The sequence below is a fragment of the Pantherophis guttatus genome, chromosome 3, assembly GCF_059756535.1.
Source record: "Pantherophis guttatus breed Tessera chromosome 3, ASM5975653v1, whole genome shotgun sequence".
Classification (NCBI taxonomy): domain Eukaryota; kingdom Metazoa; phylum Chordata; class Lepidosauria; order Squamata; family Colubridae; genus Pantherophis; species Pantherophis guttatus.
Genome location: NC_142065.1, coordinates 23,269,078 through 23,341,166, shown reverse-complemented (window position 1 = coordinate 23,341,166; position 72,089 = coordinate 23,269,078). Strand labels below are relative to the sequence as shown.

General features: G+C 41.4%; 1 protein-coding gene across 3 annotated transcripts; it reads right to left on the bottom strand.

The window, feature by feature from the left end:
* Positions 1-26,473: 26,473 nt before the first annotated feature.
* On the bottom strand, positions 26,474-58,198 carry LOC117663566 (opsin-5-like). 3 transcript variants are annotated; one of them, XM_034413803.3, is made up of 6 exons: positions 51,441-51,524; positions 46,182-46,325; positions 45,820-45,982; positions 43,995-44,122; positions 31,475-31,803; positions 26,474-27,923 (listed from the first exon to the last, which is right to left on the bottom strand). In XM_034413803.3, the coding sequence occupies exons 1-6, from the start codon at positions 51,502-51,504 to the stop codon at positions 27,336-27,338; spliced, it is 1,416 nt and encodes a 471-aa protein (XP_034269694.2). In that variant the 5' UTR covers positions 51,505-51,524; the 3' UTR covers positions 26,474-27,335. The 3 variants fall into 3 exon arrangements, with proteins under 3 accessions (XP_034269694.2, XP_034269696.2, XP_087745231.1); XM_034413805.3 differs by having other exon boundaries at positions 26,474-27,704; XM_087889105.1 differs by lacking the exons at positions 46,182-46,325; positions 51,441-51,524 and adding an exon at positions 58,111-58,198.
* Positions 58,199-72,089: the final 13,891 nt, after the last annotated feature.

Here is a 72,089-nt window from a genome sequence, read left to right as displayed (position 1 = left end):
TCAAGAGCCTTGGTGGTACAGCAGACTAAAGTGCTGTTAAATAGCACTTAGCTGCCAGCTGCTGCAATTACTGAGAGTTCAAATCTCACCAGGCTCAAGGTTGACTCAGCTTTCCATCCTTCCGAGGTAGGTAAAATGAGGACCCGGATTATGGGGGCAATAAGCTGACTTTGTATAAAAAAGAACACCGCTTAGGGGGCGCCAAAAGCCCTACTAAGTCGGTATATACAAAAAGTATGAAGACTATTGCTTAATGCATTGTAAGCCACCCTGAGTCTCCGGAGAAGGGCGGCATATAAGTCGAACCAATAAATAAACAATAAATAAATAAATAGATATTCCCACCAACAGGAAAATACTGATGGTTGCCTGCGAACTCTGCAAAGCTTCAGCACTGCAAACAAAAAAGGCTCCTTTTTCTTTTTCTTTTCTCCCTGTCTCTCTCTCTCTCTTTTTGTTATGGATACACCACAAGCAAGGCAGAAATAAATCAACCCGGCTGTCAAAGAAATGATGGAGTGAGAACACAGGGATCCAGAAATTATTCTGGAGTGATGCAATGAGTCCATACGGAAATGTATAAAATCTTGAGTGAACGTTACATACTGCAGGCAGGGTAGGTATTCATTCTAACTACAAGTATGCCAAAATGATGAAATGTGTGTTGCGCTGCAAGCAATGTGTGTTTGTTCTTGTACCACAAAGTCACCCACAAGTAGGTAAAGGGCAGAGTTTCCATCGCAATACTTGTTTCATAATTGCCACTGGCATCCATGGTGTATTGCCATGTTACATTGCTTTGGATGGGAGGTTTCTCTTCTATCAGGTGGCTGTCAGATAAAGAAAACCAATCTTTTTAGCAGCACTCTCTGTGACCTTGGAATTATTTCCAATAGCAACTTTGCTCAACTTCGAGACCTTCTGCAGAATATATTCTAACATGGAACCAGGAGGACATAAAGTGTTTGCATAATAATCATAGTAATTGCAAGTCTTCTTAAGGTGTGATAAGATTCATCATTCCCATCCTGTTCCCTTTTTCTAGTTATATCATGGCTTATTATTTATAAGAAGAAGAAGAGCTGCGGTGGTGCAGTGGTTAGAATGCAGTATTGCAGGACGACTCTGCCCACAGCCTGGAGTTCGATCCTGATGAGCTCAAGGTTGACTCAGTCTTTCATCCTTCCGAGGTCAGTAAAATGAGGATACAGATTGTTCGAGGCAATATGCTGATTCTGTAAACTGCTTAGAGAGGGCTATAACCCACTATGAAGTGGTATCAGTGGTGGGTTTCTCCTGATTCGGCCCGGTTCAGCCAAGCCGGTAGCGGTGACGATATGACGTCACCGAACTGGTTCTCTTTGTTTGGGAGCTGGGCCCTCCTGCCCCGCCCATGTTATTCTTACCTTTTATTTGGCCCCGCCCCCCAATCTATTCGCTGCCTCCCGAGTCCCAGCTGATGGCTAGAAGGAAAAAAACTGTTTAAACTCTTGCTGCGGTGCTTCAAAGGGCCGCCCTACAGCTGATCAGTGTTAAAAGGCAGTGTGGTGGTGGACCAGTGTGCTTGAAAAACAAATGGGTAGACCGGGATGCTCCAAAAACAAATGGGTAGACCAGGACGCTCCAAGAACAAATGGGTAGACCAGTATAGCTCTGCAAACAGTTAAAAACCTGGTAGACCAATACCTCTGCTGAATTCTAAAGAATTGTCACATGACCATCAAACAATGCCCACAAAATAAGCCACGCCCACAGAACCAGTAGTAAAAAATTTTAGAACCCACCCCTGAGTGGTATATACAGTAAGTCTAAGTGCTATTGCTATATATATTTATTTTAAAAGGGTTATAAGCTGCTCCATTGAAAGCCAACTCTGGAATATATATTTCCCATTTTTGTCATTCAGAGTAAAATCAACCATTCATTTAAGTAGATAAATAAAAAAAAACAAAGCCGATGGCCTCCAAAATAGTAACGGTGATTATGATAAAAATAATGATATTGTATTAGATTTACAAGCCAATCAGAAAAGACTCCAGGCAGTGTAAGAGTCGAAATATCATTAAATATTTACAAATACAAAACCAAATATAGTACGTTGGGAATACAAATGCAAGTGAAGTTCTACCACCCATCATCTACCAGTTGGTTCATCAATTCCTCTGGCTTCTAATTTCTTTCAAAAGCCAATCTTTTGAGTTTTTCTGAACCGGAAGAAGCTTCCTTTAAGGCAGTGTTTCTCAACCTTGGAAGCTTGAAGATGGGTGGACTTCAACTCCCAGAATCCCCCAGCCAGCAGCGCTGCTGGCTGGGGGATTCTGGGAGTTGAAGTCCACCCATCTTCAAGCTTCCAAGGTTGAGAAACACTGCTTTAAGGTCTCATTCTCCACCAGAGAAAATGATATAACTCTCCAGCCCTTTGGCTAGGTAAAACAGACTTATTAAAAATAGCAATAGCAATAACATTTAGGCTTATATACCACCCCATAGCAATTTACAGCACTCTCTGGGAGGTTTACAATGTAGAAGCTTATTTGCATATTGCCCCCAACAATCTGGGCCCTCATTTTATCAACCTTGGAAGGATGGAAGGAGGAGTCAACCTTGAGCCCCTTGAGGATCAAACTCCAGGAAGAGTTAGCCTGCAATACTGTACTTAAACCACTGCACTACCAAAAACCAGGAGGAAAGACAATGTTAAACACTGTCACGAGTGTTTCCAGGATTGCTGTGGCTATCTGCCTACTCACAAACAGTATGGTTTTAATCAAGCCATCTGCTGTTGGCAATTACCTGCAAGCCTTCCCCGCCCTAGTTAATTGCAGGTTGACTCCCTATATAAGCAGGGACCTTTTGCTTGCTACCTGGGCCTAGTCTGATCTAGGCCTAAATGCACAGCTCCTGCAGGAAGCTTGTTGCAACGCCGCAGATGGGAGAAGAATGCAGATAAGGACTCCAGACACCGCTACAGAGAGACTCCCACGGATGCTTGCCTTTTGCTGTTTTGTAGCACGCAAGCTATCATCGGGACTGCTGTTGCTGGACCTTCTTCCTCCCACAAGCTTCAAGCAATGTTTGCTTTTTGAACTGTTTTTACTTCAGGTGACTTTCAGCTGTGAAGCTCGTGCTGCTCCCATTATGATTGCCTTGATGATGTATCGACGCCGAAGCTGCTTACCTTCATGCTAGCTTTATTCTTTTGTGAACTGTTTTTGGTATTGTGGAGAGGGATCTAGGGAGATAGCCTTGTTTCACATACTGAGATAAGACTTTGTTTTTAATGTGTTTTCTTAAAGACATAGTGCTTTTTAAATGTTTTAAAGTAAATTATATTTTTACACAAGACGCCTCTGTCAGAATCATTTCAGTCTCAGTGTGTTTACTCATGAGCTGGTTCACGGTCCGGGGTACCCCTCAACCCCATTTCGTCACAAACACCTTTGGTACCCCAATCAGACAACAATGCCACGACCTTTACAATCATTTATTTATGGATGCAAATCTTTAAAAATGTATAAATGTGGGAGTCAGAATGGAACACAAGAAGCTCTGGATTTTGGTTAGAGTGGTTCCAATGATATGGATGCAATGACAGCAAAAGTAGCTGGAAAGAAGGACGATTGGCATCTAACCCTCCCCAGGGACCAGTGGTGGGTTTCAAATTTTTTTACTACCGGTTCTGTGGGTGTGGCTTGGTGGGCGTGGCTTGGTGGGCGTGGCAGGGGAAGGATACTGTAAAATCTCCATTCACACCCCAATCCAGGGGATGGTTACTGCAAAATCCCCATTTCTTCCTGATCAGCTGGGACTTGGGAGGCAGAGAATCGATGGGGGTGGGGCCAGTCAGAATTTTTACTACCGGTTCTCCGAACTACTCAAAATTTCCGCTACCAGTTCTCCAGAACTGGTCAGAATCTGCTGAAACCCACCTCTGCCAGGGACACTCTGGTATTTGTAGTGTCATCAGAGTTAAAATGCTAATCTGGAAATAAACTTTTGGAAGGTTAAAACTAGACATATGACTGAACCATAAATGTGTCTGATGACTAGCTGGTGGCAAAGAAAATTATATTATTTTCTTCATGGTTATCTAGAGGTCATCCAGATTCTTGTAGACCAGCATGGCATGTGTACTTAAATCTAGAGCATAGTAGATGTAGGGTAGGGGATTTTTAAAAACACATTTCTGTTAACTGAACTCTAGACTTGAAAAGTGTTTAAATCTGTTTGAAAAGCTGCGACAAATCAAGGATAAACTGCAGCCATTCAGAGAAAGTAAACTGGAGAAAATGATATAGCCCAGTTTCTGCAGAACTGCCTTTAATGCCGCAGTGAGATTATTATATAGCAATAGCACTTAGACTTATATACCGCTTCATAGTGCTTTACAGCCCTCTCCAAATGATTTTACAGCGTCAGCATATTGCCCCCAACAATCTGGGTCCTCGTTTTACCAACCTTGGAAGGATGGAAGGCTGAGTCAACCAACCTTGAACTGGTGAGAATTAAACTGCTGGCAGTCAGCAGAATTAGCCTGCAATACTGAATTCTAACCACTGCGCCACCACACGGTTTCTGTATAGAGACAGGAGGACTCTCAAATGGAGTCTGTCCACAATGGAGGAATGATTGGTGAATATGACAGAATTTGCAGAGACAGCAAAAGTGATTGGTTTGATTAGAGAAAAAAACAATAATTACAGGTGTTAGGGCCTGGAAACCTTTTATGGACTTTTTATTGAAAACGGAAGAAAATTAAGCTAGTGATTTATGGGTTTGATGATGAGGAAAGATAAAATATGGAAGAAAGGAGTCAAAATGTAACAAAATGCAGAGAGGCAGAATAACATATTAATACATTTTATACCTACTATACAGAAGATTAGAAGCTGCTCTTTAAATCCTTTCTTTTCTTTTTCTTTCTATTGTTTCTCTTCTTTCTTATTCACTCATCACTTTTCTTTTAATTTGTATTGTTTTTATTCTGTAAACATTTCTTCAATAAAAATTCATTTAAAAACACCTTTAATGCTTAGAAGAGATTTACACTAGTTCAGACAAAAAGACTCAGTGCACCTTCTGTTCCTTCAGCTATCAATGGATGCCTCTGGGCAGCCTCCTCTATCACACCTGACAGTCGGCTAGCTAAGTGTAGTTCGCAGACTCCACTCATTCCTACAGTTCATTTGTACTGACTGACTGCTCAGACAAATGCTTGAATGCACCATTAGCAGCTCCGGAATATGATATATTGTTAGAGCAACACATATCCACATGCATGGTCTGAAATGCATGACTCTTCTTGTGGAATGCCCACAGAAGAGGTAAAACATATCAGGTGTGATCATGTCTTTTTTTACATTTGTTGTGATGCATATGAAAAAGGGTGAGGATATGGATGCCAAACCCAGGGGTGAAATTCAAAATTTTTCCCTACTGGTTCTGTGGGTGTGGCTTGGTGGACGTGGCAGGGGAAGGATACTACAAAATCTCCATTCCCACCCCACTCCAGGGGAAGGATACTGCAAAATCCCCATTCCCTTCCCACTCCTGGGGGAAGGATATTGCAAAATCTCCATTTCCATCCCACTCTGGGACCATCCAGAGGTGGTATTTCCTGGTTCTCCGAACTACTCAACATTTCCCCTACTGGTTCTCCGGACTGCTCAAAATTTCCACTACCCATTCTCCAGAACCTGTCAGAACCTGCTGAATTTCACCACTGTTTGAACCCCACCTATTTTGTGGATCCTTCATCACCAACCTCTGCAGTCAGAGTAGCCAGACAGTTTCTGAATTGTAGAAATTAGCAGATAATGCCAATTTCCAGACTCTTTGTACATCAAATATTATACCATTTAAAGACACAAAGGATTATTATCTTTTCTGGTCAGTTGGCAGCCTTAAGAAGAACTACACCATAAACTTATACAGGTAGACCTCATTTACCAACTGATTCATGTAGTAACTTTTCCAACTCAAGATCTCTCTCTCTCTCTCTTAATTATGTGTTCACTATTGTAGTCAGTTAGCATGCATTGTCCTATGCCTGACCCATTTTTAATTCCCCTCCCCTTGCAGAGCAGAGAGGTTGCCTAAACAAGTGATTTCGTTAACCAATCTCTCCTGTGCCTGACCCATTTTTTTCTCCACCTCCTCCACCGAGCACAGAGATGGGAGAGGAACGGATTGCAAAAGGGTAAGCAGGCATCAAATGGGGAATAAACATTAAAAGTAATGCTCTAGCGCCAGCTGTTTGCCTGGGCACATGACTTGCAAGGCAAACAGTCAGCACTAGTGTATTTCTTCTTTACTGTATATGTATTCCTTATTGTGTGCCTGCTTACTCTCTTGTAATCCCTTCCTCTCCAATTAACGTAAATACACACATTATTTCTCTTCTTGCTGATTATCCCAGCCCCGGGTTGACTATTCCAAAGAGTGAGGGAGTGGGGAAAACAGGAAAGCCAAAATAAAATGGGAAGCACAGTTGTAGTCACACAACTTTCCACTTAGCAACCACATCACTTAGCAACTGAATTGCTGGTCCCAATTTTGATTACTAAACAAGGACTATCTGTACTCTAGTGTTACAGGGATCTATCTAGTGTATATTCACTGTGATAATTAGAAAATATTCCAGAGACATGCCATCAGACATACAGCCCACTTGTGACTCAACTTAGAATCCGAAGAGTTACTAATCTGGGCTGCAGAATTTGGAGAACCATTAGATGGCAACCAAAAGATACTGAAAAAACTAATTCTTATTGCTAGCCATTGGTTATCTGGATTTTTACAATTCAGATCTAATAGTTTTAGACTTAGTCACATTTTCTTTTGCAAGAGATCTGTATAAAGTTTGCTCATCAGATAGTGGAAGATTTTGTATAACAAGTATGTTAACCATGAATTCCAAAACTTGGTCCACATATAACCTAGGCTAAAATTTTGTTCCAGTTTTCTATATTTTTTCCACCAAATGTGATTTTATATACTTACAGCTTAAGAGTTACACATGTTTCAGTTTGGGCTTCAGATGTATGTTGTTTAATCACTCAAACGTGCACCGAATCACTCAAATGTTTAATCACTCAAACGTGCACCAAATATCTGTATTATTTTATTCTACCAAGCATGAAATTTGTAGCTCCCCCACTCCCAAAGTGAGTAACTGGTATGGCTACCAAACCATTCAAGCTAGCATAATTCTACCAACCCCGAACCAGCATCAACATTTTATACTGGTTTGGAACCATTTTGTCTACATTTTTTTTTGGGAAAAAATGTTTTTTATTTATTTTAGACATAAAACATAAAACATATCTTTTTAGAGCAAAAGTTTGATCCGGTATAAAATAAGCATAGGTTCCAAATTTCATCCATTACCATCTTAAAGAAGAAAAAAAAAAAAGTAAAAAAAAAAAGAAAAGAAAAAAGTTCTAAACCCAATTTTCCATTCAATCTAACATTTTGTTCTAACATTTAACATTCTATTAAGTATTACCCTTAATCTTAAATTCCAAATCTAGACAGCTTTTTATAATATTCATTTATCATTTTAACAATCAATATTTCATATATTTCCCTTACTTCAAAGACCCAAATTCAATCAGTATTTCTTCAAAATTGCATCTAAAAACCAACACAAAGTATTTTATTCCTCTCTTACAAACATTTCAAAATCAATTCACTTTAAAATTAACTTCTACGATATCTCCTTCACTCCTCCTAGGTTTATTTTTAACTGGATTACAGCTTGGTTAGCTCATTTCCAGGGATTGTCTACATTTTGACTTCTATCCGCATAGATAAATAGGTGCAGACTTTTCAAATCAGGATTCATCAAAAATTACAATTTTGCAATATTCAACCTGAACCTGCAGCAGTGCTGTATCAATTTAATACCAATTCTTTTTCACCCAGCCTGGGTTTTGAATTTTTCCCCTCCCCCATCAAAAGAAGTGCAGCTTCAGACAACCAATGATTGGAGACCTTCCCTGCTTTTGAAAATCTTGTGGCCCTCACAAGATTATGACACAACGATACAACAAACAAGTATTATCAGACTTATAAGACTATCTGTCAATGAATCATGAAGATTGGAGGATATGGAAATTGCAGAGACTCAAATACCTACAGTACCAACATTGATCACAGGATTTAGCTGACCTCTATAGCTAAAACATAAGGAAAAGTCCAACGCCACTCATTTCAAATATGGATAACCTCATAACACATCATACCTGCTAATAATTCTACTGATACTGCTTTTTTTTTCCTTTTGACATCACATATAAAATTCTCCAAGTGAAAAGACATTTGAGCTGGAACATTGAAAATGTATGAAAAGATTGATCACCACTGCATGTTCTTAAATATTTGAAGACCAAAAAAGCTACAAGGGAAAAAGACCAGGGATACAAAGCAGAAGACTGGTGAGTGGTGATGCCAACTTTCCATTGTGTTACTACAGCTGGGTCGGTAATAGGGGTGAAATCCAACCGGTTTGGACCAGTTCAGGCGAAACGCTAGGAATTATTGGCATTGGTTCGCCGAACCGGTAGTAATCACCCCTCGTTGGGTGACCCATACTCACCCAGTCACATGACCTCCCCCCAACAAGCCACACCCACAAAACCAGTAGCGGAATTTTTTAAATTTCACTACTGGTCTGTAACTGTAGTTTTAGGTGGTAATAGCAAGATTCACATGTTGTACTATGATGTGTTTTGTTTTTGTTTGCCTCTGAGGGGCACAGTCCTCCTCATTTTATAACCAGCAATGGTAATATCAGCAATGGTAGCTAACTTACTGAAGACACTAAAGTGATGTTTTCAATATTCCCTCAACACAAGTCTTGCTATGCCTTTGAGGATGATGAAGTGACAAAGCACAGGACCTTCCCAGATGTCTTTGGCTAATGCAGGCAGGTTCTCACCTCTCCAGTTCCTTGGTTTAGAAGTAGAAATAGAAGTAGAAGTTGTTGTTGTTAGTTGTGAAGTCATGTCCGACCCATCGCGACCCCATGGACAACATTACTCCAGGCCTTCCTGTCCTCTACCATCCTCTGGAACCCATTTAAACTCACGCCTACTGCTTCAGTGAGTCCATCCAGCCATCTCATTCTCTGTCATCCCATTCTTCTTTTGCCCTCAGTCTTTCCCAGCATTAGTCTCTTCTCCAATGAGTCCTTCCTTCTCATTAGGTGGTCAAAGTATTTGAGTTTCATCTTCAGGATCTGGCCTTCTAAAGAGCAGTCAGGGTTGAACTCCTCTAGGACTGACTAGTTTGATTACCTTGCAGTCCAAGGGACTCGCAGGAATCTTCTCCAGCATCATAGTTCAAAGAGCTCAATTCTTTGGTGCTCAGCCTTTCTTATGATCCAACTTTCACAGTCATACATTGCAACTGGGAAAACCATGGCCTTGACTATACACACTTTTGTTGACAGGGTGATGTCTCTGCTTTTTACTATGCTGTCTAGGTTTGCCATAGGTTTCCTCCCCAGGAGCAAGCGTCTTTTAATTTCTTGGCTGCAGTCCCCATCTGCAGTGAGCTTGGAGCCCAGGAAAATAAAGTCTGTCACTCAGAAGTAGAAGTGGAATAACTTTATTGTCACTTTGAATGTACACGAATCGGCATACATTGTTACCACCTCCAATATACATTACATAAACAGGACAAAATAAATAAATAAATAAATAAATAAATAAATAAATAAATAAATAAATAAATAAATAAATATTATGCGTATACCCACATATAATATATGGCACAGAGAAACAACACAGTCTAGTTCAGATGTATACATGTACATGGCGAGAAAAAATAATCTTACTAGTTTACCAGATGGATGGCATAGGGAACAAAGCTGGTAGTCCTGCTAGAAATACTTTGAAACCTCCTCCCAGAGGGGAGCCACAGAAACATACCATAAAATGGATGTGTGGGGACTCTAACAAAGCTTTGAGCTCTAAGCACATAGCACTTATAAGCAGTATCCTAAATAATAGGAAGTGAGCTTCCTATAATCTTCTCGGCTGTCCTTACCACTCTCTGTATGGACTTTCTATCTGAGGCACTGCTGTCACCAAACCAGACCGTGATGCAGTTTGTTAAAGTGCTCTCAATCATGCTTCTGTAAAAAGTGGTCAGGACAGAAGAAGAAAGATGTGTTTTCCTCATCCGACATAGGAAATGCAGACACTGGTTTGTATACTTCACTAAGGATGACGTGTGGAGATTCAATTTGTTAGCACAGGTAGTCCTTGACTTAACAACCACAATTGAGCCCAAAATTTCTGTTGCTAAGTAAAATATTTGTTAAGTCAATTATGCCTATTTTATGATCTTTCTTGCCACAGCTGTTAAGAGAATCATTGCGGTTGTCAAGTTAGTAACATGGTTGTTAAGTGAATCTGGCTTCCCCATTGACTTTGCTTGTAAGAAGATTGCAAAAGGTGATCTTATGACCATCATAAATATGAGTCAGTTGTCAAGCAACAGTCATAAATGTGAAAAATAGACATAAGTCACTTTTTCAATGCTGTTATAACGTTGAACGGTCACGTCTATGGAGATTCTCAGTCATTCAGGTCGTGGTTGTTCCAAAGGTGCTTTTTCAAGAGGCAACTGGACTTTCTGGTTTTTATTTGAAGATATTTTGCTTCTCATCCAAGAAGGAGAAGCTTCTTGGGTGAGAAACGAAATGTCTTCAAAGAAAAACCATAAAGTCCTTTTGAATGGTCACTAAACAAACTATTGTAGTGTAAGTCAAAGACTACCTGTAGTCATTCATCACACACTACTTGCCAATGTAGCTGCTGATATGCCATGGATCATGCAATGGATCTGTAATAATCTTCTGCCCCTTCTTTATGATCTGCTAAAATGGCTGCTCACAAGTTGTGCTTGTGGAAGGGTTCTGTGTTGTGTATTCCATGCCAGGGGTGTTTTGTGTAATCCCAGTTCCATAAATTATGGTAGTGGCCAGGTTTCATGCTGTCAGTATCTACTCTCATGGTGTAAAACAGGGATGAAATACTACCAGTTCGGACCGCTTTGGGAGAACCGGTAGTAAAAAATGCTACCGGTTCGGGCAAACTGGTATTTCTGATGATCAGCTGTGACGCACAATTTATATTAGCTAGAACCGTAGGATTTCCTGCTTTCTAGCTAATCTAAATCGCAAGTGGATTCCACCCCCCTCGCTGTTCTACTTACCTTCACAGACTTGGAAGGCTTCAAAATGTTCCTTTTTTAGCTCTGCATGGGTATGCATCTCGGTAGTGGACTCACAGAATCAGTAGCAGTCTTCAGAGGATTTCACTGCTGGTATAAAAAACTTCTGTTTTTTACCATTTGTAAATCTGTTTTTCACCATTTGTTTTTGATCAACTGGCAACTCCACACTAAGCTTAACCATAGTAAAGAATGATTTTCTTCCAGACATCAAGGGGAACATAAATACCAGCGATACTTCTTCTTTAAAGAAGAAAAATGGTAAGATTAACCAATCTTTCTCCTGATGAAAAGCAGTTTGTGATTTATTATCCACAAATACAACCACAGGCTGAACATGTCTTATAAACTTAGCCAGGTGGTAAGGAAATGTGAATAATTTGTTATGAAGAAATTTCACAGTGATTCGTTGAAGTGTAAATGCCAACCAACCTTCTATTGCAAGGATGGCTCAGGGCCCTTCCCACAGTTCAATTAAATTGCTCTCCAGCCAACTATGAGCTGGTAGAAAAACAAATGGGCATGGATTTTTCTGGGCCCAAAGGAGAAAGGTGTCTTCATTTTCCAGGCAGGAAAAGCTGCTTCCCTCCAATTGTCAACCTCAGAAAAATACCTGTCAATCACAGCTTTCTTATGACCCAGATTCAAAGTTCCCACAGCCATCTCACTCCCATGGTCACATGATAATATTTTGGGTGCTTGGTAACCCAGCCTGCATTTATGTCTGTTTATAGCATCCTGTAGTGTTGTAACCATGATTTACAATGTTTTTGCCAGCAATTGTGCATTCATTTAACGAATGCACCCCCCCACCCCCAGAAGGTTGTAAAATTGGATCTGGTCACATAGTGACCCGGTGAACAGGTGGCATAATTTATGACCATAATTCTGGGCTCAATTATGGTCATAAGTCAAGGACTTCCTGTATTAAAAGTCTATTCCAAAATAATGTGTCATCTCAATAATTTAAAACAGATAATATTGTTAGGAAACCTTGTACCTCTGCTAGAAAAGGGAAGCGTATAGAAAACCAATTACAAGTTTGATGATACTAAAAAAAGCCAAGCTCGGCTACCATGCATAACTGGCCCTCCCAACACAGCAGTCTAAGCTGTGTTTAAACTGGGATGTGCAGTTTAAAAAAAAAAATCAAGATGGCTCATACAGTTGTGCAAAGAAAGCCCTGTCCCTTTTAAATATGCATCATATTTATTGATTTAACTTATGTATATAGTCACCCCTGTGACAAAAATGTGACTCTGGATGGTGTAGCTGCAGCCACACTGCAGGGTTAGCCACCGAACTGCTGATTGGTTTGCTAGCCATTATGAGTCAGCTCTGCTGTCAGTCAGCTTGCAAAATTCCAGAAAATGTAACAATCAGCTTTTGCAGGCTGGTGTGGGCCTGCTCCGGTTCACCCCTTTGCACAGACCATCATGATCAATCCTTAAATTGTCACATCTGTCCTTAAAGGCAAGAGTGCTGCCTTGAATATTGCATCGCTTAACATCCCTGAGTCTGAATGCTTATAACTTTTTTCCTGCGTGGTGTGTCCTTCGGTCTGCTGGGTTGGCACTACGGTAGAGAATGGCTCCCCTTCCCCCCCACTCTCCGGGAGCAGAGAATGAAATGGTCCACAGCAGGCCAAGACCACGTGGCGTGGATGCTGCAGGGGTGAGAGCAGCTGATGATCTCCTATTAAGGATATCCTATCTGTCAGAGCAGATGGTCTGTTCTGCTCACTGATTCTGGAGAAAGCTGCAAAATGCTCCTGACTTCTTGCCCAAAAGCAAGCCAAAGTTGTCAACTCAGGAGTTTGCTCCCTTGCCTAATATTCAAGTGGTTTCATTTTATCAAGGCTCATTGATCAAGGGTTATAATGGTGGCCCAGCATCTGCAGACGGGTTCTACAGGCTCAGAATAGTCACTGTGAAAGGAGCAAAAGAGATGGTGGAGAAGAAAATGAAGCTGTCCCTCTGATGGCTGTTATGGAAGGCAACCACTATGGAAGGTTTATAAAAATCATCACAACACTCAGACAGTACTGAGTAGCCATTGCCGGGTCAAAAGGTGACAACTATATTTGGAAGTATTTGTTAGCTGTGCTCCAATGGGGAGGCACCGTGATTCTAATGTGGACAGACCACTTCCAAAATGGGACAATGGGTTGTTAATATGGCCATTTTGATCCCAAATGAAGGAGTAGATGGCTGTGGCATTGGGGTGGGGATACAAGTAGAGCAGGGGTGAAATCCTACCGGTTCGGACTGGTTCGGGTGAACCGCTAGGGATTATGGGCATCAGTTCGCCAAACTAGTAGTAATTACCCCTCCTTGGCCCCACCCATATCCAGCCGGTGGCCCTCACCTCATCTGGCCACTCAATATTCCACAGAATTCAATGTTAAATGCAGCAGAGAGAATGCTAACTTTTCTCCCTCCATTCAGAACGGAGCTGTTGCAGCCTGTCCCTTTAAGGTAGTCCCCAGGAGGGAGGGGGCCAGGAGGGAACCATAAAGGGAGCAGCAGCTCCGTCCTGAATGGAGGGAGAAAAGTTAGCATTCTCTCTGCCACAGAATTCAATGTTAAATGCAGCAGAGAGAATGCTAACTTTTCTCCCTCCATTCACAACTTCCTGTCCCTTTTAAGGTAATCTCCAGGAGGGAGGGGATGGGGGGAGCAGCTGGAATGGAGCTGTTTTTGTGAAAGGCAGGAAAATGGGGAAGGGGATTTTCTTGCCTGTCATCCATTCCTCAATCTCAGCACAGACTGAGGGAAGGATGGTTGGCAGGAATATTCCCCTCCCCATTTTCCTGCCATTTGCAACAAGGAATGGTTGGGAGGGGAGGGACCGGTGAGGAGCCCCTCGATGTGAGTGATGTCGAGTTGGCCATGCGCACCCAGTCACATGACCTCCCCCAACAAGCCATGCCCACAGAACCGGTAGGGGAAATTTTTTAATTTCACCACTGAGGTAGAGGAACAGCTAGCTCCTTTGTCTTTTTTAGAGATTTGCTTTGTAGAATGTCATCCAGCTATCACTCAGGCAATATGAAGTCTGTTCTTACTATTGTTGTATCAGTACTATGATGGCCACAGAGCTCTGAAAGGCACTATAAATCACTAGCTGGGATTCCTTTCTTTCTTTCTTTCTTTCTTTCTTTCTTTCTTTCTTTCTTTCTTTCTTTCTTTCTTTCTTTCTTTCTCTCTCCCTCTCTCTCTCTCTCTCTCTCTCTTCCTTTCTCTTTCCTTCTATCTTCTACCTTCATCATCAAATCATATATTCATTATTTTTTACCTTTATGCAAAAAGTCCACAAGAGGTTTCTAGTCACCAGTAAATGTAAGTAGTGACTTTTCTCTATCAAAGAACTTAGCTTATGCATCTCAGCAAGACCTGTGAATTTCGTTCATAGTGGATGTTGAACCTTTCCTTCTCTATGCTTATAATCATCTCATCTCGATAATCATATATTGAAAAAACCTTCTGTGTCTTTAAAAAAACTGTGTATCTATTACTCCTTAAAAGTTAAATGCTGGATTCAGTTCAGTGGTGGGTTGCCCCCGATTCGGACCAATTCTATAGAACCGGTAGTAAAACTGGAGGGAGGCTCCACCCACCGACCCTGACGTCATCAGAACACTTCTGCACATGTGCAGAAGCTTCTGTGCATGCACAGAAAAGTGTGCGTGCAGGCGAAGCGAGTGCACGCACATGGCCCATTGCGAACAGGTAGTAAAGGTAAGTAGAACCCACCCCTGATTCAGTTGAATATTAATTTTTAAAAGCCAGGTTTTTAAAGCATGCACGCGCCTTCAGAAGGTAAGGATGCGCCGACACTGGAGATTTTTAAGAAGAGATTGGATAACTGTTTCTATCAAATGGTATAGGGTTTCCTGCCTGAGCAGGGAGTTGGACTAGAAGATCTCCAAGGTCCCTTCCAATTATTTTGTTACATGTTCAATGTTCTCCCAAAGGTGTTTTTTCTGGAGGCAACTGGACTTTCTTGTTTTTTCTTTTGAACTGAATGTTCAATGTTCATAAAAAATGGGTTAGGTCCAGTGGTGGGCTGCTGCTGGTTTGGAGCGGTTTGGGCAAACTGGTAGTTCTGACAATCAGTTGGCTCCGCCCACCTGCCCCTGCCCTATCCTGTCCTATATTTCATTCTTTCTGGCTCAGCTGGTCCGCGCGGCACAGCTGATTTCTGCCCTTCTGCTGTTCTACTTACTGAGGCTGCCTTAGAAGGTAAGCAGCTGAGTTTCAGATTGCTGTATTTTGAACGCTGCGAGCAAGTGTGTTAGGCGTGTGCAAAGCGCGTGCTCACAGAACCAGTTGTTAAACTGGTTGTGGCCCACCACTGGTTGGGTCTTCAATCCCATAGTTGGGGCCACCATCTTAACTTTTAAATCTCTCCTGCAAAAGAGTGGGGCTGTTTAAAACTCATGACCTACCTGGATGGAATTTGAAGTACTTTAACTTTTTAGTGCCTTGACTTCCACTTTATCTGCCCTGTTTTCTCTTCTTCCCACCAATCTTGTTTGGCAAGCTCCAGTTATTATTATTACTTTTTTTTTTGCCTCTGTCAACTGTTTATTTACATTTGACTTAGCTGTTCCACTTATCTCTGCTGTTACACCTTGATCTATTTGCCTCCCTCAGGATGTATTTAAGCTGCACTAATCTAGGAGGCACTGAATTTAGCATGACTTGGCTTTGAAGGATCCCTGTCTTGGTTTGAGCTGTGAATGGCTTTTCTTTGCTGAACCCTTTCGCAGGCAATTGCCTTGCTCTTGGCAAGTCTTTTTTTTTTCTTGCTTTGGAAGACCCCAGATGAGATATTCTGGTACTGATGTCTTATATTTCTCTCCTAGAGTGATATTCAGAGCATGCTTCAAGTATGTAGGGATGATCATATCATCCTTCATTCATTTGTCCAGTTTGAAGTCTTATTAAATCAGTGCCTTTCAGGGTGAAAAGCCAACATTTTGAGTCCAGGTTCTCTAGAAAACAAGGTCTCTGTGTTGGCCTCATCCTGTACAATAGGAATGGGCAACCTGAAATACATGGACTTCACGGATCCTCCAATATCGCCTGCCCAAGATGGAGAGACACAAATTTAGAGCCTGTGAAGTTTTAAACCAGCAAAACTAATATTGTAAGCTTTGTAGAACCAATTAATTGGGCTCCTTAAGGAAGCGGTGGCTCAGTGGCTAAGACACTGAGCTTGATTGAAAGGTCGGCAGTTCAGCAGTTCGAATCCCTAGTGCCGCATAACGCAGTGAGCTCCCGTTCCTTGTCCCAGCTTCTGCCAACCTAGCAGTTCAAAAGCATGTAAAAAATGCAAGTAGAAAAATAGGGACCACCTTTGGTGGGAAGGTAACAGCGTCCCGTGCGCCTTTGGCATTGAGTCATGCTGGCCACATGACCATGGAGACGTCTTTGGACAGCGCTGGCTCTTCGGTTTTGAAACAGAGATTCGCCCCCTAGAGTCGGGAATGACTAGCACATATGTGCGAGGGGAACCTTTACCTTTAATCCATTCTAGAACTACAGATAAATTTCCTGACAAGAGAACCATTAATCAGTGGAACAACTTGCCTCCAGAAGTTGTGGGTACTTCAACACTTGAGGTTTTTAAGAAGAGATTGGATAACCATTTGTCTGAAATGGTATAGGGTTTCCTGCCTGAGCAGAGGGTTGGGCTAGAAGACCTCTAAGGTCCCTTCCAATTCTGTTATTCTGAATGATCCTGAATTTTAGAGTTTATAGAAATAACAGGAAAAATCAAGCTTTTCTCTACTAACTCCGTTTATTTATTTAATTTATATCCCTGCTTCCTCCTATTTTCCACACATCCACCCTGCGAGGTATGTTGGGTTGAAGGAGTGATTGGCACAGGATTATCCAGCCATTTTTTTCACTTTCACACTCCCCCTGCATAATTTTAAATGGCCCTTCTGTTTTCAGCTGTTCCAAACATTATAATATGCGCTTGCAGAAGGGTTGCTGTTAGCCTGGGACTGTTCTTTGATTGTCCTCGTTGATCCCTGTTCTCTTTTAAGTAGTGAATAGCTATTTCAGTTCTATAATCTTAGTCTGTTTATGTTTACTACATACATTTAAAGTATAAATTGGGGTGGGGTGCAGGAAAATAGGCAATATTCACCATGGATGGGGTGGAGATACTAACAGGTGGTTCTAGGTTGCACATAGGAGTAGCAGTTGGATTGTCTGGTACAGTTCCCAAGTAGGGGAAGCTTTAACAATTAAGATTACTTTTAACAGATATAACATTAACAGAGTTGGAAGGGACCTTGTAGGTCATCTAGTCCAACCCCCTACCCAAGCAGGAGACTCTACACCATTTCTGACAAATGGCAGTCCAATCTCTTCTTGAAAGCCTCCAGGGATGAAGCTCCCACAACCTCCGAAGGCAAAGCTGTTCCATTGGTTGATTCTTCTCACTGTCAGAAAATTTCTCCTTATTTCTAGGTTGAATCTCTCCTTGATCAGTTTCCACCCTTTAAAGCATATACTGCAATATTCAGGTATTTCTTGCTTCAAAATAATGGGAAGCCATGCAGCTTGCCAGGGGTGGGTTCTACTTACCTTTACTACCAGTTTGCAGTGGGGCCGCGTGCGTGCTCTCGCTTCGCTCATGTGCGCATGTGCTTTTCTGCACATGCGCAGAAGGGTTTTGGTGACATCGGGGTTGGTGGGGGGGCCTCCTGCCAGTTTTAGTACCGGTTCTATAGAACCGGTGTGAACCGGGGGGCAACCCACCACTGCAGCTTGCTCCAAAACAGCTGACATTTTCTGCCAATTTGAAATTCTTACCATTTTCTTATTGCTACCTAATAATACAGCTATACCATTTTTAAAAATCTCCTATTCAAGTAAGGGATATTTCCTCGCTTTCCTGATTGGAAAGTTGAAAGCTAAATACTTTCTGATTTGATCAAAGTAGACTTGCCAGTTGACTGGGGGGGGGAGGAGGGGGAGAAAGGAAGGGTGCCTGCTTCCTTGCCTTAAACTGCACTTTAGAAAGCAAAGACATACATTTCTCCCGTCGACTGATCAGCCTTCTCCCCACCATTGGCTGTGTCTCCGTTTACCGTGAAAGGCACAGCTACAGGGGCAAGTTGAAAAATGGACTCTCCTAGAATCTGAGCTTCATTAGTCATTGATATGCAGCCAGAGATGCTGAAACTATTCCCAGTTCAGGTAAAATGAAGGTTTGGTCATTCTGGGGATGAAAGGAGTCATTTGTGGAGAATATGAATTTGTCTCCCAAGCTTCAAGTATCTCCTGGTTGCGGCATTGCTGACAAGTGCTCTGTCCTCCCTTCTCCTTGAGATGGTGTTATTAAGTGTAGAGATTGAAACCTTCTCATATTCTTATGCCCCAAAGGCTCTTTTATCAATACTTCTGTTCATTCACTCAGCAGAAGGTGGAGTTCAACAAACAGACATACACTTAACCAAACCAGAGGCAAATAGTTTTGCACAAGCAGATTTATTTTTGGGGAAAAAAAGGACCATTTCTGCACAACAATTGAGTTCATAAGCAGAGATACAGTATTCATACAGGGTTTGGGTTGGATTATTTGTTCATGTGGCAGGGGTGGGTAGTGCTGTAGATTTGGCAGCTGTAGCCCTTGATATTTTAACAGTGGCCACGGTGTAGTCTGGAGTGAGGAATTCAGGTTTTGGGTTGGGATTTCCAGCTTATAAAGCGTGGGGAAAAAGTACCTGCAAACAGTTGGAATTCGCTCTTGTTTGTTTGCTTGCTAGCTATAGAGATTTCACAGTATTTTGTTCTTTACATAGCACCAATAAGATTTGAAGCCCAGAACAACTTGTTTAACCCAGCTTTCTTCTATGTGGGAATCTCTGGGAAACAGGTTAGATGGCTGGTTAGATGTCTAAGGTCCCAATTGTGCAAAAATTTGCATGTGCGCTTATATTTGTCATATGGACCCAGCGTTGGGATAAGGAATATTGGGGTCCTGAGCTGAATAATACTCTGGGATCTCACATCTATCCTATTTTTCTGTCTGGAATGGATTCCCTGTTGTGCGATTATGAAGCAACTCCGGGGGATCATGGAAGTAACATTTCCCCTACAGTATTGGTAAATTTCAAGGAACCACATTCAGAGAGAAAGATGCCCCACACACAGGGTAGCTGGATTGCACAAGCCGAAAATTACCTATGTACTTTTATATCTATCACCGAATCAGGCATACCATATTAGCAGTTGGGTATGTCCTTGTAGCTGGTAAGCTGCTATACCTGAACACCTGGAGTTCTGCAGAGAGGTGAAAAGCAGAGAATCCCAACTCTTGTGATTCTGGAATGGATGTAAGTACACAGGGTCAACATCTGGATTGCAACCCACCAACTTCACACAAAAGAGAGTTGCCAGCTTATTTGCTCTGACTGCCACAGACAGTCAGTTAGCATTAATTCTGGGTTCCACTTATTTTCAGGCCAGGCCAAGTATCTCCTGCCCAATTTTTACTGTATATACAGGCCATTTAGATGACAGCTCTAACCCTTAGGCACTGAAGCACTAGACAAGATTCTTTTGTATCAGGAGCCCTCTAGGATTCTATTCTTCAGTAAACTCAGGCTGGTTGGCTAATATAGCCTTATGGAGTTGTTTCTGTGGATCCCAATAAGACACATTATGGTAGTACAGTTGGCAATGTGTATGCAACTCTGCAAATTCTGGGCTTTGCTTATTTGCATATGCTCATGCACCCTATATGTATAACATCAGAGAAACTGGTGCACCCATTTGCATTATAATTCTGGAAATCTGAGACAAATTGGAAGTCCCAGCCCATTTTGTTCATGTGCCCCACTCACATAAAAGCCACGTGCTAGTTAAAATTGTGGACTAGCTGAGACTACCGGTCAGGCCAATGCCTCTGCCACATTTTGCATGGCTCATGCTTTGCCATGCTTGCTAGAGCTATGACCAGTATTGCCATGTTAAAAAGTTATGCTTATACATTTAAGAAAGCTCCTGCCATCTGGATGGATCCCAAAGTGCTTTGCGAGCCTCTGAGCGATTCGCTGATCTTTGTGCGTTTCGTTGTTCAAATAACACAGCGATCGCTTTTGCAAACACTGCAGAAGTAGGGTCACTTCTGGACTGAAGTGCAGCAACTGTCCAACAACTCAATGCTACATGCTAGGTTTAAGGGCAGCAAGCAAGGAAGAATATTCTATCCAATGGAAACTGCACAAGAAAATTTCAGGCACAAAGCATCTAAATGGCAGCTAGGGATTCAATGAAGATGCCAGCACAAATACATGAAGTGCTTGCATTATCGGTCTTCCTCTTTCAGCCTAAATGAGACTAAAGCACGCAAGAGATATCATGAGGAGAAGAACAGCTCAGAAAGGGAATATATCAAGCAATCATAGCTAGGCAAACATTTCACTTTTGATCTGTTACCTTCAGAGGTGGCTCTGGGAAAGGTTGTTTGATGGACAAGTGAGATGTGCGGATCTAAGGACTAATTTGAACAGGGTCATTACTAGGGCTGCCAACTAACCTAGCACCCAGGGAATTGATATCAGCTTATTTAACAGTAAACCTGATCTATACAGAACAACAATCAAACTTGCCCACAGCATAAGTCTTTTCTGCATAGGAGGTAAATATTTTATATGGCTTTTTGAGATCTACTGTTCAAATTGCAGTTAAAGATAAAAAGATTATGCTCTGACTGTTTGAAAAGTTGGCAAACCCTAGCTATTAGCCTTATTTTTACGCACACATCAAGGCCGCGGTTAATCATACCATATGATAAATTTTAACAATTAAGTTTCAAACCACAATGGTCTGTAGTTTGCATTCATATGGCAAACTTCGGTTGCAACCCAGTAGACCAATCTAATAACCTGATTTCTAGAATGCAACTGCTCATACCTCCCAACTGATTGGAAATTTACAATTCTACCTAATGCAAGGATATATGCATTGGAGATAACACACAATAATTCAGACTTTTTGTTGGGGTCAGTCGCAATCATTCTTCTCAGTACCGAAGAGGTCAACATGGTGTGACACCGAACAGCTCCCTACTTCAGTTGCAAACCTCATCAGTTAACCCTGTGTTATTTTAAAGAGCCTTCCTAATTCTGAAACTTTTCTCAATGAATCAAGCACATCCAATGTTGTCATTCTGTATTTTGTTTCCCCCACCCCCATTTTGGATTATATGTTTGCATAAAGGCTGCTTTTGCAGAAGGGGTGCAGTAGCACATTCACCTAGCTAAGAACTGAAATGGCTAGCAAATGCCCAATAATATAATATCGTGGTCGGCCCTTCCTGGGAGTGTTGAGGTAAGGACTCCACGGGTGGTGTAAATTATACCTCTCTGCTGTAAACAGCAGAGGAGGAGATGATGGTCTCCATCATCTTAGGTTTCCACACATGTTGCTTTATCTGGTAGATTTCTTCCCAGAAGCAAAAGCCATTGTAGCTCATATGTGTGTTATTTTTCTGTATCCCTTCATCTTGTCTTCCTTAGATGTTGCTGTTCCTCTGACATTATCTCCCCATGAAGAGTAATGCTTCAGTGAAGCAGAGGAGATTACTTGCCAACAGTAACGTGCTTATGGATTTTGTGCTTGGTGCCCCAGTTATACAAGAGGAAAGCACTTCAGATATTGTCTGGTTTTTCTTTCTTTTTTTTCCCCTGGAGTGGCTCCCACTGAGAAGTTTGGTTTCTTTTTGTTTTTATTTTAACAAACTTCATTTCCTCTCCTTAGTTTTACTCCACGCTGAATAAATACTGTGAATGTAATCAAGTGGAAGTGAAGGCAGATCATTTTGAGGAGGTCTTAATTCAGTGGGAGAGTTACATGCTTTGCATGCTGAAAATCCCAGGTTTGATCCCTGGTGTTTCTGATTAAAACGGTCTCAGGTGGCAGAAAAAAAAAAATCTTTCTCTGAGACCTGGAGAGCTGCTGCCAGTCAAAGTGGACAGTACTGGGTTGGATGGTCCAATGGTCTGACGTAGCATAAAACAGCTTCAGAAATTCTCCAAGGCATTGCAGGTTGGTGTGCCACTGAATGGTTTTTTATGACTCTGCAGCTCTTCTTGACACAAAAATGTGTGCAAATTGCACTTTTGATGCCAGGTATTTTTAGTTATAAGAGGGAGACTTAATCTCTCCTCCAGTAAGTCTGCAATGGAGGGCCTACTTTAAGACAAGCTGTTTGTTCCCTGGCTAAATATTCCCTTTCCTCTGACTTTGGTGCTCAACAAAAAGGTACAGAACCAACTTTTTTCTCCAGGAATTCACACACACAATAACAGCATCTGTGTCTGGACAGAATGAGGGGAAAATCAGATTATAGAATACAGAAAGGCAAGTAATTTGAAATGTATTTGAATATAAATAGCTCAGGTTGGTAGTTGGGCTATAGGTCTGAGCTCCGAGCTTGGCAATTTGGTTGCAAACGTTTCATCACCATTCGAGGAGACATTGTCAGTGTGCTTTGAATTGTGCTCGACAAGCGCAATTCAAAGCACACTGACAATGTTTTCTCAAATAGTGATGAAACATTTACAACCAAATTGTCAAACTCGGAGCTCAGACCAACAGCCCAGACAAGTAATTTATCCTCTGCTGTGAAAAGTATATAGAGCGAAGAAGTACAGTTAGGATCATATGAGAAACTCTTTTTTCCCCTTATGATTCAATGCAGACAAAACTTTTCTTTTGCACACATTCCCTTTAAGAGGTCTTGGGTGAACTGCCAATATGAAATGGCACATCTGTCAGCTAGATGTTATAACTAATTGAATGTATCAATGAACTTCTGATTCTCCACCATGGAGTGAACACCAGATGGTGCTTTTCCCCATCTTTTTCTCAGGTTACTTTTTAATGACAAATAACATCTAGACCAGGGGTTCCCAAACTTGGCAACTTTAAGACTTTTGGACTTCAACTCCCAGAATTGCCCAGTCAGCCATGCTTTGGACTTGCTGGCTGGGGAATTCTGGGAGTTGAAGTCCACAAGTCTTAAAGTTGCCAAGTTTGGAGACTCCTGATCTAGATCCATTTTTTTTTCAAAATAGGTAATATAATAAGCCCATTCATTTTGCAACAAAGGTGGCACCGTGTAATAGAATACTCACTGTAACACAATTTTGATATGGTTTTTAGGACAAAAGAGATATGCAAAAATCCAGAGGAGAATTATTGTGACCCACATTGTTCTTAGGCTTAATTCTAATTAACAGGTTAGAGATTAATTGGCAGTAGGCTAGATGGGTAGACCAATCCTCTACCTTGCTATAAACCAATTCCATATTCTTCTCTAAAACCAGCAGTTTTAGAGATACCCTCAAGGACAATCAATATTTCCTCTGGATTCCTCAAAAGCTTCCTTGATACTCTCCCTTGATAAACTCAGAATGGGAGACAGTTACCAGTAGGAAAGATAGCTACAGCTGCTAAATTTTTTCAGTAACAAATAACTAAGGAGAAAAATAAATTATGATGGACCAGAGATAAGAAACACCTTCACTACAGAAGGGAGGTGAAAATCCCATCTGGTTATTATGACTTCTTCTACCTTTCAGCAGTCCAGCACTGAAAAGAGAGGCTGACCAAGGTTGGATTGAGAGTGGTTGGTATTTCTTTTACTATGAATGTAACACATATAGCGCTTAGTAGAAATAGGCTGACGTGAAATTTGGCTGAGAATTAATTTTTTGGCATTGTTACACTGGGTGTAGGCTCCAGACAAGTGCTGGACACTGTAGCTATTTTATGGTATTTTCACACCAAACCGTACAATAAAACTTAGAGATAGATCATCCTAACATTTGCTCTTCTGAGTCCTGGCATGTGCTGAACCAAATTGGATGCAGATGATACCATGATCAGAAATGTTGGTCTCTGCTGTAGTGTCAAAATGGTAATTATATTTGTTTTTTTAAAGCAGAAACTATATGTTGGATGTATCAGCTGACTAAAACCAGCAGTCCCATGTCTCTAGCTCAACTGGTAGCTCAGCAGACTAAAAGCATTGTGATTAACACTAGCTGTCTGCAATTACTGTAAGTTCGAATCTCAAGGTTGGCTCAAGGCTCAAGGTTGACTCAGCCTTCCATCCTTTCTAAGGTAGGTTAAATGAGGACCCAGTTTGTGGGGGCAATAAGCTGACTTTGTATAAATATACAAAAGTATGAAGGCTATTGCTTAATGCATTGTAAGCCGCCCTGAGTCTCTGGAGAAGGGCGGCATATAAATCAAATTTAAAAAAAAACCTATCTGTCTCAGAATTGCTTAGTAATTGGAAATATGTGATGAAATGAAATTGCCTGGCTATCCACCTCTCTGAATAGAGGCCAGTAAATGAATGGGTTCATTAGGCTACATTTCAACTTTCAGATTATTGGAAGTTGGAGGGGAAACAGATAAAGAGAGTCAAGGCTTCTGAACCTCAGAAAACAGGTTGTATATACCCTATTTTACTTTTTGGCCATAATTTTAATCTCTGTCTCTCTTCCCTCATGTCCTTTTGTCTATTCTGGCCAATTGTAAAGGCTATTCTACTCTCATCTCCTTTTTTATGGCAATGCTCAACCTTTGTTGTTAGGAGAAAAAATCAGCTGTGAGCCTAGTGATCCTCAAGGATATTAGGCTTTGTGGGCACCCCATTTTCTCCTCTTGTCCTTCAATGAAGATTTGTTTCTGAGGCTGGGAATACAAAGACCACTCAGATAGCAACAGCACTTAGACTTATACACCACTTCATAGTGCTTAAGCGATTTGCAGAGTCAGCATATTGCTCCCAACAATCTGGGCTCTCATTTTAACAACCTCAGAAGGATGGAAGGCTGAATCAACCTTGAGCTGGTCAAGATTGAACTCCAGATAGTTGGGAAGAGTCAGCCTGCAATATTGCTTTCTAATTACTGTGCCACCACAGCTCTTCACCATGATGATGATGCAAGAGCTATCCAGTTGGCAAAATGAGTGACCTTCCTAGTCTAATATTTTAAATGAAAGGAAAGGAATTATAAAAATTAATAAAATCTCTATTATGAGATGAGTAACAATTACCTTAATTTTCTTATACAGGGCATTAGATAATTCAGACATAAAACATGTGTATGTAATACGTTACATAATACATAATTATTGTATGGGACATTTGTTTCTTAAGCTTCCCCTTAATTCCTACAAATGCATGAATGGTTCAGAATTTCATTCATTCCCATTGCTCTTTCTTGTAGAAAATAACTACTGTTCATGTCCCAATGCTGTTATGTATACCTACCAGGTTTCTGTATTCTATATCTTCTTATGAGGAGAATCATTAAAGATGTTAAACGATTTTTGATTTTTTAAAAATATAGCAATCTCCTTATTTAAGATATACTTTTTAAAAAAAAAATAAAGGAAGATTTGTTCTGCATTTTAAAAATATGCCATTAAAAATGTTGGTTCTGCTGTACCTTTTAGAAAGTGGAGGTTGAGAAATAGGAGGGAATTAACCAGGCACAACAACATTGCCAATGTCCTATTTGCTCCTATTTTTGTCTTTTTTTTTTTTGAGCAACATTGCATAACAGCTGTCACCAAAAAGGCTCTAGTGAGTTTAAGCTATTTATTACAGAGTCCTGGTATTTCACTGGCACTTGGCGTTCTTAATATGTGCCAACCTGAAAGGGATGGGATTGTCCTTCTCAGATGGAGAGAAATACTGTTTTTTTTAAAAATCTTTACATCTAGTCCCTCCGTTCTGAGCACAATCCTCCCTTTTCTTGTTGTTTACAGTGATGACCAAATGCCTTGGGAGTTCATTGTAAAACCCAGACTTTATAGTCCAACCATAGAGAATGCTGTGTCCTTGGAGGCCATTATTTTCAATGCCATGTTTGGGCATGAAATGACCATTGGTCAAAATTCTTCACTATGTTTTGAGTAGTTGTTCTTTTCTCAGACAGTGATGGATTTAAATCAGAAGTAGTACTATTGAATGCTTACTTGCTTAAAGAACTGCAGTTTTTTTTTTAGGATGTTCCCTCAACTTAAGCCTCTTGTGTGAGGTAGAAAGATGTCATTTACCCCTCAGGTAGAACTGTGGAAACAGTAACTTTTCACGATTGAGTTCCACAACTGATGTTAAGGCTGTAGAGGGCAGGATGGAACATCTGTTGTAATAGCACCTTAGATTTCTTAGCTTTCTACCATGTAATACTTTATGAGAAATCAATGTTCTTTATCATTAATAAACTGTCATAATCATCCTTAAAGGCGGGGATAAATAGGGAAAATAAAACATGTAGGAAATTAGATGAGTAATATCTGAGTCAACACATCGGCTTGGTTCTGTGCTGGCATGAATTGATCTTTAAAAATATTATGGGCCAGAGGGAAATCTAGCTAAGGTATTACAGCAAACATTAGCACTGAGACTGTAGGAGCCATAGAATCCACCTGAATAACAGATGTAAAACTTATCCAAGTTACTATGTAATTTTGACAGCACATCTGATAAGCAAGTGGCCCTATGTCTCTGAGCTCTTATCAATCTAATCTGATTGAATTCTTATTATTTTTTTTGCACTCCAGTTATGTGTGCAATTAATTATTCCTACCTTCAGCATCATCTGCGTGGGTTGACTGAAACTGAGTTAGGGAAGTAACTCACAGTACAGTACAGACTGAACAGGCATTTGAACCGTTTTGCAGTTTGTGATACTCTGATGTCATAAATGCTAGAAGGACCTTTAGATTGTGCTTTGTTTTGTTTTGTTTGCCATTGTTGATTTTTTTTTTCTTAGAGATGCAAAATTGCTGATACAAAATTCCATCTATAAAAAATGTATAATTTGCAAAGAACACTTTGGGAACAATGGTATGTAAGGATAAAAGATATTTTTTTAGGTAGATTTAAAAAAAAAAAACGTTTCCCAGCTTTACCATGTTAACTGGGCATGATGAAAATGATAAATCAAATATCTGGATAGCTTTAGATAGTGGAAGGTAGACCTAGATAGAAAGGACCTACCCCTGCCTTTGAACCCTTTCCTCTTACCATGCTTACATGAGATCTCTCACAATGTTTGAAGGCATAACATCTCCGGCCACATTCATAGTCCCTATTCCAGTCTTTTTTTTGGTCATGAGCACCATGACTTGCACAGTTCGCTTAAAACTTGGCCGGCAAGCTCTTCCATTTCTCAGAATTGCAAGAGGGTTAGTCTTGGAGGCTGTGTCAGATTTCTGGGTGAGCCTATAGCATCGGGGATAATTGCTGAAGCATTCAAAGGTGTCAGAACAGTTCCTACAGGATCCACGGTGGTCAGTGAAAGCAGTAGAGAATCTCATGGAAGCCCGGCCATCTGGCGTATGGAAGGATCGGAGGGTGATGACCCTGGACCGGCTGCAACAGCAGACTGCACACACTGCCTGGAAAAATGAGAGGTCTTTAGAAAGGAACTTCTGGAAGTTGGGCTTGAAGAGCAGATACACCAGAGGGTTGTAGGTGGCCGAGGACTTGGCAAAGACAGCAGACAGGGCAAAGGCCAGGATCGGCACTTTGCTGGCATCACCAAATGCTGCCCACATAGCAACAATGGCATAGGGGGTCCAAGCAGCCAGAAATCCAATGCACACAGAAACACTGAGCTGGAAAAGAGAGGGAACAACCAAGAGGAAAATCGTAATATGCTCCTTGTTTTACTTCATTTTAAGGTTCTGTAAGGGGATTCCTACATTGCAATAAGATAAGCGTGTGGCTTGATTGGTTTGGGTTAATATAATACATAAACCCGGTCCCAGCCAATGGTAATTTATTTAGAAAATCATGGTTAAGCAAGCAATGGCTTATTGTGATTTGTGACTCAAGTCTATAACTCAGCCATCCATAACTCAGCCATTCTTAATTTTGGTTAAGCTTATACAGTAGAATCTAGTTGAACATTGAGCTTTGTGGCATACCAGTGCAGAAGTCTTACAATCTCTATTGAATATCTTAGGGTCAGAGTTATACAAATAGGCTTTAGTTTTAAATGAATTTAATTCTCAGGACTTCCTGAGACAACATAGAGTGTGGTTATGCACTGAGAGTACTGAGATGTTCCTTAAAAATAGACAATCTTCCTAAATGTCTCTGTTTCCCAGACTTCTCTAGAACAAAAGGATGACTTGACCATCAAGTATGTTGTACATCAATTGTGGGATTCAGCTGGTTCTGTACGGTTCTGGCGAACTGGTAGCGGCGATTGTGGTAGGCTCCACTCACTCACCCAGATGTAATGCCATCCTATTTTGCCATGTTTTGGAGTCCGTGTGCATGCATGGAAGGTGCGCGCATGACCAAAGAGCATGCACAGAAGGCTGAGCATGCGTGGAAGGTGGGCGAACTGACATTTGCGAACCGGTAGGGAAGGTAAGTGAATCCCACCTCTGTTGTATGTCCATAAAGCAGACATTAGTCTGCTTTAGTCAATTCCAGACAATGGGGAATAATTCTAGTATCCACACAGCCTTTTCTGTGACAAAAATTGGAAGGTTATCAACTTCAGACCCTTCCTTCCTTCCTTCCTTCCTTCCTTCCTTCCTTCCTTCCTTCCTTCCTTCCTCCCTCCCTCCCTCCCTCCCTCCCTCCCTCCCTCCCTCCGTTGTTCAGCATGATAATGTTTATATGGGCATTACTTTTGCAAGGTAATGTATTGAATGTTAAAAAAATGAGCTTCTTGCATTTCCTGTGCATGAGATTTTGCTTTGTTTCTTTAAAAGATAAGGTAAAATCTCCCTGGAATCAAAACTGACTTCTGGAGATTACATGGAGATATCCATATTTTTCTTGGCAACAGTAGAGAAATGGTTGCTATTGCGTCCTTCCAATGTTTCCAGTTGCTTCTCCTATAAAAGCAGGACTGCATCAGAGCTAAGTAATGTGTTGCAACTGAATAGCATCATCATAGCATCATTCTGTACTCAAGAGAGCTAGCTGCTGGAAGATAAATAAGTATCTATCGCACTTCTGGAGAGAAACTATCTACTGCAGCTCAGAATAATATGCTGCTGGCGTGTATATTTAATTAGCCTGTAATTAATGAGTTAATTAATTCAACTGGTGAATTGGTTAGTGCATTCAACCAGATGATAAACAAGCCCTGGAGTTTCTCTTCTCTTTAGATAAGCAGGCTGTGATATGCTGCTGACATACTGCTTGCCGATCAAGAGAGTAAGGTGTGTACACAGTTAAATTAAGTTGTCAAATCATGACAGGCAGCCGTGCAACATGAATGAGCAAATCATCCTGATGTAATAGAACTCTCTCTCTCATTTTATCTTTGCCTGCTGCTGTGCCTGGTGCCTGATTCATCACTCCACCTCCGTCTTCCAATGGCATTTTCGTGGGGGAAGCAATTTTTTTTAAAAAAAAATCCCCCAAATTGAAGATTCTTCCTATGAGGACTCCCAGAGATTCTGGAAGAATAAAGCATTGGCAAGAAAGGGTGGTGGGTGTATTTAGACTAGCAGTAGGGACCAGGGGTGGGTTCTACTTACCTTTACTACCGGTTAACAACGGGGCCACGCGCACGCGCTTCTGCACATGCGCAGAAGCGTTCTGATGACATCGGGGTCAGTGGGCGGAGCCTCCCACCAGTTTTACTACTGGTTCTATAGAACCGGTGCAAACAGGGGGCAACCCACCACTGGTAGGGATCTACTAATAAAGAGCTGTTGTTACTGTTGGAACCGTGTCCTGTCTCTTCCATCACCCGATCTAACAAGAGGGCTGTTCAATTTTGACACTAGATGGCCTCTTTAACCCCTCTAAAGGGGCCATCTATGCAGGGATGAAATGCTCCCGGTTCGGACCGGATCGCCCGATTTGGTAGCGATGGTGGCGGGTGGTTCGGAGAACCGGTAGGAAAAATCCCTGCCCCCCCATCCCATTCCCAGCTGAGCCGCGCAATCATCAGAGGCTTTTTTTTTAATTTTTAAAAGCGTTTTTTCTACAACCTCTTCGGCCAAAAAAATGCTTTTAAAAGTAAAAAAAAAAAAAAGCCTCTGATGATCGTGCAGCTCAGCTGGGATCATCAGAGGCTTTTAAAAGCATTTTTTCTACAACCTCTTCGGCCCGCCCAGTCACATTACACCCCCCCCCCACCAAGCCATGCCCACAGAACTGGTTGTAACAAATTTTACATTTCACCCCTGCATCTATGTCAAAATTGAATAGCATGACACAGATAAACCTCCAGGTGACCATAATGACCTGCTAAAAGAGTGCAAATTACCAGCTATTTGCAACCCCATTCCCCACCATCCAGCCAGAGCTGAAGAAGCTTCTTGGATGAGAAGTGAAACATCTTCAAAGAAAAACCAAAAAGTCCAATTGCCTCTTAAAAAAGCACCTTTGGGACAACTATGACCTGGATGACTAAGAATCTCCATGGATGTTAAGTGAATCACTGCAGTCGTTAAGGAAATCTGACTTCCCCTATTGATTGTGCTTGTCAGAAGCCAGCTGGGAAGATTGCAAATGATGATCAACTGACTTCAGAACAGTGGAACCATGATAAATACATTATGTGATCGTGGGAATGCTGCAATGGTTGTAAGTCACTTTTTTCAGGGCTGTTGTAATATCTAATGGCTGCTAAATGAATGGTTGTAAGTAGAGGACTTTTTATGATTTAAATATGCTATGGGAACTCAGCCAATTATTGCTTAGATTATGTTTGAGGAAAATATGATTTATAGCAATGTATAAATATATATACATATCTTGAACCCTGCATAACAAATCCATAATAACCCAAAACTGAAACAAGCGGTAAGCAAATCCAGATATCTGTTGCAGAGGGAAATTATGTTGAATGCATCAGGACATCATTTTTGCAAATGATGTGAATTATGTATTTTGCATCCGTTATCGATGCATCATTTTTGAAGATACAGATTAGCTATAGAAGCCCAGAGCCTGAATTGGAATTGAGAGACTGGCTTTCCACCTTAACACAATTCTTTCCCCCATTTGATGCTTATAGAGCATCCTTCAGTTGGTAGTTTTTGTCAGTAAACTGAGGTACCATTTGGGATTATTTCCCTTCTTGCAGGAAAATATCTCAGAATACAAAACCTAAAATTAAGGAATTTTCTAAAGAAACTGCCTCCATATGGGTATCAGAAATCTATCCGCATCATGCTTCAATCCTTACCTTGACAATTAGGCTGTGGACACTGTTAGGTTTGCTCTGGGGTGACATATGCTGTTTCACTGCTCTTCTGGACACTTTCACTGTCCAAAGGATGAGCGAGTAGGAGATGATTATCAGGACGCATGGAATGATGTAACAGAAGACAAAGAGGGCCATGATGTAGAATTTGGCTTCTCTGGTTGAGGGTTTCCATTTGATGCAGCAAGCAGTCCCGTAGGGTTCTGGCCCATAACTGCCCCAGTCAGCCAGAGGAGCCGCTGCGAAGATGAATGCATAAATCCAGACACAGGCTAGCAAGACCCCAGCATATGGCGGAGAAAATTTATTGCCTAAAGAAAGAGAGTGAAGGAGACGGATCAGAGCTTTTTCCAATAAGGCAATCTGTTTATTCGTTTAAACAATTCTTTGCCTGAAATGAAAGCAAGAAAACAGACAGGGCAGCATAATCAAAGCTAACAGTTTAAAACAGAGGTGTCAAACTCAAGGCCCAGGGGCCAGATCCGGCCCACAGGATGCTTAGATCTGGCCCACCAGACCACCCTGGAAACAGCGATGACCGGCCCGCTGTACCTCTGCCAGGGAAAACGAAGCTTTTCACACAGCCCTCCCAAGCTCCGTTTTCACTGGCAGAGAGTTGCAGGAGGCCATCGCAGCCAAAAAGAGAGCTTGCGAGGGCCACAGGCAAGCTCCCGTGTTTTTGCTGGCAGAGGTTACAGGAAGCCATCCCAGCCAAAAACGGAGCTCGGGAGCCTGTTTTTGCTAGCAGAGCGCTTGGGCCTCCACAGGCGCTCCCGACATGAGTGATGTCGAGCAGGTCACACCCACCCTGGCCACGCCCACCCTGGCCCCCCAAGGTCAAACACAACTCTGATGCGGCCCTCAATGAAATCGAGTTTGACACCCGTGGTCTACAATATAAATGGAAATATGTTGATTTTTACATTTTAGCTCAGTGAGAATTTGACGAAGTCATATTTTCAACAGTGCTGACTGAAATGTCTTGGGATGGAAGGACTGATAGTCCACTACACTTATGACAGTTGTAAAACAGTTTTACGATACAGTTTTACAGTTTTTCTTGGTGGTTATTCAATGAACGTGATGACATAAAGCAAATGTGGCTGTTGTAAAGTGGATGCAACTGTTAAGTGAACCAATGGATGAGATTTTGCTGAAAATTGGAAGTGCCGGTTTTTGGCATAGCCGACATAAAAAACAATAATGTGACTGTGGGACTTTGCAAATGGCCGTAAATGCAGGCATTGCCAAGCACCTGAAGTTTGGTCACATGACCATGGGGGAGGAACCATCGGAACTTTGAATCTGGGTCGTAAGTCCCTTTTTTCAGGAGAGTGGTAGCTCTGAATAGTTGATAAATGTCTGGTTGTAAGCTGAGGACTATTTATACAAGGTCTTCTAATAGAAATAATATGGGAATCTATCTTCTATCACCCATAAGCCATGGATGTCTGCAGGATGTAGTTATAAAAGTTGAGATGGCAGCAGTGATGATGCAATCAAAACTTTGCCCATTTTCTGTGTGCATCACTTGAATGAGACCATCAGAGCTACTTCATTGATTTTGGGAACCGTTCCCTAGTGATACCCCTGCCATAAGCTATTTATTTCTATACTAATTCTGTCTGGAAACATCAGAGAGAAAACCTGAATCTATTGTAAATACAGCTTACGTTTTACCTCTAAGTCAGTGATGGCTAACCTTTTTGCCATCGAGTGCCATAAGCGAGGGTCATGCAGGGGGGTCACGCATGTGCATGCCCACACCCATAATTCAATGTCCCCCCATGCACCGTCCCCCACACATGTGTGAGCAATGCCCCCTGTGCGCCGTTTTGGGCCCTCCCCAAACTCCAGAAGCTTTCTTGAAGCCTGGGGAAGGTGAAAACACCCCGCCCACCCTCCCAGAGGCCGAAAATGCCCTCCCAGAGCCTCCGCGTGAGCCCTGTACTTACCTGGCATCCAAAACGGGCCGCATGGAGACTCCTGGGAGGGGAGGGGCAGTGTGGGCGGGGCCAGTTGAAAATCAGCTGGCCAGCATGCACATGTGCACTGGAGCTAAGCTAGGGCAATGGCTTGCGTGCCTGCAGATATGACGCCACATGCCACCTGTGGCACGCATGCCATAGGTTTGCCATCACGGCTCTAAGCTATATCCCTATAGAGGAAACAAAGCCATTTTTAGATATGCACACCATGGAGGTTGTTTTTATGGAGTGAATGTTATAAGAGAAGGCCATTGCTGTCTTCTCTATAGATACAAAAGAAAAATGAGACCTAGAAGCAAAGAGCAATGTAACAAGATGTATCGCTAAAGCTAAAAATGGGGAAACTATTAAAAGCAGATTCAGGTCTTACACATATGATATGCAGGTGAATTACTGAGTTCCCAAAACAAAGCACATCCATATTTATTTAAGATATACTATGAACCTCTTTTGCACTTTGTAAGTATTGTGACGAAAATTCACATATGAGTCATTCAAAATTGATTTTTTTTCTAGTCCTTTCACTGTGATTCATAAAATAGCATCTATTGTTATATCCACAGGGACATGTGGACAAAAACAGGTTTTACATAAAAAGTCCCTCTTTCAATATGATTGGGAAAATCTTCTGTCCAAGCTCCTGGTGGTATGTCCTGACTATACTCAATTAGATGATTCAATAGGTCAGTATGCGGCAGTTTCCTATAGTAGCTCCCCATTATATGTTTTAAACCAGGCACCATAAAATTAGTTTTGTTTCTTCTTGTTTTGGATCCAGAAGCATCAAAAGAAAAGCAACAGTGAATTAAAATTTAAAATCAGATCATTTCTCTGATTTTTAAAAATCTTTTGAGTTAATTCTTAAAACTGAATTGCTTTATTCCTACAAAAACAACTTTGTAAATTCTATCTATGTTTACTGAGAAGTGAATCCTATTGAGTTTGGTGAATCAGTAGTATGTTTCAATCCAGTCCAGTCCAGTCCAGTCCAATCCAATCCCATCCAATCCAATCCAATCCAATCCAATCCAATCCAATCCAATCCAATCCGTGAACTGGAGGTAAAGGTTAGTATCATTCTTATGGATCTTGTACTCTCTGAGATTGGTTGTTTGCTGACTATAAAACTGGAATGGGAAACTAATATCTGTAAAAATGCAACAAAGCCTACTCACCCTCAAACTGAAGATGTTACTGAAGATGTTACCTAAGCTAAAATCTCACCTCTCAATATTTCTGCTGCCTAAGAAGGCTATATGAGATGACTATAAAAGGGGAACAGCGTTTGTAAAATATTTGCATTTGATAATTTGTACATCACTATCAAAGCTGACACCAGTCAGAGCATAGAAAAACTCAAAAGAAATAGTGCAAGATTGGACGATGTGGAGAGACCTGGTCCATAGAATAGCCAAGAGTCAGACACAACTGAATGGATAACATTATTATTAAATTGTACATGTTGTTCTGGACTTGGAAAGTGTTGTGGTCTGTCAGCAGCCTGCGGAACTGGCAGCAGAGTTGGACAGCGATGAGGCTGAGGAAGAACAGGGGCCAGTCGTGGAGGCTGGGAAAGGCCTGGATGAGGGCTCTGCGTCGGAGGCAGAGATGGGGCCAGGGCCATCGGGGACTCCGGAGCCTCCAGAGGTTGACAGTAGAGAGACAGAGGAACAGGAGGAGTCTGTTCCTAGTGCATGTATGAGAAGAGCTGCCAGAAGGCAAGAGCAGCTAAAGCAAAGAGGACGACTCGGGAGTAGGGCCAAGAGATGATTGGCCCCTCCCATAAGGCTTAAAAGAACAGCAATGGCTCTTGGGCTCTTTGTCAGAAAACAACATTGATAGACTTGTTCTTGTCTTGCTGCACTTATCTCTGGTCGGCATTTTTTGCCAAGAGAAGCCTTTGGCAGTTTGCCTATTTATAACAAGGTTGGTGATTAGACTGAAGAATTTGTGTTATGAAGAATTAGTTTTAATTTAGTTTGGACTACGCTGAGAATGAGTTAATTCTCAGCTGTTCTAATAAAGTCTGATTGTTTTGGAACTGTTTGCGTCTAATACTACCTACTTGGGCCTGGGTCACAACAGAAAGCATGTTTATAATTTGGAATACATGACAGATTGGGGAAAAGTGTCTAGTGAGGGGGAATCAACCCTGTCTTCAGAGCCACAGCCATGTGATTGGAATATCACAATGCATGGGGGGGGGAGGGAGGGGGCCAGGCTTTGATTGCAAGGTTGTGAGTGTTGTTTTTACATTTTTGAACCCCGTCCCTGAAGGGGAGGATTGTTGTTGCCTTATCTTATTAGAAGCTATTTCAGCCTTTACAATCACAACCAGTGTCATTATTTAGAGTAACTATGATTATTCTCAGTTTTTGTTTCCCAGATAATTTGATCTCAGGGAACAAGTAATATACCAACCACCAAGGGACAAGATTCAGCTTTTTAGGTTCTGAGATTTACATAGTGCCTGAATGACCTTTTTTTCAAAGAACTGCTGGAGATTATTTTTAAAAACGTTATTTGCATGCACGGTTGTCCCTCTGCTTTCTTGCAAGAAGCTGTAGCAACTACTCTGATAAACGGCCCTTAAACATGAAATTGCACATTTGCGTGGACATGTCAAACTGCACTGGCCAGTATTTTCAGAAGCCCTTTTGACACATTATCTGTAATGTCAGGTTTGATCAAAAGATTTGGATTTGAGGACTGTATTCTCTCTGTATATAAAAGTAACTTCCGTTTACTTCAAGGTGAGTGATTTTGTGGACACATCAGTGCCTGCTTTATAAAGCCAAGCGTATATCATATTGATGCTGATTTATCTAATACAATAGAATGTTAGCATTATTCATTCTGTCCTGTTTTAGACTTGCTAGCCAGAAATAAAGAAATTGTTTGGAATCAATTTGGGATAAGCAGGTGGAACCATAGCTTGTATATCAGAAACACCGAAGATTCTTGGACATCCTAACGCCTACATTACAATATCTGCAGATATTTGCTATGATGCATCTGCTAGTCTTTGAATAGTGCAAGATTTGTGTTATGGGCTAACTCCAGTTAAGCAACAACCATTTTGTCTATGGAGATTCTCAATCATCCAGTTGTCCCAAAGTTGCTTTTCAAAAGGCAACTGGACTTGCTTAGTTTTTTCCTTGAAAATGTTTTGCTTCTCATCCAAGAAGCTTCCTCAGTTCATGTCCCTATATATATGACTTGATAAGTAAATTAACTCCTTGTTTAACATAAAATATTGAACCATAAAGTCACCAAATAAGGGGTTACAAAATACATTCAACAAACTGGTTGAAATTAACCTACAGTATCTTAATCAATTGAACAAATGAACTTCTGAGCAAATTTAATTAATTAATAAATACCTTTGTATTCTCAGAATGAATACTCGCTTGTTAAATTTCTAGCATTCTCCTTCTTGCCTTAATGGATACCTGTGTATCTTTAACATGGTATATTGGGGTTGTAACTATATTTAGGGCTACTATTCACACTTGTAAAGCCTTAATTCAACCATCACATTGTAAAAAAGATATATCATTTTCAGCAGCGTTCCTCAATTTTGTGCTTTCCAGATGATTGGTCTACAACTCCACCCTTTGATTAAGTGCCATTAAGTCAGTGTCAACTCTTAGTGATCATATGGATAAATTCTCCCCAGAATGATTGGTCCTCAGGAGGGCCTTGTAGATCTCTTAATGATGCATTGATTGCTGTTCTAATTGAATCCATCCACATTGATGCTAATTTCTTCTTCTTTTCTTTAGCTTTTCCAAGAATTATGGATTTTTAAGGGGATTTTTAGGTGATATATCCAAAATATTACAGTTGGAGCCTCATCAATAGTGCTTTCCAGGAGAATTCTGGCTTCATTTGTTCAATGATTCATTAGTTTGTTTTCCTGGCTATCCAGGGTAAATGGCATCTCCAGCATCAAAGTTCAACTGTGCCCTGTTTCTTCAAAGTCTACAGTAGGTCTTGGATTCATAGAATGTCACAGAAAAAAACTATTGCTGAATAATTCTATTCTTTGTTGATACAGATCCATCATTCCAAGGCTTTCATTGAAATCCTACCAGGTGCTAGTCTGAGAGATAGTTCTTGACTTTGCTGTTGATGATCAATCCTAAAAAGCAAAGCTATCCACCACCTCAATGTCTGTTGTCAGTTCTGACAATGGTTGATGTATCTATTGTCATTTCTTTAGCCTTCTTTACATTTAATCGTAGTTCCTTTCCCCCTCCACTATACTCTTTGATTTTCATTACTAGCCTTGAAGATTATCTACATTCTCAGCAATCAGACTGGTGTTATCAGCATAGTACAGATTATTGATGTTTCTTCCTCCAGTTTTAAATCCATGCTCATCTTTTTCCAATACAGCTTTTCTAGTATATGTTTTGCATAAAAATTGCATAAATAGGCAGGGAGTAGACTTGCCGTTATTCCTTTCCAGTTTGGAACAAGTCTATTTCACCTTGTTATACAACTCCCTTAGTTATCTTCAGTGGTAGTCTGATACATCAGAAGAGTGCAAGATTAGAAGGATGATCTATGGGCATGCTAGAAATTGGCCCCATGTTGGATATACACAAACTAGGATTTTTGACTGGTTACATAACATCGCTTCTGGGGCAGGGGTGAAATCCAGCAGGTTCTGACAGGTTCTGGAGAACCGGTAGTGGAAATTTTGAGCAGTTTGGAGAACCGGTAGAGGAAATTTTGAGTATATACATCACCTCTGAGAAATTGAGAAATACTACCTCTGGCTGGCCCCAGAGTGAGGTGGGAATGAAGATTTTGCAATATCCTTCCCCCTGGAGTGGGGTGGGAATGGAGATTTTGCAGTATCCTTCCCCTGCCACACCCATCAAACTACGCCCACCAAACTACACCATGCCCACCAAGCCACACCCACAGAACCAGTAGTAAAAAAAAAAAATTGGATTTCACCACTGTTCTGGGAGGGTTTGAGGAGCAAATGTTTCCTTTCATTCCTTTGTATCCTTTCCTTTTTAAGTACAAAATAAGCAGAATTACTAATTGTTCTACATTGTTTCTTTAAACAGGCAATAGATATAGATAGTGTTGTGGCGGGGATGGTTGGCGGTATCTTAAATCAATCCCCTGCAGGTTGCAGCCGTTCACTGAAGGTAATTGACTACAAAACACAATGGCACTTTTCCATGCGGCTGTTGATAAAAATAGGCTCACCAACATGATCGCCAATGTCCGATGACGGATATGGCATAAGAAAAAGAAATTGACTATAATCTACCCTGTTGGTCAAGTGCACATTGACAGATAGATGCTTTGACTCATTGACTCTCACATACGCGTTTGTGTACGAGATAAATCTAGGGAGAAAGGTAGATTAGCTCCACCATGAACTTTGTGCATTCAGTGGATATCAGAACTAGTCCCCATAAGGTTATGTGCACAAACACACTTTAACAGCTGCTTTCTGGACTGGGTCATGTTGGCATGAAGAACTTACACTGGAGAGGTTTCCCTTCATATGCATGCAAATGGTCAGGCAATTAGTCATCTCTCTCTCTCTTCCCCTCCTTACTGCCCCCGCCCCCCACCAAGCAATACTCTTTTGCTCATAATTAAGGAACAGTCTACAGTGTGGCAGAATTAATCAAGTATAAATCCCAGGCTGAAACAGTTGCAGAACAAGAAGCAAAAATAAATGTGGAAAGTAGTTGAGGAACTGATTGAAATTATGAAGCAATATCGGCTGCATCATTTAATTTTTTAAGAAAAAAAGCTTATCATTTTCAGATTGAAAAACTACTCCTAGATTGTATTTGTAATTAGAAATAGAATAACAGAGTTGGAAGGGACCTTGGAGGTCTTCTAGTCCAACCCCCTGCTTAGGCAGGAAACCCTACACTACTTCAGACAAATGGTTATCTAACATCTTCTTCAAAACTTCCAGTGTTGGAACATTCACAACTTCTGCAGGCAAATTGTTCCTCTGATTAATTGTCCTAACTGTCAGAAAATTTCTTCTTAGTTCTAGGTTGCTTCTCTCCTTGATTAGTTTCCACCCATTGCTTCTTGTCCTGCCCTCAGGAGCTTTGGAGAATAGCTTGACTCCCTCTTCTTTGTGGCAACCCCTGAGATATTGGAACACTGCTACCATGTTTCCCCTAGTCCTTCTTTTCAGTAAACTAGACATACCCAGTTCCTGCAACTCTTCTTCATGTTTTAACCTCCAGTCCCCTTTGTTGCTCTTCTCTGCACTCTTTCTAGAATCTCCACATCTTTTTTACATTGTGGCAACCAAAACTGAATGCAGTATTCCAGGTGTAGCCTTACCAAGGCATTATAAAGTGGTATTAACACTTCACGTGATCTTGATTCTATCCCTCTGTTTATGCAGCCTAGAACTGTGTTGGCTTTTTTGGCAGCTGCTGCAGACTGCTGGCTCACATTTAAATGGTTGTCCACTAGGACTCCAAGTTCCCTCTCACAGTTACTACTATTGAGCGAGGTACCACAAATCTCTTTTTTAAAAAAGTGTGTGAAGGAGAACTCTATTTAAAAATGTTGTGCTGGTTAATGACCACCATAAAGTGGTCATTTATATTTCAAAATGTAAAATGTGACCAAAAAAAAAAAAGAAAAGCAGAGGCTTTGTATTATGTAAAAAAAATCAAACTCCTATAAATTGAAATTTGTTTCCTAAGAATCTGTGTATGCCAGATTCCTTTCTACCCTTTTCATCTCCTTCTTAAATCTTAAACACTTTGATTCTTTAAAGACTTTAAACTCCAACCCTCCCTCCCTATCCACCGTTCGAGTCTTCAGACATATATAGGAATAACATTTCTTTGAAACTAAGCAATTTGAGATATGCTGACTTTACTCATTGCCTCATGGGGACGAGCTAATGTGCATTAGAGGAAAGATAAGCTATTGAGGCCACAAAATTATTTCACGGTACTTAGAAGATAAGCCAAAACTGCACAAGGGAGAGGGGCTGGTTGGTGGCTGATGGTTAATAGCTAAAATTAGTCTTCAGCTCTTTCCTCCATTTTTTCCAGGCAGCTCTGTAATCTGGAAGAATGGGCCTTTAAGTGCCGTCTTGACTGTGTAAATGAAGTTCCTCATAATAGATTTTCAAAAAGAAAGTAAGATGTATACTATTATAAATAGTGACATAATAGCAATATAGTATGTTTGTTATGCAAGCATTTCTCTATTTTTCACTTGTTAGAAAACTAATTTTGGAGTTAGCTGTAGGAACTGGGCTTATTTGGCTATATTTGGTTTCACCTTTTTCCCCCTCCCCAATATTTCCTAAATCTTTGATGGTGACTGGGCTACAATAGATCATTTTTACTGAGGTCTGTCAAGGATTTTCCCAGTTGGCTCAGAATAAGGAAAGGCTGGTCTACAATAATAAAAGGATGAGTGGTTGGAGACAGTGGTGGGTTTCAAAATTTTTTACTATGGGTTCTGTGGGTGTGGCTTGGTGGGCATGGCTTGGTGGGCATGGCAGGGGAAGGATACTGTAAAATGTCAATTCTGTCCCCAATCCAGGGGAAAGTTACTGCAAAATCCCCACTTCCTCCTGATCAGCTGGGACTTGGGAGACAGAGAATAGATGGAAGTGGGGCCAGTCAGAGTTTTTACTACCGGTTCTCCAAACTACTCAAAATTTCTGCTACCGGTTCTCCAGAACTGGTCAGAACCTGCTGAAACCCACCTCTGGTTGGAGAGCAGGAAAGAGAGGTGCTTGTGCTTGTTCAGTATATTTACTTTAAAACCTGTGTGCCAACTTGTAATTTTTCTTTTTGATCTTATCAAATCAATCACCAGGAACTCCAAAGTACAGTTGACATAAATCAACATCCTCAAGTCATATTGAAGTCCCATGGGATTTTCTTGGAAGGAAGTGGTTCATCACTGATTACTAACTCTCCGATTCTAGCTTAAAGTCTTATATTTCTTGCTGATCTACCACTAAGTAATAATCAGATCCAACCATGTTAAGAACTGGAGTATTAAAGGGAAACAGAAATAACAGTGTTGGAAGGAACCTTGGAATCTGTAATCCAACCCCCTCCTCAGGCAGGAGATCCTATACAATTCTGAACAAATGGCCGTCCAATCTCTTCTTGAAAACATCCAGTGATAGAGCACCCACAACTTCTCAAGGTAAGCTGTTCCACTTGTTAATTATTCTCACTGTTAGGAAGTTTCTCCTTAGTTCTATATTGCTTCTCTCCTTGGTTAGTTTCCATCCATTGCTTCTTGTCTTGCCTTTAGGTGCTTTGGAGAATAGTTAATACCCTCTTCTAGGATAGAGATGGTTTATATGTAGCCATGATTGATTTAACTATGATCTATTCAATGAACACCTGCTAGGTTTTTTTTTTCACACGTGCCCGCTTTTTTGATCCTTCAATATCTTTTATCCAGCAAAGTTTTAAACACTTTATTTAACACAAGCAAGGACTACAGAAATACAAGATTCATTACATTTAGATTATTTAATTTATGTTTATAGAAAACACTGGATCAGTTACTCTGTTTTTGACTGGGAGACGGCAATTGACCAAAGCAGCATTGTGCTGCAAACTCCATTACTTTTGTAAATGGGTTGCCATGTCACATACACAAAAGGGGCAGAATTTAGGTTGTACTGGAAAAATGCTGCTTTTGGCATTTTATCCACCTCTCTGCAGTTTTTGTATATAGAACATACCACTGACGGAAAGACTCTGTTCCTGCGGCTCAGAAGAGGTGGAGACTGTGGATCACATGCTCCTTAGATGTTCCTTTTATACGGAGATTAGGAAAAAAATATTCTGCCAATAACTGCTAGGTATCTTGGCCGTTCCAACACTACCTATCTTCAGTGGCTGCTTAATACATAACTACAGCACAGGTGGCCAGATTCTGCGCAGCAGCACTGGGGATTCGTTGCAAACACGTTTCTTCTCCACCATAGTGATGTTATATAACAATTGTGGCAAACCCCTTGCACTGCTTAGTCCTTTCCCTTTTAGCATTGAACTACAATGGGCCACACAGTTTATGGACTGCAACTGGTATAGTCATACCATGTATAATTGACAGACTGGATTTTATTATAGATTTTAGTTGTTATTTATTATTTTATATTAGAATTTTTAATTATCCCTTTAATTTCTTTAATTATCTCAAATTATCTCTTCAGTTCAAACTCAGTCAACAGAACATGTTCTGATTCAGTCAGGTTTTCCATTCCTGTTACAAATGTATCCAAAATATATTGATGCACATTAATGAGAATAAATAAATCTTGTATCACACGTAGCATAGGATGGATGCCAGCTGACACAGGGATTTGTCGACTAAAGTCTGATGTTGTTCATTCCAACTTGATTTGGAAGAAATGTATTGGACATAATTCCCAGAGTTTGACTGCAAATTAAGCCAGTTTCCTCTATCTGGGTTACATTTTTCTTTCAATCCATTTATTCCAAAGATTATATATGTTGCTTAGTTTGCCTACCTAAAGAACGTGTGCATTAAGCCTTGCCAAAGGAGTCCAGTACATTTTGAATTTTTTTCCTTCCCTTTCAGTGATTGGTACGCTTTCTGGTTGGTGAATAATGTGAGAAGAGTTATATTGATGAAAGCTGCTACATGGGCCAATTTTTCCACTGAATTGCTGTCCAGAGAAATTAGCACTGACTGACCTTTGCAAGGGAATTCTTTAAGTTTTTAGATTCTGTGATTCTCCCATCAAAACATTTTTTTGATATGAGCAAGTTTGGGTTTTTATTTCATCATCATAAACATGAAATACTTTCTTCTAGTGATGTAACAAGTGATTGCATTTAGTCTAGATGCTGGAAAGAGATCAAGGATGACGGAAGAGAAGAAAAACTATAAAATACCTCAGGGATTGGCAGGGGTGAAAAATAAGTTGCCTCTTCCGTCAGATCCTTAGAATTTACAGGTTAATGCAAAAGAGCCTGCGGTCTAATCTACATATGCAAAGGGAAAGGGAAAATTGGAAGCTGCTGGTTTTCTTCTTTTTTATGCCAATTATTGCTATTTCAAAGGCTTGATGAATAGACTGTCTAATGGAAAGATTTCCAAAGGGACATATCGCTAAGAGATCCATGACTGCGTTATTGTAGAAATGACTAGTTTATATTATTATGGAAAAGTGAAAAGTAGAAGTTCAATGTTAATGCTTTATTCTACTGCAACACAGGGAGTGGGAAGTCATCCCTCCCCCCCTTTTCTCCCTCCCCTCCTCATTGTTCTTTCCCTTTCTCCTCCCCACTGTGTCCTATTATTTGCTTTTGTATTTTTGTATTTCATTCTATAATCTAATGAAATGTTTCATTTTTTTTAAAAAAAGAGATCCATGATTGTACGATCCTGGGAAAGAGTTGGGATGATGGAACAAGGATCAAGGTGAACAGGATTACAATTAAGACAGTCAGCAAGAAAAGATCATTTAAGATGCATGTCCCACCTACCATAAGCTGGATAACAGACCTTCATGCAGCAAACTGTGCTCAGTGCAGTCAAGCTGGTGAGGCTGCACAGACCAAAGAGGACTCCACAGAAGGCATAGAAGGTACACATGGCATGGTTGAACAGCCACCTAGAAAAAGAGATAATGGGAAAATAAATGACCAGAAGAAATTATGTCTCCTGTATTTTAATTGGAAAGAGATGTTTCAGCATCTAAGAAAATGTCCAGTAGTGTCCGATTCTAGAAGCAGTACACATCTCCGTTTCTTAGCTAAGAGAGTCAGCGTTATCCAAAGACATTTCCCTGGTCATATGACCAGCATGACTATATGTCAAGATGCACAGAACAACGTTACCTTCCCCCGATGTGGTACCTATTTATCTACTCACATTTGCATGCTTTCAAATTGCTAGGTAAGTAATGGGAGCTAACCCGATCACCCTGTGCTTGGGTCTTGAACTTGGGCTGTCAGCTTTCTGGTTGACAAGCTCCATGTCTTTAACCACTGAGCCATTGCGTCCCCTTGTTTTAGCACCTACGACCTCAATGTATGTCCAATGGGCATCAGTGTCCTCATCCATGCTTCCTAAATGTTTGCACTGCCACATTATCTACCGCATATAGTTCTCATTTTTTAAAAACATTTCTTTTGGGGAAAAATGGAAACATTATTTTTATTTTTATTTATTTATTTATTTTATTTTGAATTTGTATACCGCCCTTCTCCCTGAGGACTCAGGGCGGTGAACAGCCAAGTAAAAACATCAAGTACAAATATTAAAATACAGTTAAAATATACATATATAAATTTGGCCCCATTAATTAAAAACAATAAACAAAACACTTAAAAACACTTAAAAAATTAGGCCATTTTTTAAAAACATTTCTTTTGGGGAAAAATGGAAACATTAATATACTACCAAAGTGAAGCACCATTCCCTTTTCCTAATTGTGCCAATGAAGTCCATGTAGAGCCAAAGTATTGTTAGAGAATAAAATCAGTAGGTAATTACAGCTCAGTATCCTGAATAGAGTGCATCCACCTCCCCAGAAAAAAATAATAATAAAGGTAGGCTAAGACTGTAAAAACCTTCCCAGAAGGTTTGGGAGGGGAAGAAGTGTAATCTTAATAGTTTACTTTCTGATTGACAGTGCTTTCTCTGTGTATACCACTCTCAAACATCTCCCACCGTTAAAAAAAGATGGCTGTTCTGGAACATCTTTGAATCCCAATTGGTGGGAATCTTCAGTGTCAGGTAAATTGATGTGAAAGTGTTAATATAGTATTTAATTCTAACTTTATACTCATGCATATTTATTATTTATTGGCTTTGTTATTGCTGTTGCTCTTTCTGTACCATTTAAAAAAGTTCAAATTCGGAAAGTTTAAACATTTTACAAGTAAATAAATTTGTCCAGGATATCAGCTTGGTAACTTCTGCTTGAACATCATTTGATCAAGTCAGTTTCCCCTAAGTCAGAACTTTCCAGATACAACGTGACTACATTTCTCATTATCCTGAGGCAGCCAAAGTCCTTGATATTATCCCATATTATTAATAGTTTGAAAATGAGGTCATGGAGGAAACAGCTAAACTCCATCATTCTCTGCTCTGGATCTACCGCTTTTCCCTTCTATCTGATGTTTTAAAAGCATGTACACATTGTTGAGGGCTTCAAAATAATATACCGATGTTAAATCTTGATTACCACACTGTTGAAAAAGTACCAAGAAGAAATCTGAGTCAATGGAAACCACACTGATCTTCTGAAGGGAAGAAAGAAATCCAATTGTATTAATTAAATGGCTGAATGGATGGAGCTACCTGTGTGCAAAGAAGGATGGTGTGGCCAGTGGAAAGAGAATCAAAGTCATGCCTATGTCACTGATGGCAAGATTCACAATAAAGAATTCCGCAGGCTTCAGAAGGGCTCTTTTCCGGTAGGCAACCCATAGGAGAAGTGAATTTCCAAAGAGAGACACTACACCTGAAAGCAAATCAAAATTGTGATTTAGAACCTGGAAAAAGAAGATGACACATTCAACCACTATATTTATAAACTGTTATGAGTTGCATAAGAATTGCATCTACAATGACATCTAATTGCAACCATTATATAGTCATGATAATATAAACTTTGTTAATTATAGCAAAGTTTATACATATTTAGGATACTTCTTCCTGACCTGATATTTTTCTGGTGCGTTGTTGGCTATGTTGGCCTGGAATTTTGAGAGACGTAATCCCAACACTTCTGGAAGGCATAGGATGGGGACAATTGCTGTATAGCCTGAATCTTCTTTTGTTTCTTTTTTTGCAAGAGCATGGCTCTGTTCACACAATATGTTTAACTCAGTTACTAACCAAGTCAAAAAACCTTACTACTGGTTCCAGCAGTACACAATCATTGCTGAATTATAATCTACATTTTTGGGATTCTAGAATCCCCATTTACTTTCTCTGATAACCCTTAAAGCCATGAATCAGAACAGTTAGATGAGGTGTCAGGAAATATTAGCCTATCTCCAAGGCTACACAGACGGCAACAGAGCTGACTTGGGCAATGGAGCCAGTCAGTATTAAAAACATATGTTCAGTATTTCAAGGATTTTATACTGATTGTAAAATGGAGAGTCTTACTTTTTCAGCCATTCTTTTTCTCCAATATTGTTTTTCTTGGATGACTAAATATGCAGACAAATTAAATATTCTCACCACAACTGTTTGGGTAGAATTAATTTAATCCTGCAAATAAGTGTTTCTCAAACTTGGCAACTTTAAGTTGTGTAGAATTCAACTCCCAGGCCAGAAGAGCTGGCTGGGGAATTCTGGGAGTTGAAGTCCACACATCTTAAAATTGCCAAGTTTGAGAAACATTGCTGTAGAGATGATTCATTTTCTTTTGGATTAAATTTAATCTCCTGGAGATTAGTTGACTAAATCAATTAACTCATTTATGGTGTTCCCACAATTTATTACATCCTCCTCACTTAATATAGTTAAGTTTGTTATAGGATCTGGGCCAATGTTTCACAAAGGTGCCTCTGTACAATCAACGAGCAATGTTCTTTTCCTATTTGATCCCATTTCCCAAACTTTTTGACATATGGCCATTGCAACACCTAGTTTAAGTGTCCATTTCCATATTTTATCCTTTCTCAACCTGGTGCCTCTATTTCTGTTGCACTTAAATTCCCATAAAATGTGAATATGACAGCTGTTAATTATACAAGTTTTGTCTTGCTTAGTCCTTTGGGCAAAACTATATTAATCACAACATTTCTCAAGTAGAATTCAGTTAACTTTTGTTAAGAATCAGTACCCTACTGAAAAATGCTGAAAAGAATAGTGTTTATTTTGAGTGGTTTTGATTGCAAGCTTCATTCTAATTAAACAGCCATTTGCAACCATTTCTGGCAGAGATTTATTTTACTGGTTTGAGATAAATTATAAGTTCTCTCCCTCTCCCTCTCTCCCCCTTCTCCTATAGAATTATTTTATACAATAATATATTGCATGCCAAAATAAATGAAAGAGAGGAAAAAAAATATTATGCAACTGAAGCTACAGAGACAAGATGTTATTTTGTTTGAACATACTTGAGACAACACTGGTAATTAAAATTTAATGCCTAGGATTTTCCTTTTCCATTAAGTCAGGCTAATTTCATTTAAAAAGTGTTTTCCTACATAATTCACAAAGGAGGCCCCGATTACTCCAAGGACAGGTTTGGGGCATTCGGAATGACTCCCTGATAGATTGGGTTGCAAATTAAATATTATGATAACAGTAACATGCCGAAGATGGAATATAGCTGCTCTAGTGATTTTATCTTAGCCCAAATCCTTTGGGGCTCATTCTTACTCAACATGCACTAGAGTTCTGAGTATAAATCACTTCAGTTGAAAAAAAATGGGATCTACATATTCATGTTTCCTCTTCATAATTTTTTGGACACACTAATTCCTTATTCGTTTACTCAGAACTTTATTAAAGTCTAATATGAAGAGTGCTGAGTTTTGATAAGCAGATATTCTATAGTTCTACCATATCTGGGATTGCATAAAATGAGATATCCACTCAATATATCTCTTCTCTACCATCTCCTTCAGATGTCCCAAAGGTGCTTTTGCAAACGACAATTTTTTCCCCTTGAAAACGTTTTGCTTCTAATCCAAGAAGCTTCTTCAGTTCTTTTTTTTTTTTTTTAAAGAACTAAAAAAGAACTGAACCGAAGAAGCTTCTTGGATGAAAAATGAAATGTTTTCAAGGAAAAAAACCCCAAGAAAGTCATTTTCTTTTGGAAAAGCATCTTTGGGAAAACCATGACCTGGATCATTGAAAAGCTCTATAGACAGAGTTTTACAGCCGAGATATAACAGTCATATTATCCTGGATGAGCTGCAAGTAGGTTAATAATGTTGTTATGATGGGAAAACTGAACAACAAACATCGTCAGTGGCTTCCAAAGGCTGCCCAACTAAACTCTCGGCTATTTGATATTCTGGCTGAGGAGGCTGGCAGTTATACTTCCGCAATATCAAAAAGCCACAGGTTTCCCATTCATTGAGGACAATAGCTAGAGATGGAGAAGTAAAGACCAGTGGTGGGTTTCAAATTTTTTTACTATCGGTTCTGTAGGTGTGGCATGGATTGGTGGGCGTGGCTTGGTGGGCATGGTAGGGGAAGGATACTGTAAAATCTCCATTCCCACCCCACTCCAGGGGAAGGTTACTGTAAAATCTCCATTCCCTCCCGATCAGCTGGGACTTGGGAGGCAGAGAATAGATGAGGGCGGGGCCAGTCAGAATTTTTACTACCGGTTCTCCGAACTACTCAAAATTTCCGCTACCGGCCCTCCTGAACCTGCAGAACCTGCTGAACCTGCTGAAACCCACCTCTGTGTCAGACCATTCTGAGGAAAGAATGTGAGGTTTCCCAAAATATACAACACTACAACACGGTTCTTTCAACAGTTCCAAGAAGGCTCCAGATCAATTTGTACCACTCAGGTGACCCTGATGGCACAGATAAACCTCCAGGTGACTTTAATGGCCTGCTAAAAGAATGCAAATGAACAGCTGTCTGCAAGGAGTATAAATCCTTCCATCCTCCACCATCCAGTCAGAGCTGAAGAAGCTTCTTGGATGAGAAGTGGTAATGTTTTCAAAGAAAAACCAGAAAGTCCAGTTGCCTCTTGGAGAGAAAAAAAGAAGCACCTTTGGGTCAACCATGATCTGGATAACTGAGAATCTCCATAGATATTTCCCAAAATATTTATTTATTTTATTCATGCAGTATATTGCCTATTAACTTGAACTCAAAGCAGTTTGCCATCCAGCAAAATGAATAAAATGCAAAGAAAACAATGTGTAACATATTTAACACAAAGCTCTACTCTTTCAGAAGCCTGTCATTATTAACATCCCTAATTTTGCTTAGATTCAGATGGCATCCAAAACCAATGAAATAAATTAATATCAGCCAAACACTGCATAAATAAAATTCCGCAGCCTAACCAAGTTACTAAAGCTTTTCTAAAGATCACGGGCTTAGGGACATTCAAACCTTAGAAGGCAACCTATTGGACTCTACAACTTTTCATTTCATGTGAGATAGAGACCATCATCATTCTTTAATAAAGGAAAACACAGGCCAGGCTGAATCTTGCTGAGAGAGATAATAGCAATAGCACAGACTTATATACTGCTTCACAGTGCTTTACAACCCTCTCTAAGCAGTTTACTTAGTCAGCATATTGCCCCCAACAATTTGGGTCCTCATTTTACCCAAAGGATGGAAGGATGGAAGGCTGACCTTGAGCCTGGTGAGATTTGAACTGCCAAATTGCAGTCAGCCAGCAGTCAGCAGAAGTAGCCTGCAGTACTACACTCTAATCACTGCACCACTATGGCTCATAATCCTGTAAACGCTCAGGAGCTAAGCCATATATAAAACTAGACAACCAGTGAGTGTTGTTCATTGTTTCAGAGAGATTTCTTTACCTAAACAGAGAATGACCAGAGTAAAGCAGCTGTAGGAATGGAAATGATTTCTTATTTCCTATCAGCTTTCCCACAGACATGGCTACAACTTTGCCAAATTTCAACCTCATGCCACTCATGTCCCAGATTCAAAAATTGTTGCCCTATGATGTATCATTTCAGTTAACTGAAAGTTACAAGCAATCAAAAGGATGCAGGAGTATTGATAATCAACACTTTGAATTGGATACAGAAGCAAATTGGTCACTTGTATAGTGGCCATAGCATGGCTGTCATATGGCTAACCCCTGGTTAGCAAGTGGTCTGCTGCACTTTGGACCAATTGAAGCTTCCAGTTGAAATTCAAGACATATCCATGTAGAATGTATTGTAATAATCTAGGTGGAGCATGACAAGGACATGATTGATTCAGTGTCATCATGGCTTCCTAGTTCAGAAAAATCTGCAGTTGGTGCACCCCTGGCTACAGCATCTACCTCCTGTTCTAGAAGGAGCCATGTCTCCAAGAGGATCTCCACAATTGTGGATCTCCACAATTCGGCCAAAGAGGCTGTAGAAAAAAAATGCCTTTAAAAGCCTCTGGCGATTCCAGCTGAGTTGCCTGATTGTCAGAGGCTCCTAAAAGCATTTTTTTCTGCAACCTCTTCGGCTGAAGAGGCTGTAGAAAAAATGCTTTTAAAAGTAAAAAAAAAAAAAAAAAGTTGGCCACGCCCACCCAGTCACATTACCCCCCCCCCCCCACAAGCCATGCCCACAGAACCGGTAGTAACAAATTTTAGATTTCACCCCTGGGGCAGATGCCAACCTTCACTTTGACTTTACATCAGCTTGTGGAATCTGGATGTTACAGTCCTGCTCCTTAAAAGTAGGGTAATGCCCAGGGATCTAGGGCAGGGACTCTATGCCTCCAATTGCCCTCCGAAGACAGGAGGTGGCAATGCGGTGGTGGCAGTGCTGGAAGAACCTGGATTAGCTAGCACATGTGCATGAGCAGCTAGATACAGACTGCTGTGATGGGCGGTGTTCCTAGGGCGAACCTAGGGGTAGCCAGCACCGATTGTCTCTTCCTCGCTCGGAGAGAACCAGGGGCTGCAGCCAAACTGCGAACTGGTGCCATTGTGCCAAATTCGTCAACCTGGAGGACTAGGGACTAGTGACCAAATCACCAACTAGCGCTGCTCAAGCGGCGCCGCCAACCTGCATGCCTCCTGGCACCTCCAACCTGCACACCTCAGCGGCGTTTAAATTTTATGGCTTGCAAACCTCTGACTCATTCAATGTCAGGAGCATGAAAGAGATCAGGCCCGCTTTGATGACAATGGGGCCTGAAGTGTTGGCAGCATTGCCAGGAAGGCTGGACTAGCCAGTGCAATCTCTGGAGGCCATTACGCAAGCCAGGAGAACACTATCCATCGCAAAACCGAATCAGAAGGGAAAAACCTGATATGAAAGGCAAGAATAGTCCAGGAATGAAGCAGAAGACAAGCCGTCTCCAAAATAACATCTCTCTTGGGCCAACTGAGTCAAAAAAACTGAGAGAGAGTTTGCCCGAGAGAGAGGCAGGAGGGCGTGGCTAAAGAATTATGACCCAGTCTCTGGACAGTTCTGACTGTAGCAACCCATTCCTGGACTATTCCACAGCTACCCTGGAGAACCAGGACATTCTCACACTTGCTCGGAAGAAGGAGGAATGATGCCACCAGACCTGCAGACGTTGCCCTGATTGGACCATGTGACTGATTGTTTGGGTTGAGGGGGAAAACCTTTACTTTTAATTAGGTGAAAACCAAGGGGCTTCCCAGAGTTGGTTTTTACCAGATATGTGTCAGTTTGATATTTCCAATAAAGCTATTATTTGAGGAATCTTGCTTGCAATGGATCTATTACTTGGAACCCTGACAGGTGCTCAGCATGAATCTGCGAACAGCATCAGGACAGAGAAATGTACATGTTTCCCTGTTACTGTCACCATGCTCTAGGCATCTTTCATTCACTTTGTCTCCAGAGGCTCCTCAGAAAACCAATGAGTCCATCAGGATCTGTGAGGAAGGAGATATGACTTGGGGGTAGTCTCATCCAAATAGCCTTGCAACTGCCATCTTCCAGAGGTTAGGAAGATGTGCAAGAAACCTCCCTAGAAGATTATTGGATAATTTCCCAGACTTTTTCAGAAAACCCAATATGTCTGTCTGATGCCTGGAGCAGACTACCTTCATCAGTCCTTCACTCTTATAGAATTGAATACAGTCTTACAATAATCACTCAATCTGTCCATAGAACCGCCATTCCATGCAGTCATTGGAAATCAATATGTACACACTTCTGCAGCTGAGATATCCTTTATGTCTATCTGCAAATCTGAAAAGATGTCACCTGCCTTCTCTGATCCTCACGCCTTCCAGTTGATGGCCAGGGATTTGGGCACCCAATACAGCTGGAAGGCTGCCTTACAGTAATCAACATACTTGTCTCACAGTTAATGGACTTTGGTTTCAGAGTGCACTCTACATTATATGAGCATGTTGACATCCTTCATCTTTAAGTCCTATGGAATCAAGAGTTTGTGCCCTTAGAGTCTTTCAAGAACAAGGTTGTCCGTTCCTCTTTTCTTAAAGTGTAAAGCAGACAAAGTATAATACCTGCCTGCTACTCAAAGTGTTCCCAGGAGGAAACCTGTCTTTTACTGAGGCTGATTTCTGAATAAACTGAAAACATGGAGTAGTGTTGCAAGGATCTTGTCAGTCAGGCTCACAATGTCGAGATGGTTGCTAAAGGCTGATTTGGTGGTCAATGACAAATTAATGCAGGTCATCAGAAAGTCATTTGAGGGTATGGAGAATAAACAAACCGCAAGGACTGTTGGAGAAACTTTCTTCTTTGGAACCAATTTTTTTTCTCATACAGATAGCACAGCATATTCAAAGTCACATTCTAATTCTAATTTGGTAACAGAAAGGCAGACAGTTCTATTTTTGGCCAAAAGTGATAGATATTTAGGACACATTTGTGGAACACTTTTGAAAAACATTTTGAAGTTTTATTGAATATACACTTGAGATCCTCCATCAGAGGTGCTTGGAAGTGCTGAGGGTCTCCAGGATTGAACCTACCATTAGGCTGAGTGAGCTGGAGGTGTTAAGAAGTATGGGGTGGAATTAAGAGCAACAAGAGCTATATGCAGTGCAAATTTCACTGTGATCCTCAAGCTAGCTTGCTATCTGTTTCTTTCAGGAGCAGTAGGAAATATATGCTTCTTTGCAAATGTTGAATTGTTGAATCCCTATATATACAGTATCATGTCCCATTGCACTACGGTTGCCCAACCTTGGCAAGTTGAAGATATGTGGACTTCAATTCCCAGAATTCCCCAGTCAGCCATGCTGGCTGGGAATTCTGGGAGTTGAAGTCCATTTGTCTTGATGTTGCCAAGTTTGGGAAACTGAGCACTACACCGACTAAGAGTATATATATGTGAGTTTGTAAATGGAAGAATTTGAAACTGAGATTAAAGACTGCTCAGTAATGATGAAAAAAAAAGATGAAAGGGTGACCCTTTTGGGATGGATGGAAAAGTTATATCTCCAGTATTATGTATTCAATTGTGTCAGCTAAAGAGTATGGATCAGTAATATATTACATACAAAATTACGTCAAAAAAGAAAGCTGTGCAAATATCATCAGTTTCATTAATGTATGCAGACTGCAGAATTCAGCTGTGCTTGCTGCAGAATATGAATATAGAATTCCTTAAAAGCAAGACAGAAATTGAATAGACAACCTGATCCTGATCAGAGTGATCTGGTTATGAATACAAAGAAATTTACTTCCAAGATGTTCTACGTGAAGTTGAAATAAAAATAATCATTATCGTCACCAGCAGCAGCAGCAGCAGCAGCAGCAGCAGCAGCCAGAGCAACATCTTTTCGAAGACGGATGTCCATAATAATTTTTATGGCATACCCCATTAAATATTTCCACATATTTCCAAGTTAGATATTGACACTAGAAAGTGGAGCAGTGGCCTCGAGGTGGAGCTCTGGCCTCACGATCAGAAGGTTGTGAGTTTGATCCTAAGTAGCAGCAGATATTTCTCTCTCTGGGCACCATGAGTAATTATCTGCTGCGAACTCTGCATTGGTAACAGGAAGGGCATCCAGCCAGTAAACACTCAGCTCCATTTACCTGCCCCGACTCTGCCCTGATGTAAGGAATTAAGGGGTCATTAAAAGACAAAAAAGAAAAATATTGACCCTAGAAATCTGGGACCTGGTTGACTTGTGCCCTGAGATCTGGATTGCTCGCCTGATCAGACTCCCTGTTGATCCCTTCATTTCAGATGTTATTTTTGCCAAGGGACCATCAATCCCTTTTTACTCTGACAGCAGTGATCCCTTTTTCAGTGCATCATTAAGCATCTCCAAGAAGCAGACAGGACTGTCACTGATTAATTTCTACTGCTGCTTCTGGAAGACTAAAACGGACAAGTCCCTGGGAAGGCAGAAGGCTGGGTTTGTGTGTGTTGAGTTTCAGTTGAAATGCTATTCTATTCATGCAGTTCTAACTGGATGTGGCATGGCATGAAAGCAACACAACCAGAGAACTCCCCTTTATTGCTCCAACTATGCCCCCAAACATTCCCACATTCACTACAAGTCCTGGAGCAAAGCTCTCACATGCACCTTCAGAAGCCTCTGGCTGCAAGTAGCCCAATAAACCAGGTTAACCAAACAGCAACCAGGGCCAGCAGTCCAATAAGCCAGGTTTATCAAACAGCAACTAGGACCAGTAGTCCAATAAACCAGGTTAGTCCAATGTGTTGTCGCCAGGGCGGGGAGTTATTTTATTATTTTATTATATATGATTCTCTTTTATTTGTTTTATTGTTTTAGGTGATGTTTTTATATTCTTGTAAGCCGCCTTGAGTCGCCATGTGCGAATAGGCGGCAATATAAATCTCCTAAATAAATCAATCAATCAGACTGCACTGGAACAGGCTACTTTATTTATTTATTTATTTATTTATTTATTTATTTATTTATTTATTTATTTATTATATTTCTATACCGCCTTTCTCCCGTAGGACTCAAGGCGGTGTACAGTCAAGAAAAATATAGACACACAAACATCATAAAATTGCTAATTAAAATTATTACTTAGTTTGGTCAATTAAATAAAACCCAGAATTAGATAACATTTAAAAAATCATTCACATGTTCGTATGTTTAGCCCCGCCTGTTGGAACATCAGGGTCTTGAGGGCATGGCGGAAAGCACGGAGATCAGGGATATTCCGTATCTCCGGGGGCAGTTCATTCCAAAGGGTTGGAGCCCCCACAGAGAAGGCCCTCCCCCTGGGAGTTGCCAGTCGACATAATTTGACTGACGGTACCCTGAGTAGTCCCTCCCTGTGAGAATGAACTGGTCGGTGGGAGGCTATTGGTGGCAAAAGACGGTCTCGTAGGTACTTGCCTATTGCTGATCAAGACACTGGGCAAATATTGTTTAAAGAAAAACCTGGAACAATGCATTTGTGATGAAGCCTGCTCATTGCCTGAGGATGCCCTATGCTGCAGCTAGATCTGCTGGCATGTGGATGAATAGGATCAGAAAGCAATCCGTAAATATGTTAAACAGATAAGTATTAAGTTTGTCAATGCTGACAAAAGAGTTGGAAGAAAATGCTTAAGGAGCCTGGGGAAAAAGGATATGGCTGCTTTAATAAGTAGATTTAAAAAGTGGATGTCTTTTTTTCAGACTAGCTCAGAAATCTGAAAAATGCACTCAAACATGCTGCACTCACACTTTTGTGAATTTAAAAGAAAAGAAAAACTTTAATTGCATCATTTAGATGATTATAAATGATTATATTCTGGGATTATTCATGCCTAGAGTAAATGAATCTATCGAGTGAAAGACTGGAGGTCTCAACCAGGGGTGAAATGCTTCCGGATCAGACCAGATCGCCTGATCCGGTAGCAATTTTTCCCTGTGGTTCGGTGATCCGGTAGCGATCACCACCTGGGTGTCATTACTTCCTGGTTTTAACCAGGAAGTAATGTTTTTTTACCTTCTGCGCATGGGCAGAAGTTTTTGCGCATGCGCAGAAGCTCGTGCGCTTCCAAACCGATAAGGAAGGTAAGTAGATTTCACCCCTGGCCTCAACCTTCTTTTCTTAGATAATTACTGCTCGGTAATTATTGCTACCACCAGCTATCTTTCAGGACAAAGTGTTTACCTTCTGTATTTCCCTTAAAACATGACATGTGGGATGACATGTGGGATAGACAAGGACCCCACAGCCAGCATAACTCACTAGCAACTGGTGGGAAAATAAATTCAATAAAAATGAAATAAATTTCACAACATCATGTCCTTGGCCTGTAGTATGAGATGAGTAGCATCTCCCACTCCATTTGGAAGATCGATCACTGTGACAAATAATAAAATTATTCTTTAAAAAGGGAGAAGAGAATACATTTTTTTCCCCTTTAAGTAATCATATGTAAAACATTTCAGGGCAAAGGGGAGAAATGTACAGGTATTTTAAACACAGAAAGTATCTGACATGAATTTTCCATAGAGATACTATAAAAGATAATATACAATTCTTGGCAGACACATTCTACTCATAATGAAATAACTCTGATGGTCCAGGGAACATAAGTATCTCAAGCATTAACAGACAGACTTCGTGACATCATAAAGTAGGTACAGAAAGGAAATTAAACTTGGTGCCATCTGTAGGAAGTTAGCACCCATCCTCTCCTAGGAAAATGAAATATTCTAGGAAATATTAAAAAGGCAGAATATTGTATTTCCCTGGATGAGAAATGGAGAAACATGTTTTTAGGCAGAAAGCAGACTCACTCTTAATAGCCCCCACCAGCCTCAATAGCCCACAGCAGATGTCCACCCTTAAGAGATAAAGAGATAGGTAGGTCTATTCATAAGCAAATACCCTCACCCAAGATACAACAAAGGTAGGATTAGCCCTCTACCCATCTAGCAACAGAGCTCACCACATGGCACCTGGGGAGATTGTATTACCCAGCAAGGCTCAAGCAAGCTTGGGACTCAGGACAGCCCACAGAGTTGTCCCTGCATGGCCCCATGGGAGTCTGACAACCAATCAGAATACAAGCTCAGATTCAAAGCCCAACAGAGGGCATAAAACCAAGGCACTCTCAGCATCTCAGCCCTTTTTCTGCTCAGGAACTCAAGCCATGTGATCCTGTTCATCAATAAACCTTCTTTCCAAGCAACTTCCATGAATCCAGTGTCTTTTTCCCCACTTGGAACTGAACCCAGAAGGATATTTCTTCCAACACATCCTTAGTTAATTTTTCACTTGTACCCAAAAAATAGATAAACTTCTGAACAGATGTGGCCTCTGTTGCAATAATGGTACCTGATAATTGTGTTTCCTGCAAGTTCTAGTTTAAATTTGAGGAAGGGAAATGGTTTCCAGCCTCTTGTTCAGCAACTTTTGCTTTATTTTTACAAATACTAATCATGTTTCATTCTAGCTAAAAGGGATGGTTTCAGGCCATCTGCTTGTTGAATACACATCCGAATAATGTATTTCTGCTTGAGATGGAGATGTATACAGAGATGTGTAGCCTGAAGGGAACTTGCTATCCATTTATTACAAGCAAAAAACACTGAATACCTGATGCCTGGATTTTAATTCTTAAGAAATTTTAAATTCTGGATGCTCTCTTAGGCAGTGTTGCCTTGATCCACTAGATTTTAAAATCTTGTGATTGATTTTCCAGCCATGCCAACTAGTCAAGTACTTGCAAAAAAATAAGATGCTTCTTGAAGCAAATTCCAAAATCCCAAATATTTTTTATAAAAAAGAATGCTTGCAATGCTGGGAGTTGATGGGAAGATGATTTAGAACAGTCCCAAGAATATACAGTAGTAATTTGCCCCGGGACGTACCATAATGAACCTATAGAATTTATTGTCACAATGATCACTAACTTGAATCACTTTAAAAAGTGGTGGGGTGAGATGTGGAGTAATATAGTCCTTGGCCTCATCCAGCAGGGCGAAAGACTCTCCAAATTGTTTTTTTGCAAAAATGCTTCCCTTCCTCCCAAGCTTACCAAAGAATGAATAGAGAGTTCCAAAGATCAGATCTTCTCCTTCAGATAATGTTGACAAGAACACTGGGGCACTGGAGGCATTTTCCATCTGGAGATAAATCAGAAAACAGAAAAGGAAGCAAAGGCCAGTCAGCTTCGGTTTGGTCAGACTGCATCATTCAACACTTCCCCCCCCCTTCCCGCTCCAACTCTCAAACAGAACATTGTCCAAAGGCAGAGTGTTCCTTCTTGGCTGTCAGCTTCAACCAAATCAACCATGGGATTGCAAGCATACTGCAGTGAAGAAAAAGATGAACTGTTCATATGGATGCTGGCACTTAGATCTGGGCTGTGCAGCCGGCAGATAATAGAAACTGGCTGAGCCACCCAATTTGTGGTAATCTTACTTAATTATGGCTTTGTGCATTTAATAATAAAATATGTTAATTAGCATATAGGAGAGAGAGAGAGGGAGGGAAAGGGAGGGAAAGAGGTTTGGGCAGAAAAGACTACTAAGCAGATTCAGTTGCTCTGCTTTCATGAATACTGTTTGTTCCAAGTTCTGCCAAGCTTCTGGCCTCCTCTGCTGCTCACATATACTCTCGGGCTGTCTGTTGCAGACTTTATGCTAATTGCAGTAAGCTTTACCTGCTTAATCTAAAAAGAAGCAAGTTTTTCAGACAGGTGCTTTGGAACCTCTGTACCCCGACGAGATTAAATTACATCTTTAAGCACAACTGGACATCCCACCATCCACAAGCTGCCTGATTCTGGTATTTATCTGCCACTTCCACCCCTTCCTACAATGGATGTTTGGTGGGGGAAACACTGGAATGTGTCAACTTTCACAAAACTTTTTTTGGGGAAGGGGGGGCGGGATTGTGAGGTTTTCAAACAAAAGAGATGTACTAAGTTTTTATTCAGCAATTTTGCTCTGCCCTCTCCCCCTTCCCCCCTTTTATTTTTCTGTATCTTTTCAAGCTTTTGATAATTGACAAATTAATTTTGGAGTGGGACAAACTTAGAAGGATAGTGCTGTGGCTTTTGGCATCTTTGGATGTTACCAATAGAGAAAAGCTAAAATAACCCAAACTGTATTTACAGTATGATTGTATGATGGCTTCGTATAAAGACATTCATATTAGCAACTGGAGTTTATATATTTTTTTCTATTACTCTGTACTTTTTTTCTCATAGAACCCACACTGAAAACAATCATTAAAAAACCATAAAAGATGTCTAGAAAAACTAGGTACAGGAAGAAGTAGTTGCAGGGAACTATTGCATAGTGCAAACAATACAAAGAATGCATTGAGTGTTGCATGAGTGTACAGACGTTGCATTATAAAAGGAAGGAAAAAAAACTAGTTAAAGTTGGTCCAGGTGACTTGTGTAATTGTTTAGACTGCCATCCAAACCACTGATGGGCAGCATCAAGGCCTGGGCTCTTCTCTTTTTTATCTTTCACTGGACTTGAATTGGCAATCTTCTAAAGAGAGATTTGTCCTTGCAAGGATCAAAGCTGCTGTATATTTCAATCTTCAAAACAAAGATTAGATATTATTAGTTCTGAAGTTCCACCCACACATTATTACAAAACCATCAATTTAAAACATGCTCTGTTCCTGGAGATAAATATTTATAGTGCATCGTGCAGGTCAATAAAACAGATTGAATCTGCATCACTTTTGGACATTTTGTAAACCTCCCCTCATGATCCAGCTAAAGTTAAACATTTGTTAAGTATCACTGATTTCAGTGATCTCTTCAGTGATAAGCCTGTTTTATCTATCACTTAACTGAAATCAATGGGATTTAAAGGCAATGCTTGCCTGCATTCATAAAATAAGCAAAAACTGTCCCAAGTATTTGAATAGAGACATTAGTTGTATATTCCTGGGTGTTCCTTTTGGAGGAAACAGGTGAGAGGGAATAAATTACAAAAGTGCAGAATGACATCATAATACAAGTGAAATGACTTCTGTACGTGAGTCAAGTTTTGGGATGCAAGGAATAATGGCAATATTTTCATTACTATGCAGGTGTCACAATTTTAGCATCCCTGCAATTTTCCACAGATGCCACTGAGCTCATTGCAAGAACTAAATGCCTTAGAAAGAAAGTCCAATATCCTGAGCATCCCCCCCCAAGATATTGTGTAAAAGTATGGAATAAAGTACACACTATTGCTGCATAATGTTGGAAAATTCACCCTCAACTGTATGCTAGTTTGTTTCTACCACAGTCTGAAAAGTTCTTTAGAATGTCCTTAGAAAATATTTTGATAGTGCTCTTCGTTATTGTTTTACCATTTGTTTTCTGTTAGTGGGATATTCACATTCATGCTTTTCTGAATTCTGCAGCCATCCATGAGGATTTGATCAAAATCCTTTTCCTTTTAGTATTTTAAAAAAAACTTTTTCCAGTTAGTTATCTGAGAATGGTGGCAAAGGTGTTCACCATCATGAATTTTTCAGAGCACCACTAATCTTTTCAATAGCTCCTAATTTTCATACTTTAGAGTTGATAAAATCCAACCACTTTTTCATTAACTTAATTATAGTAGGAAGATCAGTTGTCCAGTTTTACAGACAATAGTTCTATATTTGTGTGTTGGATATATCAGTGTTGTATTTAGCGGTGCCTTCTGTTTGAAGGATTGTCTACTGTTCAGTTCAGGTGCGGCTTAAATCTAAAGATGGATAGTCCACCTATAACCAATAAGAGCAGACAGAACAAGTTCATAAGAGATACATCTTGGTCTAGTGGTTAAGGCTCCAGACTAGAAACTGGGAGACAGTGAATTCTAGTCCTGCCTTAGGCACAAAAGCCAGCTGGACCAGTCATCTCAGCCCAATCTGATAACAGAATAATAGAGTTGGAAGGGACCTTGGAGGTCTTCTAGTCCAACCCCTGCTTAGGCAGGAAACCCTACACCACTTCAGACAAATGGTTATCCAACATCTTAAAAACATCCAGTGTTGAAGCAATCACAACTTCTGGAGGCAAGTTGTTCCACTGATTAATTGTTCTAACTGTCAAGAAATTTCTCCTTAATTCTAAATTGCTTCTCTCCTTGATTATTTCCACCCATTGCTTCTTGTCCTGCCCTCAAGTGCTTTGGAGAATAGCTTGACTCCTTCTTCTTTGTGGCAGCCCCTGAGATATTGGAACACTGCTATCATGTCATCCCTAGTACTTCTTTTCATCAAACTAGACATACCCAGTTCCAGCAACCCTTCTTTATATGTTTTAGTTTCCAATCTCCTAATCATCTTTGTTGCTCTTCTCTGCACTCTTTCTAGAGTCTCAGCATCTACCTCAGAAGGTTATTGTTGTGGAGAAAATAGGAGGAGGAAAAAGTATTAGATATGTTCACTGCCTTAAATTGTTTATAGAAAAATATATCCGGGATATAATAAAAAATAAATAATCCTCTTCACTATAGAAGTAATTATTTCTAAAAGTTCTATAAATCAGTTTTAAAGGAATTAAAATCAATTCCTCTTTTGTTTTGGGGGGATATGTATCTGCATGTGATGCACAGCAAGCTATTCTGATTTCAACACAAATGTGAATTTCCAGGCAGATATGTTTTGTGCATTTGCTCCATTTGAAGCAAACTAATGTGAAAAGAAATAAAATACATCAAAATCTGAATGCCCCTCCCAAGGTATAGATACGATAGAATACTAAGGTTTTGAAGAAAAACCAAATACTATTTCTTCCTGGCGTCAAATTGTATTTATAGGGTTAGCTATAGGCTACAAAATAATATATTTCTACAATGAAAACAGATATTCTGTTATGCACAATCTTCCCTACAAAGAAACTGAATTGATCTGGAAAGCAGATATGTCTCTGAATTTCTTAATCATTCTTCTATAGAGTAAAAGTGGGGGGGGCATATTTTGAACCTACTTACTTCAACTTCTACACTCATTTCACCCCTAAAAAGATGTCTGACTTTCCATATACTACGTTTTATGAATCCTCTTAACAGAGGAAAGCTTTAGATCATCAGAATTATAACATACCCTTTTGCTTTATATTGCTTTATTGGTGTTTGTAAACTGCCTCAAATATATTGTTTTTATTCCTCTAAAGTAAGTACAATCTTGTGAGCCCCCAGCCACAATCTGAAGTGGTTGCAATTCTCCAAGTGAGAAATAGGTTTCAGTCTCATTACAACTGAACAACTTAATTGCAAAAGCAACAAAGCTTATAGAACCTGCCCTGACCAAAAGACAGGTTTGCCTGAAGCATACTTCTTGATTTCATCATGAACATAATTCAATTATCTTCAACCTACTATTCTCCTTGATCTAAGCACATAATAGTTTGGGGCGGGTATTAGACTAACTTTCCCCAAATATATCGATTACAACCTTTGTTATCTGACAGTCGGCATGTTTTAGGGAGAATGGAAATTGTAGTCAATCATATTTCAAGAGCACTATATTAGGCAAGGCTGAAGCTGCCAAGGCCACCCTGGCCACAGCTTCCACCTGTTGTTGCAATATTGTTATTGCAATATTGCTGGGCACCAGGATCTGAATAATGCCCTCTATAGAATCAGCTATGCAAGTTCCAAATAGAACCAGTTGTATACTGCCTCCTGATGGCCAAGATAAATAAAAATACCATTCAGGATATACACTGTGTAAAAATAGAGAAATTCCTACCCACTGGGAGAGGAGCTAGAAGCCTTGGTAAACTCAATAGAAAGGGCACATGATACAACATTTACAGGTAGTCCTCGACTTATGACCACAATTGAGCCCAAGATTTCTGTTATTAAGTGAGATATTTGTTAAGTGAATTTTGCCCATTTTATGATCTTTCTTGCCACAGCTGTTAAGAGAATCACCGCGGTTGTCCAGTTAGTAACTTGGTTATTAAATGAATCTGGCTTCCCCATTGACTTTGCTTGTCCGAAGGTCGCAAAAGGGGATCCTGTGACCCTGGGATACAGCAATGATCATAACTATGAACCAGTTGCCAAGCATTGAATTTTGGTCACATGATCTGCAAAAGTTGTAACTGTGAAAAATGGTCATAGGTCACATTTTTCAGTACTGTTGTAACGTTGAACAGACACTAAATGAACTGTTGTAAGTCAAGGACTACCCATATATGTCTCTGCCTGAGAGCCTAGAACCATGATGGCAAACCTATGGCACGCATGCCACCTATGGCACGCAAGCCATATTAGTGGGCATGCAAGGGTTGCCCTTGGCTCAGCTCCAGCATGCATGTGCAAGCTGGCCAGCTGATTTTCAGGCCTTTTGAGCCCACCGGAAGACGGGAAATGGGCTGTTTCCGGCCTCTGGAGGGCCTGCAGGGGAGTGGGGAAAGCTGTTTTTGCCCTCCTCAGGCTCCTAGAAAGCCTCTGGAGCCTGGGGAGAGCGAAAAAAGGGCCTACTGGGCCCACCGGGCCATCACATGCCAAAAGCGGTGGGAGCATTGGGGGGGGGGGTGTCACAAGCGCATGCGTGGGGGGGGCAGGGCACATAGAATTATGGGTGTGGGCTTGCACGCGCGTGATCACCCTGCACTCCCCCCACGTTTGGCATGCGATGGCAAAAAGGTTAGCCATCACTGGCCTAGGAAAAGGAAGGGGAAATATATATACCAGTCTAAACTGTATATGTACCATTCTTCTGCAAAACACTTTACTCCTTTCTGGCTTCAAGCATTTCCTTTCTGTTGTTGACTGCAAAGTAATTTCTCATTACAAAGTCTTGCAACTTGCTAATGTGTACACACACACACACACATAGTAAGGAGAAAATCAGAAAGGGTTGCTCACTTCCTCTGACTGCCTGACAAAAATCATCATGCTTTATTGCCCTAATTAGTTTTCTTGGTATTTTATGCAAAGGTTCCAGGGTGCTTAGAAAGTTAATAGGGGGTAATGGAGTGGAACATGTGGAATGTCTTCTCACCCCACGAAGCACTCCTTTCCCTTGCTGATAACAAGTGTGTGTGTTTGTGGAGGGGGGAAAATCCCTTTATTTATTTTTTTAAGGAACGAAAGTTCAGTGAGTTGGGGGAAGCTGGTTTCACAATTAGCTTGAAATTACTTGCCGAATGAAAGGTCAGCAGTTCAGCGGTTCGAATCCCTAGTGCCGTATAACCGGATGAGCTCCCAAGTTACTTGTCCCAGCTTTTGCCAATCTAGCAATTCGAAAGCATGTAAAAAATGCAAGTAGAAAAATAGGGACCACCTTTGGTGGGAAGGTAACAGCATTCCGTGTGCCTTTGGCGTTTACATATGCCAGCCACATGACTAGGGAGATGTCTTCGGACAGCACTTGTTCTTCGGCTTTGAAATGGAGATGAACACCGCCCCCTAGAGTCGGGAACGACTAGCACATATCTGTGAGGGGAACCTTTACCTTTACCTTACACCTGCATACCACTGCAGAACATGAGACCCTGGTCCAAATTATAATGTGCATTTCAGCCATCCCTGAATCAAGGCAAAAATGGGCCAGCATAATTTTTCCTGCAACTGAGCTCTATTCTGCCTTAATAATAAGCCCATCACTGGTACTGACCTTATAAGATTAAGGATAATACAGGATAAATGCAGAACAATGATGTCTGGATTCTCCTTCCTTCCTTCCTTCCTTCCTTCCTTCCTTCCTTCCTTCCTTCCTTCCTTCCTTCCTTCCTTCCTTCCTTCCTTCCTTCCTTCTCTAGATAGTATAATGTTTAAAAACAGATGCAATACCTAAAACCGAAAAAGATAGGCCAAAAACATAATGGGGCAACAAACACACCTTATCCAAAAAAGCAGATATTGCACATCAAATGTACAGGACACAAGGAACAATCTTGAAGGGCAGAAGGAAGAACCACTACCAAGGCAATGATCAGATAAGTGGGGCTTGAGTCCCAGCCAAGAAACTATTTTGAGAAAATGTCTCAGACACGTGAACGTCTCCCCAGCTCACATACAAATAAAATGAGGGAGGGGGAGAAGTACATTTGACTTGCAAGATTCTGTTATTGTAGCTTTACCATAAAAGTAGTCCTGATCTACACTGCATTTGTTTCTTAGTTTTGTAGGCTTAGTCTTGCAGGCTTGGTATCAACTGAGCGCATCCAATTTTCCCCAAAGCTTCAGGGGAAAAACGGACGTTGCTTACCTGAACATCCCTTCTCGACGCGCAGCTGGAGAAAGCAGGTTTTCAGATATCATGTCAAGTGTTGCAGGCTCAGATGGTCCAAACCTTCAGGGGGATGTTATTTTAGATAGATGATAGATAGATAGATAGATAGATAGATAGATAGATAGATAGATAGATAGATAGATATGGATGGATGGATGGATAACATTTATTGTCATTTTTTTATTGTGTGCACACTGGCACACATTAAAAATGAAATTTGGTTGCCTGCTCTCAAAAGTGTACACATATAGATATGCTATATACCTACACCCTTACATATAAATATTAATCACTGTCCATCTTGAATACATAGCGGACAGAGGAAACTTGAGAGTTTCCAAGATCGATACTACATGAAACAAAATTGTGGCTGAATCTGGAAGTTCTGCTTCAGATATCACGAAGCCTCCTCCCAGAAGGTTAACAAGGAAAACAGGTCGTGAAGAGGATGTGTAGCATCTCACACAATACTTCCGGACCATCCTCAAACAAAGCAGTGTTGTCACAGAGAAAGTGTGATCCTTAGGTCCTTTCAGACAACATTGCCTAGGGGAAGAGTCGCAAAGTGTGCCAGCTACATTGGATCTAATGAGATTCTCAGATAACCTTCTCATCCGGTATCTCTGTGATGGGAACCAGTAACTGTTTGGATATTTGCCTTGAACTGTGAGATGGATGGCATATAAATGCAATAAATAAATACAATAAATAATCAATCAGTCTATCATCTATCTATCTATCTATCTATCTATCTATCTATCTATCTATCTATCTATCTATCTATCATCTATCTATCTATCTCCTGATAATGCTGCACCTAGCACATCTTCCCCAATTTGGAACATTTATTTATCTTGCAAGAGTTCTTTAGGAAAGCAAGAACCTTTAGTTGAAGATGTCAGAGATTGAACCTACCATCTTCCATTTACAAAGTTTGTTTACTACCACTAAGCTACACACCCGTATTACATATGTGGTTGGTTCTCTGAATTTACCTTGACAATTTTTATGACAAGGAGAACATGAAGGTAAGTAAAAAGCATGTTTATTCTCATGTAAGAGGCTGTTCCTTGGCCAAATGCTTGTGAGCAAGACAAATATTTCTTCCTGAGCCTGCTTCCAAATAAATATTCTCCTTTGGATTTAAAATTGGCGTGGATCCTACTTCATAACTGGGAATCCTCTCTATTTGGAGAACTAGCAATCCATATTTTCTCCTCGAAGATTATTTCTGTTTGAATGTTTTCCAATCTAAATCCAGTTTTGGGGAGGGGGTGAGGGAGAGAAAATACTCACCTGTCAATAGTTATACTATTTTTTAAAGCATTTTACTCTACAGTTGTTTTTAAGTAAGAAGCAAACTTCTCAGTTTAACCCCTAGGTAGCAAAATGAACAGGCATGCAGATCATCTAACCACAGTTTTCATTATGGTGAGATCATTTATTTATTTAATTTATTGGCTACCCATCTTACTATAGGTTAACTCTAGGTGACTCACAGACATTAAATTATTCTCCTGTTTATCTTAAAACCAGTGAACAATTCAGATTTTTCATCTCTATTCATTTCCATAAAAAATTCTGTATAAATGCAACTTCCTCTCCTTTCTCTTTCCATTTTCTATAATTGTGTATCCCTGTCAAGTAAAAACAGAGCAGGAAAATATTTGCCCTGAAGAACTCTAGCTTACAAAGCAATGCCCATACATCTTTTTTCTCAATGAAACGGACTTCGCTTACCTGAACGTCCCTTCTCGGCGCGCTGCTGGAGAATCCAAAGCGTGGGATCATTCACAGTGTATTAGTCGATACTGAGTGTATGTTCCTTTAAATTTTGTCTTGGTACTGCCTCCTCTGCTCGGTTGATGTCAGTTTTGTTCACGAAGAGAGAATTAGGAGCCCAAATGGTAAGATAGCAACTGGAGCCCACCGGACCTGAAATACAGACTGAACAGGGCAGGTTGGATTCTCCAGCAGCGCGCCGAGAAGGGACGTTCAGGTAAGCAAAGTCAGTTCTCCATCGCGCTGCTTGGAGAATCCAAAGTGTGGGATATACCCAAGCAAGTTCCATTAGGGGGGGACAACAGAAAGATCTGGGGCGGTCTCTGAAGCAGTAACGGATTGCAACACCCGGCGACCAAAGGAAGCATCAACCGAAGCAAAGGAGTCAATTTTATAGTGCCTGATATATGGAGACAAAGTCATCCATGTGGCTGCTCTGCAGATTTCAGAAATTGAGGCTTGAGTAGCCCATGCTGCGGTTGTAGATGCACTCCTCGTAGAGTGCGGCAGGATCTTTCCCGGTAGGGGCTTGCCTTTCAGGGTGTAAGCCTTACAAATGCAAGCCTTCAGCCATCTGCCTATGGTAGTAGAGGAAACCTTCTTGCCCAGTGATGCCGGAAGGAAGGATACAAATAGGGCTTCGGAACGGTGAAATGGCGCAGCTCGTTTGATGTACCAATGGAGGGCCCTCCGAACGTCCAAGTTATGCCACTGGCCTTATAACGGATGCCCCGGATTGGGACAGAAATCCGGGAGGACCAGTTCTTGTGAGCGATGGAATAGCGAGTTGACCTTTGGCAGAAAGGAAGGGTCCATCCGAAGGACGACCCTATTAGAATGGAAGATGCACAGATCATTTCTCACCAACAGGGCAGCTAACTCTGAAATCTGGCATGCGGATGTTATTGCGACCAGGAAGACGACCTTGAGCGTGAGAAGACGGAGTCTGATGGATCCCAATGGTTCGAAGGGAGTGGAAGTAAGGGTCTGGAGCACAAGCGGAAGATCCCAGGTAGGGTAGTGGTGAACCACGGCAGGGCGAAGGTTAGAAGCACCCCTCAGGAAAGACCTAATACGCGGATTGTGAGACAGGAGGCTGTCATAGCCGACGGAGAGTACTGTGTCCAGGGCCACCACATGTCTGTGGAGCGTGCTTGGGGTGAAGTCCTTATCGAAGCCAGCATGCAGGAACTCCAGGACATCGGAAACAGAGACAGTAGTCGGCTCAGTATGCTAGGTTGCGCACCAGGAACAGAAGGAACGCCAGGTAGAGTTGCATATCCTTGTCGTAGAAGGCCGCCTGGAGGCCTGGATGATAGATATCACCCCCCCCACCCCGAGAGGTTGTCCTTAGGCAGGAGAATCCTCTCAAGTGCCAGACGGTCAACTGCAGCCATTGGGGCTCTGGATGCAGAATGACCCCCTGGCTGGGAGTCACCAGGGAGGGGTGACCGAGAGGCTCACCAGGTCCGCGAACCATGACCTGCGAGGCCAGTGCGGAGCAACAAGTAGGACGTCTGCCTTCTCCAGAAGGATCTTCCGAATCACCCTCGGTATGAGCGGGAGGGGAGGGAAGGCATAAAGCAGGCCCTGAGGCCAGGGACAGTGAAGGGTGTCGATGTCTTCTGCCATGGAACAATGGAACCGGGAGAAAAATCTTGGGAGTTGGGCGTTGTTCAGGCTCACAAATAGGTCGAGGACTGGGCGACCGAACTTGTCCGACAGTTCGTGGAAGAGGGACGGGTGAAGGCGCCATTCCACGTGATTGAGTTGCTGCCTGCTGAGCCAGTCCGCTGGAAGATTGTTGGTGCCGGAGATATGCTCCGCCATCAAGGACAGCGTGTGCTGCTCCGCCCAGGCAAGTAGTCTGGTCACCTCGTCCATCAGGGGCGCGGATCGCGTTCCTCCCTCGTGATTCACATGCACCTTCACCGTCACATTGTCCATGAGAATCCTGACATGTTGACCCTCCATGAGGGGCTGGAAATAAAGCAGAGCGAGCCTGGCCACGTGAAGCTCGAGCCAGTTGATGTCGTTGGCTAATTCCGCTTGGGACCAGCGGCCCTGTGCAATGTGGGACTGAAGATGGGTGCCCCACCCCAGCAAGCTCACATCTGTGGTGACTGTCACTCATGGCGGGTCCTGGAACAGGCAACCGTTGAGCATGGTCGACGAGGTCCACCAGTGAAGGGAACGGCACACTTTCGACGGTAGCTGAACTCATGATCTGGAGTTGCTGCGATGTGTCTTTTGGAAGGGCAGAAGGAACCACTGCAGTCGCCGGGAATGGAACCTCGCCCATGGGATGATAGAAATACATGATATCATTTTTCCCAGCAGTGTTGATAGAAGAATCAGTGGTACCAGTGGAAGCGATAACACCTGAGTCACCAATTCGTGGATGCTGAGTCGATGGTCCTCGGAGAGGAACATCATGCCCCGTTGTGAGTCTAAGACCGCCCCCAGGTGTACTATGCGGGTGGTCGGGTGAAGGTGACTTTTGGTGAGGTTCAATGTGAACCCGTCCATCTGCAGGCAGGTGGTCACTTTTTCGAGATCCCGCACTGCTTGGCTGGGTGATGATGACAGAATGAGGATGTCGTCCAGGTAACAGTTGAGTCTTACGGGAATCTGCTTGAGGGAGGCAACCACTGCGGCTAGCATTTTTGTAAATGTCCGGGGTGCCGATGACAGGCCGAATGGCATGGCCCAGTACTGAAAATGCCGATTGGCATAGGTAAAGCGGAGGAAGCGATGGTGTGCTGCATGGATGGGGATGTGCAGATAGGCCTCCTTCAGATCTATAGAAGTCATCAGGTCTCCCGGTCAAATGCAGTCCAATATTAATCGTAAGGATTGCATCTTGAACTGATGATAAATTATAAATTTGTTGAGCTCTTTTAGATCAGGATCCCCCTCCAACCCCCGGAACTCTTGGTCACCAGGAAAAAGATGGAATAGAAGCCGGTCCTTTGATGTTCTATAGGGACCAGCTCTATGGCTTGAATGTCCAGGAGGTGCTGGATTTCCTCCTCCATCAATTTTCTCTTTTCCGGGTTCTTGGAGACGGGACACTGGATGAACCTGGACGGAGGGCTCGAGCGGAATTCTAAGGTAAGTCCAAGATGAATGGTCTGCAGGACCCAGGCGTCCGTGGTGGTCAACTCCCATTGGTCTTTGAAAAGATGAAGATGACCGCCAATGGGAGCCGAGGAGGGGTAGTCACTTCCCTCTCCTGAAGGGACGGTTGTCAGTTCCTCAGAAAGGCTTCTTGTAAGAATGTTGTCTGCGGCCTCTGTCTCGAAAGTTGGATCTGTCAGACGGTCTGTAGAACCCTTGGTTGGAAGAACGGTACTGATAGGACTCGCTGGGTCCGGAATCAGCCTGAAAGGGCGGCCGCTGAGGATACGGGGAGTAATGACGGTCCGCCCGCCTATACGAAGATGGCATCACTTTGCGCTTATCCTTGTCTTCGACTAGGATGGGAGTGAGCCCATCTCCAAACAGATTTGTCCCTTTGAACGGGACTGAAGCCAGCTGCCATTTCGACTTGGTGTCTGCCCTCCATTGACATAACCACAAAAGACGGCGGGAAGCAACGGTGGCAGTGAGTGACCTGGAGGCGAACTTAGCTGCGTCCAATGAGGCATCAGCGGAATATTCAGCGGCCGCCACCAACTTGTTAATGTCTTGGTGCAGCCGTTTATCGTCCAGTGGTAAGCGGTCCTGCAGCTGGCGAAGCCAGATGAGGGAGGCACGGTTGAAAAATGAAGCCGAGGTGGCCGCTCTGATCGCCCACATGGCTGCTTGATGATTCTTGCGCAAAAGGAGTTCTGCCTTCCAGTCTTCATTTCGCAACCCATCAGCGACATCGTTAGTGAGAACCGAAGACAAGGTCAATTGGGCCACCGGGGCATCTACGGAGGGTAACTGTAACATCTCCTGGAGGTTGGGAGCGGAGCAGTACAACCTCTTATCCAGCCCATTCGGAGCAGCCAAGGAGCCCGGAAGGCCCCATGGCCTCTGGATGACCTCCGAAAACAGTTGAGGACAAGGAATAAAATCCTGTGTTGCCATCTGAACATTGAATAAACCGTCAGAAGGGAGGGAAGATGTTGAGGCGACCTGTTGGTCTGAAGGAGCTGCCAAATTTGTTGAAACTTTGGCCTTATGCAGTAGGGATTTAAATAGGGATGGACAGAAAAGCTTGGTAAGTGGTGGTCGGTCCGGTAAAAGACCCTCATCCTCAGAAAAGTCAGACTTCCTATGATCTTCGTCATCCCAATTAGAGTCCTCACTGTGGGCTGAATCCTGATAATAGTCCTGGTAGTCGCCAGAAGTGACGCTGCCCGCCCAGATCGTGACCTAGAATTGCCCGCTTTCTTGGGCGGAAGCAGTTCTGTGGCAGACGGGCTCCCTGCCTCTTCAAGGTCGGAAGATAATTCAAGATCCGCCATTGGGGAGGAGATCGCAATAATTTTTTTTTTAAATAGGATGTGAAGTATCAACCCCCGGTTAAAGGCACTGGGCGATGACCCTCAGGGGAGGTTGATGATGCTGGGAGCCACAGTATAAGAGCAGGAAGAAGAGATTGCTCTGAAGGCTCTTTTATAAGGAAAAAATTGTAGGAGCGGGGAGAGCTGTTGAGGGCTGACCACACCAACTAGCATCCAGGTCTTCTGCCTGTTAACTATGAGCTATCGAATTTGCCGTCTGACAGTCAGTACATGCAGATCTGCTGGCAAGGCAATCTTCTCAAAAACGATCTGAAGTGCGCCTGCGCGGCCGCTGGCAATATGACAATGACACAGCTCCTGGAATGTCTCCCCTGTCAACTTTTAAAATGGCGTGAGGCGTAGGGAACTCCCACTGCGCTTGCGCGTCCCTTCAAAAGGAGAAAACGGCGTGAAGCAGCAATCCGTGATTCAACGGTTCAGCTGCCAGCTTGTGAGTCCGAATAATGTGCTTCGCCAGGTGGGGAACTCCCCTCCGCGCTGTAGCCGTCACCACTTAAGTGTCTCAGAATAGAGTAAGATA

Bases quoted from the DNA above. Each gene is read 5' to 3' on its own strand.
- LOC117663566 (XM_034413803.3), bottom strand. From the start codon at position 51,504: ATGTTATTTTGGAGACGGCTTGTCTTCTGCTTCATTCCTGGACTATTC. The intron at 46,326-51,440 runs GTTTTTCCCTTC...TTGTGTGAACAG, and splicing joins ATTCTTGCCTTTCATATCAG to AGCCATGCTCTTGCAAAAAA. The intron at 45,983-46,181 runs GTCAGGAAGAAG...ATTTGCTTTCAG, and splicing joins ACGCACCAGAAAAATATCAG to GTGTAGTGTCTCTCTTTGGA.